Below are 71400 nucleotides of genomic sequence, written 5' to 3'. Positions count from 1 at the left end.
TGTCTGGCTTTGTTAGCCCAGGGCTAAAGGCATGACAGGAATGGATAATGCAAGTGCTCTATTTATCTGTCCATTCTATAAGCAAACAAATGAACAAAATCTTTAGGAGTTCCACACTGTTCACTGCCATCTGCGGTGTTTAGCTTACATGTGACTATCAGATGTGCCCAGAACCCATTCTAAGTGCCACAGAAATAAGAGATAACATCTATAAATAAATTATTAATATTTTAATCATGAATTAAGTTTGTTTTCTGAGGCCTGCAGGTGAAACTGCATTAGCGCTGATGGTAAATCCACATGTTCTTGGCCTGTTAGCAGGTGGCAGGTGGTATAGGGGTAGTAAGTGTGTTACCTGCTAATGGTTGTGTCAGTTGGACCTTTGCAAGCATGACCCATCTCACAATATTCTGGGGTGGTACAACACTAGCCCAGGCATCAGAACGTCCTGCCCGCAAACATCTCTGTTTGCTTAGTCTAATCTTAATTTAGTCACATTCCAAACACTCTGTCTGCTAGTGCCTCGACCTGTATCTGTTTGAGAGGAAATCCCTCTTTTGTTTCCCAAGGAAGCGAGCAAAAGGAGAGCGATGGAAGGAGGCGTCATTGTAATCCAAACAGCTGGAGAGTGTTTGCCTGGTGGTTTGCAAAAGAGATGCTTACAAGGATGGCTCTGCAACTTTTTACTTTGGCTAGCTGCTTACCTTAGTTTAGCTTAAAATTTATCTAAATTGACACAAGCTGAATGGTTCTGGTGAATCAACTCACACCAAGTTCTATGCTCAAAGACACAACAGCAAGGATGTTTCTGGGATGTAAATCTACAACCTTTTGGAGACATTCAAAGATTAAATTTAATTTTATTTAAGTAGTAGACCTTTTCTCTTCAAAGTGACTCCAAAGTAATGATTATTAAAAAGTATTTAAAGACTACCTTTGTCCACTTTGTCCTCTATTTACAGCACTAGATACACAACAATGAACACCCTACAGTAATTCATCCATTTATGTAGCAGAGTAATGTAACACACACACACACACACACACACACACACACACACACAGTAAGTGGAGGGCAACCTGCCATATAATGGCCACAAGTGGCCATTTTGTGTGGTGAACCAAATTATGAATGTTTTTCATATTCATTTTTGAATTTACGCATGAGCATACATCATTGTTACACTCCAGTTTATCCAAGGCATTCAAATAACTTATTACCAGTGTTTCATATCACTGCCACCTCACAGCTTGGTGCGAAACTAAATTTGAACACTGCACATGAAACACTCCAGTTAGACATTTATTAAAAATTTTTTAGTTTTTGGTTTTATCCAAAAACCTCCAAGGAAAAAGTAAACAGGAATACGTTTACCCTGCCCAGAATAGGGTCTGGAGCCAGGCCTGGGGGTAGTGCTCCTAAGCAAGTGCCTGGTGGCAGGGCAGCCCACATAACCCGGTCGGGCTCAGCCCGAAAAGGCAACGCCGGAGGGCCATGTGGGCCCACCACCCACAAGGTCCAACATGGAGGTTTGGTGCAATGCATACCAGGCAGCAGGAGAGGGCAGGGTGGTGCGTATTGAATCTCTACATCTTGTAGCGTATTGCATCTCTACATCTTGAGTCCTACATGAATATTGTGTATATTGGTGGTGGTCTGTATATCTGTAATTTGTTCCAAACAGCTGCGGAGAACGCACCAAAGATTTTCACCCCCTGTACGCTTGTGGTTATGGTGAAGGACAATAAAGCAATTTAATTTCATTTGAAGTTTCTCTTACTGCTAATGTATTGCACACATTGTATTTTCTATGAGATGTACATCGCTTTTGAGAAAAGCATCAGCTAAATGAATAAATGTAAATGTACAGCAGATTTTAACCCAAATTCAAATGTATGGCCCAGGCACTGTGATGCGCCAGTGATACCTGTTGTGCTTTTGCGCGGCCTGCTAGTCATGGTAGTAAGCAAAATAATGTTGTAGCATGCCGAGGCCGCCCGGGGAGGGGGTGGAGACGGGGTTAAAGCAGCCACAGCTGGGGCTGATTTCATCCCCTATTTCTTCCCCAGTGCCCAGCAGTAGAAGGAAGAGACCGAGGAGGAGAACCAGACCGAGACGACCGCCGACCCGATCCCTGACACGAAGCCCACGTCCTGATCGACCTGACTCTCCCAGCCAGCACGAAACCTTTCCCTACCTGTTCCCTGCTCCCCCTTTCCCATCTCCGTCCTTCTCCGCTGTCTAGGCAAATAAAAGCCCACAGTAACAGGCGACTGCATCTCCTGTCTCCTGCCTCGTCTCTTACAAATGTTTCCTCAAATAATTGTAGCATTGCTGTAATGGGAGGTGATGGGCTCCCAAGATTGGGGCAAAAATGTTAATATTATTCAGTTGATACTTTTGGTCACATCTCAAAGTATAAGGTTTGTGTGATAAGCTACTTATAACCATTTACCCATTCATGCAGCTCGGTAATTTCTATTGCTTCTATCTAATAATTCGATCTCTACTGCTTCTAATTTCTATCTGCTCAGCATAAATACATTGATTAATAGCACTACAGAAAGAGCTGGAATTCAAACAGGTGCTTTCATTTCAAGGAAAAATCTCTAATGATTACGCCACCTGCTGCACCAGACTTTTGGCTGGTTTTCATAAAATGGGGGCAGGGAATGTATTGTGTGGAGCCACTGTGCATGGACCAAGCAGTTGCAAGTTTGAACTTTCTGCTGTAATACCCCTGTGCAAGATACTTACCCTGAACTGATACAATAAAAATGATCCTGCTGTATAAATGGATAAATGACAGTAAGTGGCTTAACATTGTAAGTGGCTTTGGAGAAATTAGCATCAGCGAAACAATTACAGGCAGTCCCTCGGTTATGAACATACGACTTACGTATGGTAACCCGTAGTTACGAACCAACACCAGTAAAGCCTATTACATTAAAAATTCAAGTTACATACAATTTTTCATGATAACAAATGGGCACTAGTTTGTGATGCACATCAAAACATTGCGTGTCTACAGCAGTTTGTCGGTTCGTGGACGCATGGGTCCAAGGTTGGACAAAGACGTTGTTCTGTCACATCCACGACCTCACTCCAAACGCCCGCACCTTCCCAAAATCAGAGCAGCAGGGTATAAAGAAGCTGTAACTGCACCCCCTTGTTACGGGACATCATCCAATAAACTTTAATCCTGTGTTCACTAGTGAACCATTGTCTACCTACCCATCCTTCCCAGTCCCTTATACTCCTTCATCACTGGTTCCCCACTGCCGAAATCCATGGCTCCTGACTCAGACATCACCTCCTTGACCACTCCAGATTCACCCCAAGGTCAATGATTGTGCATCAACCAACCCACACTTGTCCCCGACCACGAGAACTTTCCTGTTCCCTTGTGTATCAACAATGAAGATCCTGCAACTGGGTCCACACACATACCTCAGTCTCCTGCACGCTTCATTCATATGTTCTTTTCAGTTGGACCACATTGCTGTTAACAGTGTCTCTTGTATGTTACTGTATTTAGCTTTCATTTTTTTGTGTTCTTTCTCTATTATAAATACTGTAGTTACATTATTATTATTATTATTATTATTATAAAAATATTATTATATAAATAATTAGTGTATCTGGAAGTGTTTCTTTAATGTTTTTTTTGCATAGAAAGGCACACTATATACTATATACTAAGACAAACATTTAACATGTTAGATACAAACCATACCTAACTGTTCCAATTTATGTAAAAACTTGACTTAAAGACAGACTTAACAATGGGACTCATTAGTAATCCAGGGACTGCCTGTAAATTAAGTGTCATATACAATGCACAAGGTGGAAGTGAGCACCAGACATTGTCTAAATGGGGGTAAAATCTGGAGTTTGTAGGTACTCTGGCAAGACCTACCAGCCACACTTGGTGATTTTAGTGTTTTCAAAATCCAAATTAGATTACCTCAGAAACCAGGAAAAAGATGTGAAAAATGTACATGCTGCATTTTTTCTTTGAAAAATCATTACTTACTACCATTTGTACATTTATATAGATGATGATTTTCTCTAAAGTGACTAACAATGATTTACCCATCAATACAGCTGGTTAATTTTCACTATATCAGTTCACTGTAAGTACCTTGATTAAGGGTACTGCAGTAGGAGGTGGGCAGTGAACCTGGGTTCACTGATTATAAGGTGTCAGTTCAAACCACTATGCCACCTGCTAGCCCTTACAAGCAATACCACAAAAAAACTGCTACTACACACAGGTAATAGTGACACATCAAAGATTAAAAATGATCTGAGCAACACTCTGCAGGGCCTGAAAGAAACATCATGGAAAGATACAGAAAACAAAATGAAACAGAAATACTGTGCTGTTTAAAAAATAACAGTGGTGACTGTGTTTGGATGGTGGGTCAATTTGCTACTGTGGTAGTATGAGAGCCATGCCAGGAAAACAGCTACAGAGCTGGTGATTACCTGGGTTTGCTGTCAGTGTGATGTTGTAAAGGGCAACAAGGGGGTGCAGGTATGGCTTCTTTATACCCTGCTGCTCTGATTTTGGGAAGGTAGCAATGCCCACAGATAAGGAATTACAGACAAGAACCTGTTACCACAACTGCAGGGGTCAAAGAGGGGTACTTACACTGCTAACCTGCCTTTGGACTCAGCACCAACTTCAGATTGTCGATTAAATTACATCATTTATGCAAGTTTTGTAGCTGTATGAGTCTGTTTGGTGACTCAGGCATTTTAAGTTCCTCCAGAGCTCCTTGGTTACTAACCTTTGTGTGGCTCATCCAAAGAACTCCTTTTTCATACAATCAAGGCTCATCACTCAGGCTGATGACCTTAACCAGGTCTCAGGGAAACATGTTAAAACCATACACAGAAACATTAACAGTGCCTTCAGCCTTTCACCAAATGCAATGTTTACCCTGGAGGTTCAGTTTAAACCTTCATCACCAGAATGGTTTGAGCACAGCACAGTGGTTCAAGCTACTGCCTTTGAATTCAAAAGACCTGGGTTTGAATCCTGCCTCTTGCTGTTACTGAAAGTATCTACCCTATATTACACCAGTAAAAATAACCCAGCTGTGTTCATGTGTAAATAATTGTAAGCAGCTTATTAATTGAAGTTGCTGTGGAAAACTTTATCAGGTAAATAATAAATGTAAGTATAGTAGAGTGACTCATTACTCAAGTGTCCCAGAGAAATTGATCATTAAAATGAGATGGCCAATAAAATATAATGACTACTCTGTGGGAGCAAACAGGACTTTCTGCAAGAGAACAGAGGATATAAGGAGCAAAACATGTTGGGAATTCAATTTACATTGGGAGTGCCCCCATTTCTGAGGCTAGTAAACGCACAGGTTTTCATTTTCTGTTATTATAAACTGCTATCTATTTGATATCTTTGTCCAAGGCAACTTACAGTGTAATACAGAGGTTGTGCAATAAACTACCAACACTAATTTATCCATTTCTACAGCATAGTAATTTTCACTGTATCAGTTCAGAGTAAGTAAATTGATCAAGGGTGCAAGAGTAGGACCTGGGTCTTTGGACTGCAAGGCAATGGATCCAACCACTGTGCCTCCTATCACTGGCCCATTGTTTTCCCTTTTTAGAGGTCTTTTGCAGTACCAGGATGGTTAAACTTGGAAGCCCTCAGCACAAAAATTGTGATATGCTGATTACAAACCCCTGGCGTACACTAACGAGAGGGCTGGCACCACACAGCAGGAGGTGTGAAGATGTCCCCCAGGATAAGCCCCAGGGCTAGCTCAATGGATGGTATGTGGAGGAATGTTAATGGATCAAGATGCAGGGCTGCAGTGGGGGAGGAGTGCAAGGCCCTGGGTGGCCAGGCTAAGGGGCAGGAGGCAAAGTGTTGGGGGGGCTTAATGGTCTGATGGAGAGTAGAATAAACTGGCCAGCCCCAGGGGGGTATTGGTGCTTGAGAAGCAATTAATCGTGGTTCCCAGCAGGAGGTGGAGGCTTGGAGTACCAACACCAGAGCTCGCTCTCACCTGTGGCTAAAGCTCCCTACTCAATAGCCTGCTTTCAGCATGGGTCATCTGGGGAGGGCTTTCCAAATACTCTGTACCAAGTTTTCTCACTATTTACACCCTGCAGTTTCACCTTTAGAGGTGGTGTTGTGCCAAAGCATGCTTGGCCTGTGCCTGTTCTCTGGTGGGTCTGGGGTTCAAGTCCCACTTGGGGTGCCTTGCATTGGACTGGCATCCCATCCCATCCTGGGTGTGTCACCCCATACACTGTGTTGCCAGCTTAGGCTCTGGCTTACTGCACCCCTGCTTGGGACAAGTGGTTTCAGTCAGTGTGTGGGAGTTTTACTTTTACGGGAAATTAATTTACTTTAACTGAACACAAGACTTTTTTTATTTTTAAGCTTGTCGCTTATATCCATCTTTGTGTCCATATTAGTTAATATGCTCATATGTATCTTTGCAAGTAATCATACAATACTATCCCATATTATCCTATATTATCCTGTTTGCCACTTATTGTATATTACTTATTTCTTCATGTTACATGCTTTTGATGTTGTTCTGTATGCCAGCTGTGTTTGAAGGAGCACCCATCATTTCAGATCCCTTATGTGTGCAAACATATGTGAATATGTTAAAGTTATAAATATTTTGTAATAAGGAGACACAAAATTGATTCTGTAAGTCTGAACATCGTAAGTGAATACGCACAAATCAGTTTAAAGATGGAGGGCTGTTATCTAATGAAGAAGAGTTGAGTATCTCAGTAAATAATAAGCCCTTAAATAGTGGTGAGATCTTCTGAGGTGGGCCTCAGGTCCAGAAAAGTTTTCGCCAATAGCTGCCAGCACTGACAAGGATGGGGAATTAAATTGTTCTCCAGGAAATCAGACATGAACCAATAGTTTACAGTGGCAATAATGAGCCCATTTCATTAACATGTTAAAGGGGAGCCTGGAGCTCACACACTGCAGGCCAGCGAACCACTGTGTGTCATCAAATCAGTCACACAGGTGTGCAACGACAAACACAACTCCTGTGTTTCTTTTAAAGACACAAAGCTCAGTAATTAGTCCTGTGAAGTAAATAACCTGCTGAACTGCACTGTAAACTTGTGCTGAAAGTGCTTCTGAATAAGCTTTTTTAAAAGTGAGTACATTTAGGGCCAAACAATATAATAGTTATTATAACTATTATCACCATAATTACATCCTCATGTGACAACACAAAATGGTTTTTGGATATATTAGTCTACCAGTTACTGTTAGAAATGCCCCGTCTGTTTCTGTTTTCAAATCCCGATTTAAGACTTATATGTTCACTCAGGCGTTTCACCTCATAATGTAATTCGACCTGCCTTGGTTGTTTATTTTATCACCTTTACAATAATGCATTTTAAATTTACACACACACACATTTTCAGAACCGCTTCTCCCATACGGGGTCACGGAGCCTACCCGGGAACACAGGGGCGTAGGGCCAGAGGGGGAGGGAACACACCCAGGACGGGACGCCAGTCCGTCGCAAGGCACCCCAAGCGGGACTTGAACCCCAGACCCACCAGACAGCAGGACTGTAGTCCAACCCACTGCGCCACCGCACCCCCCCATTTTAAATTTACTTAAGTAACAAATTACTAACTCTGTCCTATCTTCTCATTTAGCATTACCTCACTACATAAGACCTGAGGAGGCTGGCCAGTGGTGACAGATGAATCCCGTGCTGACAGAGGATGACGTCCATTTGCCATGGCAATCGAGATGTTCCATGCTGAGCTGGGGATCCAAGATGCCATTTACCAACATTATAATTACTTGTTAAACACTGGCTTACAAATTGTTACTTTCTAGAATGCCCAGGAGGGGTGGGCAACCACTGGCCCGTGGACCCCCAGAGGTTTTTTTTTCTCCCTCAAACTTCAGTTAGGAGTTTTTGTTCCTTTCCCCAGTGGCCAGTAGGTATACTTGTAGCTCTATAATAAGTTCTTCATTATCGTAGCCATTAGTTGACTGTCTTCTTTGTTTGTATCAATTTTTCTTGCTGTATGCCTGTGTTAAAGTGCTCTGTGTCACTACGTGGGAAGAGCGCTCTATAAAAAATAATAATAATAATAATAATAATTTCTATGATGTAGTCCAAGCTCCACTCCCAAACACATGGCTAAGAGATCTCTTTGGATAGCATTACAGCATTTACAGTTTAACAGATACGGTTAAAAAATGTGTCCTTTAAGGTGGACAAAAGTTAATGACTGGATATCGGGAGGATATATAACAGACTTTACTAAGGTCCTTTGAAAAAAGCAGGGACATTTTAGTGAGAGTAAACAGAACTGAATGAAGTGTGTGTATATATGCATTTTGGAGGAGAGTTTTAATATCATGTTTTTTTTCCACATTAAAACTGTCAGGCATAAAATATGCTTTACACACACACATCCATCCATCCATCCATCCATCTATCCATCGTCAACAACCACTTGTCCCGAGTGGGGTCACGGCGAGCTGGAGCCTCGCCTGGCAGCGCAGGGTGCAGGGCCGAAGGGGACACACTCAGGACAGGACACCAGTCCATTGCAGGGTACCTCAAGAGGGGATTGACCCCCAGACTTGCCACCTGGTGGGCACTGGCTGAATGCACCGTGCCACCATGTCCCCCCGCTCTATGCACATACATATACAAAAATATCCATCCTTGTTCTTATTCCATTAAGGATTGATTAACATGTGAATGAAATACTATATTCACATAATCAAAAAGTTCCAACAGGAATCTCATTTAAAACAATAATATACTTGCCTGTCAACTGATATCAGTTCCTTAAAATGTCCTTTGTCAAAGTTCAAAAAAATGAATTATTCCTTACATACTTACAAGATGTACTCCTTTTTCATAAACATAGATTGCATAGGAGAAACCATCAGAGGTCAGTTTCACTTGACAGCAAACGTGTCAAAAGTCTCCAAGTGTCCTGACCAACGTCACATCAATCATGTCTGCTGGGGATCATCAACCACGTGGGATTACTGTCAGAATGCATTCTGTGTGGGCGCGAGGGGATGGAAACGCAATATGTGGGTTTCTGCAAAAAGGCTTCTGCTTCCAATGAGGTCACGGTGTGGTATGACTGTAGGTCTATCCCTGCGTGGGAGCTAAAGACAGCAACAGGTAGCAGATGGAGCAATAACGACTCTTTCTGGGTTCAAGATGAAGCAGAGAAGTGGGGTAAGAGGGAGTGTGCAGCAGTGGCAATAAGAGATGAGATCTTCAGAACCCACAGTGAAGGAGACATGAGACAGCAGCCTGCAGATTCCACATCTCTGGTTACTGCTGAGCAACCATGTCTGCAGTCAGAAAAGCCCCTGGGTCAACACTACCCCAAGCCATGTCATTCCTAGAGGCAGCAGAAACCAATTTGTCAAATCACTTACACAGTTCCAAACTAGACATGCTCCTTCACTTCTGGCTGCTTGGTGGTCCCACTTACAAGGTGTCAAAAATCAGAGTCCAAAGGTTATTAGTTTTGGCCCCAATGTGGTAGAATGAGCTCACTCTGTCCTTCAGAGCATCCTTCTCATTATCCCTCCCATCATTCAAGAAAGGTCCAGCCATCATACCCCATCCTGACTGAAGTTGATGACCACTTGCCATGATGGATGAGACGTACCTTTGTGAACTGGGACATCAAGTTAACACTCAACTACAATGTTATTATTAGTTGTAAATTGACTTAAAAGTCTTTTTAATCTAAAATGCCCAGGTGGAGTGGGCAGCCATCGGCACGTGGACCCCACAGAAGTTTTTTTTTTTTCTCTTGGCTTTCATTTGGGAGTTTTTTGTTCCTTTCCTCTATGGCAAGTAGGCATACTTATAGCTTTTATAACTTCATAGATAATGATTACTCTAGTATATAGTCAACTGTCTTAGTCTTATGCCTTTAATTAGTGCTCTATGTCACCGTCTGAGAGAAGTGCTCTATAAAAATAAATTGAATAGAATCTGAACCACAACATGGTTGTTTCAGACACACCCGATCACATCGATAATCCTGTGTCTGTATCTAAAGCTCTTTGATGTTGATGCACTTCTGTTCAACCTGAGCTGTATGTCACTTTGAAGAAAAGTCTTTGATAAATGCTGTTTTTGGGCCCAGGGTGGGTGTGGTGGAACAGTGGGTTTGCCTGAGTCCTGCTCTCCAGGGGGTCTGGGTTTCAAGTCCCGCTTGGGGTGCCTTGCGACGGGCTGGCGTCCCGTCCTGGGTGTGTCCCCTCCCTCTCCAGCCTTCTGCCCTGTGTTGCCAGGGTTAAGCTCCAGCTCCCCGCGACCCCCGCATGGGACAAGACAAGCAGTGTCTGTGTCTTGGACTCTCAAGGCACTATAAATGTTAACACTGACTATCAACCTGAGTAAGCCATGCAACCCGAGGAGCAAAGGATTCCCCCTCAAAAAAACCTCATCGGACATTGCCAAGCAGCACCCCGTCCCAGTTGTGCTCGGCTCAGAATCATTGCTCAGTCCTGATGTGTTTACTCTTGAGAAATAAAGTGAGAAGTGCCACCTTGTGGTGAGCAAGACACATTGCACCACTCAATTTTATTACTTCATATTATTTATAATCTAAATTGCATTGTTAATTTTGTTTTATTTCAACACCAAAATAAACAACTATACATCCAACACTACCTCCTGATTACATCAACAATAAACAACACTATAAGGAAACATGCCTAGAGAAGTGGCACAGCAAGTAGCGCTACTGTTTCACAGCACCTAGGTGGCGAGAGGGTGTGAGTTTGATCCCTGCTCGTTCTGTGTGAAGTTTTCATGTTCTCCCTGTATTTATGTGGCTTTCCTCCCACACTCCAAAGACATGCTGTTCAGGGTCCCCCTTAGTGTGTATGTATGGATGAGTGAGCCATTGTAAGTTACCTTGCTGAATAAGGTATGGGCTGACAACACTACATAGAGTTTATTGAAAGCTGCTTTGGAGAAAAACATCTGCTAAATGAATAAATGTAATTACATACCTTTTCCACTTTTTTGTCAAGATTGACAACCAAATTCTGGAAAATTTATACAAACAGCTCAACAGTGCATCTTGTTTTCTTATTCTATATATGTTGTAAAGTCTTAACATATTCTTCCAATTCAATTTTCAGTAAGGTAATATTAGGTTTAGGATCTAACCATTTTGTTTTGTAAATATATTTACCAAAGACTGCATACAGATTTGTTCAGAAACACATATTTTGATTGTCTTTATGCTTAAACACAAGAAAAATGCCTTTATCTGTGAAATCCACCTATGGTTTCAGGTATCTAGACAGCCCATTTTCCAATCCACACCAGAATACACACACACACACACACACACACACACATTTTCCGAACCGCTTGTCCCACACGGGGTCACGGGGAACCGGAGCCTACCCGGCAACACAGGGCATATGGCTGGAGGGGGAGGGGACGCACCCAGGACGGGACGCCAATCCGTCGCAAGGCACCCCAAGCGGGACTTGAACCCCAGACCCACTGGAGAGCAGGACCCGGTCCAACCCACTGCGCCACCACGCCCCCCACCACACCAGAATATTTTACTGTAAATATGGTGATGGTTTTTTCTAGAATACAACATTCACACAGCCTGCAGTTACTTGGAATGTAGTTCACACTTACTTTATAGCATATATAAAATGAATAATTTTAAAAGGTTTTATTATTTATTTAGCTGGCAGCTTTGTTAAAGATGACCTATAATGTTACATTTGTAGCCTTAAAAAATTATCAGTGTATACACTTGGGCATTATTGCTGTATCAGTGCAGGGTAAGTACCTTGCTCAACAGTACTGCAGTGAGGATTTGAACAAGGACCCTTGCAAGGCAACAGCCCTGCCCGGGACACTACCTACTGATATTCTCATAAACATACAATTGGAATGGAATGATTTATCTAAATTTTTGCTCTTGTTGCTTTTTTTTAAACACTTCACCCTGACATGTCTTTTCACCGGTCTATCTAATTAACTGTATTAGGTTAACCTAAGAGAATTAAATAATGACTTTCTCTCAACTGAAGGCACTCAGGTTGTTTTCCTGGATGCATCTAGGGCAGATAATGCAAATGACCAGCTGGACATCAATTCCAAAGTGCACTTTTCATTTCTTTTTATCTAATCACCAAAACCAGATTAAGGCCTTAGTTAAACATCTATTAGCAAGTGATATGAATTCACTGCCATGGAATGTGAAAGCAACGCAACAACTAGATGAATAATTTAACTGGTTTTAGGGTATGACTGGACATACTACATTAATGCTGGAACTGGACTTTAAAAAACAAAGTTAACTAACTCCAATGTGGGTAGTACCTTTTTAATTCTTTTAAAAGTAGTCCATATGGCGTATAACTGTTATAGTAACTACTAAATAGTTTTAATTCAACTCAAAATAGTTCAATCCATGTAATCCATTTTGGATTAAAAAAAGTTAGTTGCACTGCATCTGCAGATATAAAAGTGAAGCACAGAAATGAAAAGTCAGCATTTTAAGGTACTTATGAAAAATGTAATGTGGGATAGCTTGTGAACTATTACTATTATTAGTTTACAACAACAATAATAATCGGTTTGAAAACTGCAGATCTGCAAAAAAAAAAATGAACTGCTTTCACAAGATGTCCCACTTGTTACATTTACATTTACATTTATTTGCTTAGCAGACGCTTTTCTCCAAAGTGACTTACAATGGATACTAGCCCTCACAACTTATTCACCAAGGTGACTTACACTGCTAGATACACTACTTGCAATGGGTCACTCATCTATTCATCTGTGGAACACACTCTCTCTCTGTGACACTCACACACTATAATAATAATAATAATAAGAGTGCATTGATTATGTAAAAAGCTTGATACCACAGCAGCAGGTAGCACTGGTGCCTCACTGTTGGACTGTGGGTTTGGAGATGGGTTATAACTGTGGCTTAGTTTCCTTGGGTTTTTTCCAATAGTATAAAAACACGTGTTTCACTTCAGGCGAACTGGTGACTATTGTCCATTTTGTGTATAAGATTGTAGGCAGTTTTGTGGGGATAAATTTAGTATCTTGCTTTGGCTTCGATGAAAGTAGCTAAATACTAGTTATTAATCATTCTGCATCGCTTTCTAGAAAAATGTCTCCTAAATAAAAAAAGATGGTATTATTATTGTTGGTGTAGATTTGTTTGGTTGAAGACTACATCACCCATGAACACATGGTACACGTTCGCCTCGTTTCTCACGTTGATGCGCGTCATGTCCCCGTTCTCCGGGGGGTGGGCGAGTGTCGTGCTTGAGGGAGGAACCGAGACAGGAGACTGACCCGCAGGGGGCAGGAGGGCAGCGCAGGGCAGCACTCGTGTGCAGGCCAGTTCTTGAGCGCCGCGAGCGAGGGAAGTGCGGAGCCATGGCGCTGAAGAGGATCCAGAAGGTGAGTGAGCCGTGCGCCACTTCGCTCGGTATCGGAGCTCAAGCTCACCGCCCCGGCGCGTTGACCGCTGCTGTAAGAGCTCATGAGTGATGTTGTTGTTGTTGAGTTTTCTCGACGTCTTAAGTTAAAATGTTCAGCTAAGTTAAGAGGATAATTATCATCACCATAACGATGATGCATCATCATGATGATGTTGAATGGAAGTTAATGGTATGTTTTAATGAAAGGAGACTGTCTCCTGGTGGACCCCACCTGTGGGGGTGGGGGTGTTGCCAAATGATCATGTCCCCCTTCCCCCGGCAGCGTGTTATCAATGAGCGCGCTGCAGCACGCGGTCTTTCTAAATACAGCACCCCCCCCACTGTCACCATGCCCAAATATGGATAGGAGGCCAGCAGCCCGGGCCCCACCCATGGGTATTTTTATCAGAATTAATGAAGTGCCCCCCCCCCCCCCAGCAGGGTCCTGCAATGCTGGGCCTTCCTGGAGAAATCGCTGTGCTTACTACATTCACAGTACAGACTCTCCGGTAAATGCAAACATGATGTGAGACAAAGTGGATAGCAACTTACGTCATGTGTCAGTATTAGCCCCCCAATTCATGGAACAGGACTAATCTGTCACTGCTCCATATTCTTCTTATTATCTCAGTAGTTTGGTTGAATTTATGTACTTCTCTTTGGTGACCCCTGTGGCTTTCAAGAACATCCTTTGTTGTTGCTGTCGTCGTGTGCCCTGCTGGTCTTTACTGAGCCAAGTCATGGTGTTCCATGCCATGCTGTGCCAGTCTGTTCTGTGCTGTGACAGGACTGTTCTTGTTTTAACCTCACCCACAGGAGTTGACTGATTTGCAGCGAGACCCTCCGGCACAGTGTTCAGCTGGCCCAGTTGGGGAGGACCGTAAGTAAGAGGCAGACAGAAGCTAGCTGCACATGTTAGACATGTCATGTTGACTTCCCTCTTGCTTGGTTTTCACCCCTTCTATAACTTTTGTAACTGTCAATGTGTGTTAGAATATTGGATATGATAAAGTGAAGGAAGAAATAAGATAATTATTTATCTACTGAGTCTGAAATGCGTGTGTCAGGGGACAGAAGCTCCATCTGCATGTGGTTTTTGTTCCAGCCTTGGTCTTTTTTCTCTGATTGTTCCCTTACCTGCCCAGTTAACATATCTGCTTCATGTTTCCCTCACTTAGCATTATAAATAATGTGATTGGTCTCTTATCTGTCTTTATTAACATTCAGATGCATATTTACAATTACATTTATTCATTTAGCAGATGCTTTTCTCCAAAGCAACGTTTACTTCTCAATGAAAATACAATGTGTGCATTACTTTAGCAGAAAGAAAGACAGTTGCAGGTGCATGATTGTGTTCATCAAAGAAATAATGCATAAAACTTTATCTGAATGTCCACAATTCCAAATAACCTTTCTAGTAAATTTTTTTTGAGATATATATATATATATATATATATATATATATATATATATATATATATATATATATATATATATACTGTAAACATTTGTTACACTACAGGAGTAGCTATGTAAAGGTTTATCCGGGCATGATCTTAAAGTTGTAGTTCACGAACATACACACCTTATATAAACTTAAGAGGTCATGGGCAAAGTGAGTCTGGAAGAGGTGAATTTAAAGTATTATTCCACCCATTTAGGACTATGAACATTGTGACTGGATCCTTACCTGTCAAATTAATATATCAACTGCATATTCCACCCACCTAGTATTGTGAACAATATCATTGGTTTTCTACCTGTCTGATTAAAATCAGTTGATTAGCTACAAATGTCAAAAAAAGAAACTGAGCAGTGTGAGCTTATGTGGAATCTCATGGCCCTTGCGTTGGTTGAATTTATTGCACCTCGAAATAAGCATACTCCATCTAAAAGGAGTGTACAGGTTCATTGAGGTCTCCTGTTGAGCAAGTTAATGGTCAATTCTCTGGCTTTGCAGTGTTCCATTGGCAGGCCACCATCATGGGGCCGGTAAGTGGTGCTCTCTACTTACCTTCCCTCCTATGTTCTCCCGAATTAGCCACTGCTCATCCCAAATCACTCTGTCTGCTCTTCCTCTTCTTATTGCTAGAACGACAGTCCCTTCCAGGGTGGAGTCTTCTTCCTGACCATCCACTTCCCTACAGATTACCCCTTTAAACCACCGAAGGTAAACTCATCTGCTTTGCCACTCCCCCTCACTTGCTGAGTGGAGCCTGCACTGTTGATGCTGCCCACTCGATTCTCAACAATTCATGATTAGGCACAGGCACACTGACTCTTTGTGTTACAAATAGTTATTAATTTTTTAATTATATGTTTTCCAGTGTATTGCATTTTCTTCATTGTAATATTTTTTTAAAAAGTTATGCCCATTTTAGAGCAAACACAACCTGCTGTTCTGCGCACAGCCAGTAATGTGTGTTCATACAGAATAGGAATGTGGGATCTCTTAATTTACCTGACTACCTCACAGTGTTTACAGCTCTTGTTTGTTGTTTGTCAGTGGTCAGTAACAAGTTGATGAACATTGCACATGTTTTTGGGATGAATCAGACAACAGTTGTTATTGAAGAAGAGTTAGAAGAGGTGCAGTTTTGTCAGAGATGCCTTTTTTAATTTAGTTTTAATTTTCACATTGCTGCCTGCCTCTTGGATATCTCTGCCTGGGTGTCTGATCACAACCTACAACTAGACTTCTTTAAAACAAGGTTCTTCCACTTCCCAGTTGGTCTGTCTTCCTGTCAAGAACTCTGTCAAATTGGATAACTCGTTCTAACTTGCCTACCTCCTCGGCTTAGAGCCTGGGAGTAATGATTGACTCAGGTCTGTCTTTCTCTCAACATATTGAAGCCACAACCTGGTGCTGCAGATACATCCCGCGTAACATCCACAGGATCCGCCCTATCTCACAACAGAGTCTACGCAACTCCCGGTTCAGGCCATGGTGATATCCTGCCTGGACTACTGCAACTCTCTACTGCCTGGCCTTCCGGCCTCTGCTATCAGACCTCTCCAGATGGTACAGAACGCTGTTCTGTCATGTTTGACCTGCCAAAGTGTTCCCGTGTATCCCCTCCTTGTCTCCTTGCATTGGCTTCTTATAGCTGTCCGGATCAAATTCAAGAGTCTGGCTATGGCCTATGAAATCACCAGTGAACATGCTCCCTGATATTTACAAGACCTGATCACTTGCTAAACCCCAACCAGATTGCTACGCTCCTCCATCTCTACCGGCTTGGTGGTCCCACGCACAAAAGGTTCAAAATCAAAAGCACAAAGGTTTTCGGTTCTGATGTGGTGGAATGATTTCTCACTCAGAGCTGCCGAATCTCTCAACATTTAAGAAAGGTCTAAAAACTCACATTTCTCCCATGATCTTTTAAGCGCGTGATAAACGTGTAAATGCTTAATAATTTTTCATTAGAAATTGTTTGATAAGGCATAAACCTTTATGCAGCTACTTGTGTGATGTTTACTGGTTCATATGGTGGAATGTGACAAATTGAATAGTGGAATCGTGTCTAACTCCAGATCTCTCCGTCTGTTGACGTAATGCACTCATTGTATTTCTCTCTGAGATGTACGTCACTTTGGAGAAAAGCGCCTGCTAAATTAATAAATGTAAGTGTAGATTTTAATATACAGGCAGTCCCCCGGTTTCAAACGTCCGACTTACATACAACCCGTAGTTACAACCCCCTCCCCCCCCCCCCCCCCCCGAAAACCTACTGTATTAAAAATTTGAGTTATATGCAATGATTCGTAATAACAAACAGGTGGTACTTTGCGACGTGCATCAAAACTTTGTGCATTTACAGTGGTTTGTTGACTCATGGGCGGGGCGCATGAGCCCGAATTTAGACAAAGACTTCTTTCTTTTTAGTCAGACCACGTATCTCGTGCCTGTTCCTGTATTTGGCTTGAATTTTTTTGTTTTTACCCTCATAACCATGGCACCAAAGCATAAATGTGATAGTGACGCATCAAAGAAAAGGAAAATGATCACTATTGAAACTAAAGTGGAAATAATAAAGCGAAAGGTGAAATGCCAATGAGCAGTGGAAAAGCGAACATTAAAGTTTCTTTAATGTTTTGCACACGTGTGCGTGCCCATACACACTCTTCCTCTCTCAGGGAGCACTCAGCTATGAGACACTTCTCAACCTGTTCCCAGTTGCGGAATCTCACTTGAGACAATCGTCCCCTCTATGTTCTCAAACCTTCCTCGCTTTGCTCTTCCAAGTCCTGTCCCTTATCGTTCTCCAGTCCCATTCCACGTCTCTTTGATAATGACCGCCCGTCTTGTCCCTTGACCATGATTTCAGATCTTCACTTCTGTTAGCTTGCCGACCATTCGCCCATCCCCGAGCACGAGAATAAGTCTAGTCCTTTGATTCGGAATAAACAATCCTGCACTTGGGTCCAGCCTCCTCCGTGTCGTCTTTTCATCGTATTGTTATCATTGTCATTACATTGTATTATTATTACTGTATTGTTATGTTTTAGTGTATCCGGAAGTGTTTCTTTAATGTTGTTTATGCATAGAAAGGTACAGTATACTAAGACAAACATTTCACAAACTGACGTTAGATGCCCACCATACCTAACTGTTCCGATTTACGTCAAAATGCGACTTAGGCTGAGGAACGGAAATTGTTTGTAATCCGGGGACTGCCTGTAGTTCAAAGTTACGCTGCACATCCTTCTGTTCAAAATTGGTCAGCAAGTGGGATTGAATAGGTGATTGTGAAGATCCAACTGTTATTTTCAGTAACTTTAAATGAGTTCAGATTTTAATATAGGTCCAAGTTAATATAAAATAAACATCTACAATAATTTTTAATATGGTTTCATTTGAGATTTTTCCTAAACCTAAGTTGTGATTAATTTGAGAGACTTCTGTATTATGTAGCTTTTATAGATTTTTGTTTTATTAGTAGTCACAGGGTCTTCGGATTTACAAAGAAATTGAGTTAAGAACAGCCTTCCAGTTCCTTTTGTGCTTTTAAGGTGAGGAGCTTGTTATATGATATATATGGGTTTAACTGAATTTAAAAAAACAGCAATTTAGGAGCTGGCTTTACGGCTAGTGTACATGAAGTTCTAACAGCTGTGCAGAAATTTTTTGCAAGGTGTTTTTTTTTCTTCTTCAAGAATAAAAAAATGTTTATTTACAGGGGTGTGGAAACGTTCAATCCTTGACGGTTGAATGGTGAGGCTTAACTATCTTGACAAGCATGAAATGCATTTCATTTTATGCTAAAGGGGGTGCATTTCTGATTGTTACGTAGCATTAAAAACTGGTTCAATATAATTGTAAATTTGCCGAAGTGAGCAGGATATTAACCTATCCGGGTATTTATTATTATCATCATCTCCCTCTCACCCGCATGTGGTGTCTTGGTGTCTTCATGGTGTGTGTGTGTGTGTGTGTGTGTGTGTCTTCCTTAAGTTCGGGTGCTCTACCAGAAGCCTTAGTTTGAGGGTTCTATGCAGTATCTTGGCTGTTCCTAGGACTGCACTCTTCTGGAGAGAGACTTCAAATGTTATTCTCAGAACCTGCTGGAGCCATTCTCCCCGTTTGGGGGTCACAGCCCCTTGCTCCTTCTTTCTGATATTGCTATCACTTGGAATTGCCACATCAATCAAAATTGCCTTCTTTTCCTCCTTGTCGACTACTACGATGTCTGGTTGGTTGGCCAGCAACTGTTTGTCAGTCTGGAACTTGAAGTCCCACAGAACCTTAACTCTGCTGTTTTCAACCACCTTTGGTGGTGCCTCCCATTTGGACTTGGGGATTTCTAGTCTGTATTCTGCACAGATGTTCCTGTACACTATCCTAACCACTCAGTTATGCCTCTCAGTGTATGCTGTCCCAGCTTGCATCTTACACCCTGCTACTGTGTGCTGGACTGTTTCAGGGGCATCTTTGCACAGCCTGCACCTTGGGTCCTGCCTGCTATAGTAGACCTTGGCCTCTATGGATCTTGTACATAGAGCCTGTTCTTGTGCTGCCATGATCCGAAACTCTGTGCTGTCCTTCAGACCCGCCTTTTCCAGCCACTGGTAGGATTTCTTGATGTCAGCCACTCCCTCTATCTTTTGATGGTAGAGCCCTTGGAGGGGCTTGGTCTTCCATGATGTCTCCTCTTCTTTCTCATCACCCCCTGTCTTCTGCTGCCTGCGGTACTCACTTAGCGGTTTGTCCGGGGCACCATCTTTGTTGATGTACTCTTGGTTGCTTCTTGTTTCATCCTGAATAGTGTCTCTTACACTTATTAACCCTCGGCCCTCCTCTTTTCACTTATTGTACAGTCTCAGTGTGCTGGACTTTAGGTAGAACCCTCCGTACATTGTGAGAAGTTTTCATGTCTTGACATCTATGGCATCTATGTCCTCCTGTAGCCAACTTATTATTCCAGCTGGGTATCTTCTGACTGGTAGGGCATACATGTTGATAGCTTAGATCTTAGTCCTACCATTGAGCTGACTTCTCAGGATCTACCTTACTCTTTGGAGGTGTTTGGTTGTGGCTGGCCTCCTTGCTGCCATGTCATGGTTTCCATTGACCTGTGGGCTACCCAAGTACTTGTAGCTGTCCTGTATGTCTGCAGTTCTGCCTTCTGGTAACTCCACTCCTTCAGTCCTGATCACCTTCCCTCTTTTTGCTACAGTCTGAATGACATTCCAATGTCATCGCTGTATATCCTGGTGAGGTAGATCAGTGAATTGATGTCTCGTTCACTCCTGGCATAGAGCCTGATGCCAACCATGTAGAGGTAGTGGCTTATGGTTACTCCACTTCTGAACTTGTATCCATATCCACTCTTTGTGATAATCTGACTGTGGGGGTTCAGGCCTATGCAGAACAGCAGTAAGGACAGTGCATCACCTTGGTATATTCTGCACTTGATAGTCACTTGTGCGATGGCCTTGGAGTTAGCTTCTAGTGTTGTTTTCCAGAGCCCCACTGAGTTCTTGAGGAAGGCTTTCAGTGTCCTGTTGGCCTTGTATAGTGTCAAGCACTCCAGTATTCATGTGTGGGGTATTGAGTCGTAGGATTTCTTGTAATCAATCCTGGCAGTGCTCAGGTTGGTCTGTCTGATCTTAGAGTCCTGGGTAATTGCTCTATCAACCAGTAGCTGGTGCTTTGACCCTCTGCTGTTGTTTCCAATGCCCTTCTGAGCTTCTTTCATATACTGACTCGTGCCTGTTCAACTTGGCCGCTGTGATGGATGAGACGAGCTTCCATGTTGTGGAGAGGCAGGTTATCAGCCAGTAGTTTGAAGGTGTTGTACCCTTGTGGGGATCCTTCATGGTCAGGACTGTCTTGCTCTGTGTTAACCAGTCTGGGTGAGACCCTGATGTTAGCAGTTCATTCATTTGTGCTGCCAAGTGTTCATGGAGTCCAGTTAGCTTCTTCAGTCAATAAATGTGGATCGTGTCAAGTCCTGGTGCTGTCCAGCTCTTCATACTTGAGACTCGGTGTTGGTTGTATGCTTTTGTGACAATGACTGGTTCTTGCTCTGGGAGGTTGCGGTTGTCTGTTCTGAAGTCCACCAGCCATTGGGCATTAACATGGTGTTATGCCTCCTTCTCCCATATATCCTTCCAGTATTGCTTAGACTCAGTCTTGAGTGGATCTGCTCTTGTGCTGTTGTTCTCTTGCAGCTGGGAGTACACTCTAGATGGTTATTTGGAGAACAGGCCATTTATTTTCCTGGCCTCTGCTTCTCTAGTGTATTTCTTCACCCTAGCAGACAGAGCTATCTTTGTTTAGCAGTGTCCAGGGCCTCACTTATGGACATCTTTCTGTACTTCTTTCTCATCCAGGATCTGTCTTCAATCACACCCTTCTGCACCTCTGTTAGCCGGCTAATGTATCGCCGGGTTTCCTTGATCTTGGCCTCAGCCTTCTTTGCCATGGAGGGCACTCTCGGCATCTTGCGATCTTGATCTTATAGCCCAGCATCTCTGGGATTACTGTTAGATATAAAAGCTCATTCATTTCTGTGATGGTAGTAGTGGGGATAGTGAGCAGAGTTGTGTTGACATCTGAAAGCATCTGTTCTGATGGGAGTTTGTCAGTGAGCCGTGGGAGTCGGGTCCGGGGATTGACTGTATTCTGTTCGGCATTGATTCTCGTGGTCAGCTCAGAGGATTCAGCTGTCATAATCAGTAGGGTTTTGTTAGCTGGTTCTGTAACCCTGCTCTCCTCCATCAGGGGTAGTCCTTTACTACCTCTAGGCCATACAATTGCTGTTTTTTACTTACAACTCCAGCTGCTACTTTTTTTTACTTGCAAATCAATTTATTTTTATAGAGCGCTCTTCTCATGCAGCGACCCAGTGCAACTGTTTACCCTTTTTTATTATATATAGCGAGAGAGAGACAGAGAGCGAGAGAGAGAAATACAGCTGGTAGCGTAGTGGTTAGAACTATTTCCTTTGGTTCCACAGGTTGCAGGGTTGAATCCCACCTCCAGCTATAGTACTCTTGAACAAGGTACTTTCCCTAAATTGCCCCAGTAAAATTACCCAGCTTTATAAAAGGGTAAATAGCTGTAAGTAACTTAACGTTGTAAGTCAATGTGGAGAAAAGCACCTGCTAAATTAATAAATGTAAATACTTTTCTGTATTACATTCCTGGCATTGTCAGATGCTCTCCAGTCAGCTAGAGGGGCCTCCCTCTCCTCGGTCCTCATCCTCCTTGACCTGTCTACAGCATTCAACACTATCAACCACCAAATTCTATTCTCCTCTCTTGGTCAGCTTGGCATCAAAGGAACAACATTAAAATGGTCCGAGTCCTACCTATCAGACAGATCCTACCAAGCGGTCTGGCAGGGCTCCCATCCATCTCCTCAGCCTCTCTCAACTGGTGTCCTACAGGGCTTGGTACTGGGCCCTCTACTCTTGTCAGTCTACACATACATACGGCATAACATCCGCAGGATCCGTCCTCATCTAACAACAGACTCTGCACAACTAATTATCCAGGCCATAGTGATATCCCGTCTGGACTACTGCAACTCTTGTGTCTAGCCTACCCTTTCACTCAGAACTGCTGAATCTGCCCACGTTTGAAAAAGGTCTTAAAACTCACCTCTTCCGGACTCTCTTCTCCCATGATCTCTTAAGTTCGTGTAATGTGTAGAAGTTCATGCTCTATAACTTTGAGGTCATACCCTTTGTACAACGGATTAACCTTCATGCAGCTACTCACGTAATGTAATGTAAATGTTTATTTAAAAAAAAAAAAAAGGAATGTGATTAGGAATCGATATTCAGGTAAAGTTTTATGCAGTTACTCGTGTGTACACTGGTTCGTATGGTGGAAAATAACTAAACTTTAGAATCACGCATTCGCTTTTTCTGTTAATGTAATGCACGCATTGTATTTTTTATGAGATGTACGCTGCTTTAGAGAAAAGTGTCTGCTAAATGAATAAATGTAAAGGTATTGGAGGTTACAGTGTTACCCTTTAACTGTAGTAAAGTTTACTGTGCATGTTTTAATCATTTCTGCAGTGATCGCTATTAATGGTTTTATGATTTAATGCCCCAGTGTTTCATTTTCTGTTACGACATGTTATACTAGTAGTTTCTGGTTTTAACTTTTAAATTAAAAGTGCCACAGCACAGTGGCACAGCGAGTAGTGCTGCTATTTCATAGTGCCTGGGTGGTACAAGAGGACATGGGTTTGATGCCCGCTCAGTCTGTGTGGAGTTTGCATGTTCTCCCTGCATCTGCGTGGGTTTTCTCCCACAGTCAAAAACATGCTGTTCAGGTTCACCCATAATGTGTGAGTGACAGAGTGTGTTCCACTGATGTATGGATGAATGACCCATTGTATGTAGTGTATCTAGCAGTGCAAGTCACCTTGGTGAATAAGGTGTGTAGACTGGGAACACTACATAGAGTTCATTGGAAGTCGCTTTGGAGAAAAGCATCTGCTCAATGAATAACTGTATGTGACACTTAGCTTAACTTCAAAGTTGATTCACATCACAAATAAGTGAATAAGCTCTGTCATGAACCAAGATATTAATTTACTTTTTATTGTGTGACCATAATGTGATGGTGAAAATATATTGTTGTTTATATATTGATGCATTATTGATTACCTGTATATTATATATTATTATTTTTCCAGATGTGTTGTATTCAGTGTTTTTGAATTATTTAATTAGAATTTATATAACAATGAAATTTAAAAAAAAAAAATCTTTCGGAAATTTCTTCTTTGCGGTATTTCTAGGTAGCATTTACCACTAAGATCTTCCACCCCAACATCAACAGCAATGGCAGTATTTGCCTGGACATCCTGCGGTCGCAGTGGTCACCTGCACTCACCGTTTCCAAAGGTACGACCTGTTTGTGGTTCCCCAGAGAGAACGCATCCAGTACCCAGTGCCACACTCACTTGGTTAAACGTTCCTCTCCTCCAGTCCTCCTATCCATCTGCTCATTGCTGTGTGACCCAAACCCGGATGACCCGCTAGTACCAGAGATCGCACACACCTACAAAGCTGACAGAGAAAAGTGAGTTGTGATACACATTTGGAACCTCTTTTAGCCTTGTTGTTCTGTACGTGTGTACCTGGATATTTACTAAAGGCAAAAGGTTATTTTTAGTTAAAAACAATACTCAAGGTAAAAAAAAAAATCAGAGTTGCACAGCTTTACTATGCTGCATGTTTTAACGTAGAATTACGTGTCGTGTGGGTGGTGAGCCCCGACCCACTCGGCCAAATATCAGGTCAGTCGCTGGTGCATCCACGTATATGGGCTCGTACTGCACGGCAGTGTCGGGTGCGCGAGAAGTCGATGGTTGAGGCTCCGAGGCCGCCTGAGGCAATTTTGCAGCCTCCTGCGCCGCCTTCTCCTGCGCACCCTGTCGCTGAGCCAGTGTCTTGCTTGGCTGTGTCTGCAGTTTTCCTGCCGGCGCGACGCTGTGACGTGGTTTGAACGTGATGACATGTAGCGCAACGTGCGGCAACTCTATAACGAGCCAAATGAGGGACATTTTCGCAACGATGCCAGCTCGCTCAAGCTGAACCAGCAGCGCCCATTCATATCTCGTTTGATGCGGTGTTCCTTCCTCTGTCTAACGGTATATGCCCTATCTCTCTGTGTCTTTTCATTTGCGAGCAGTAGCGGCGAGGGTTGCATTTTTTCGTGACAGGCAGTTCCCAAGTTACCCTCCCTATTGAGGAGAAAGATGTAGAACGCTACGTAGTTGTACGTCAAAACTAGATGCCTTTAAAGGTTTCCTGCCCCCCTTAGTGGATATTCAGCTATGTGTCGGTTTCACAATTTAGCATTGTTTCCAGAAAAAGAGCCACAAGATGGCAGGCAGATGAAAATATTATGATGTAATTGAGATACCATAAAATACAATTATCTTAAAATGCCCATTGACTCCTTGTGTTGAGTTATCGTGTTGCAAGAGGCTTTTTAAATGTATATTTTCTCATGTATTTTGTAAAATTTCTGTCTGTAAGACCAGTTTTTACCTGCTGAGCCATTAAATGGGCAGTGAAGTCATGGATAGCAACATGGGGTTAGAGTGGTGAGAAAATGATTAACCTTGAGCATATTTATGGAATAAGTTGGTTAGCAGTCATGATTGAATAGGAGTTTGTGGAAACAACATTTATTTTAAGTAAGTTTAAATTAGTTTAAATTTTACTGCAGTTGGGAGTCAATAAAAAGTAAAAAACAAGATTGGTGAAGAAATCGAGGAAAAGCATTTTTAAGCTTTTATTGATTGTAACTTGGGGATAACTTTAATTTTCAAGTTAGAAACAAAATAAGTTAAGAACAGGTTTCCAGCATGAACTGTGTTTGTAATTAATGGCCCTTTTTTCTCATTCAGGTACAACCGACTTGCAATGGAATGGACGCAGAAGTATGCAATGTGAAGGGGAAACACGGAGGACATGACGCTGAAATAGTGAATGAGGACTTGGAATACAGAACATTTTTTTAGTGTGAACAGTGCCAAGGAGAATGTCAGTGAGGGCCAGAGATGAAGGAGGAACAACAAACCAGCTGCTCTCTTTGACTACCCTGTTCAGTTGGCTGAGACACACAAGTCCACAATGGACAGACAGCTGGACAAATCACCAATATGCAGCATGACCTTTATCCTCCTCTCAATACCAAAGGACACCCATCCTTGTGACAGACATGGCTCTTTTTACAACTCTCATTGTTAATATTTATTGAAATAGAAATGTTGCTGTGATTATGATGAAATTTTACTATTTATCTTCTGAAGGGCTTGTAATCATGTCAGGAGATGAGGCTTCTCTGATAACAGCCTGACTTTTCTTGTGTCCATGCAGGCCCTGTGGAGTATGTTTGCCGTGCGTGATGCACGGTTGACCCCGACAATATGTCAGTCAGAAAGTCAGCCCAAAGTTCTGGTAGAATCATAAACCTCTGCATCTTCCCTTCTGTTGAGACATTATAGGAAAGTTTTGCATAGTAGTAAGAGATTTTCATCCATACAGGCTGTTTTACAAGTGTTCACATACACATGCATATGTTGATATAATGAGAAAACTGAACTTTATTTCTGCTGTCAAATTATTTCCCTTTATGTAAACACACTTGTGGCCTTGGAGACAAGAAATATTGAAGAAACATTGTTTTTGCTGAGTCATCCTGTTTCTGATGTGCCACATAGGCCAAACACATCTAAACTGAATCTAGTGGGGCATGGATGCCTGCCAGAGCAACTCACTTGAGATTCATCGTTCTGTCTTTTTGCTTTCATTTTGCTTCAGAGACACCCAGAAATGTGCGTATTAGTGAAAACAATACTCTGGTAATATTTACTTTAAAAGTAGAACACTCAAGAAATCTGAGTATGTGTAAAGTCAAAGAATCTACTCAAGGGTAAAGTTACTTTGATTCAAATTATGCTTTTTATTGTTCTGAACCACCTGCAACGTTAACAGCTTTAGTGTGTGGTTTGAATTTTTTAAGGAGAAAATATATATTTTCAACAAACCAAACCATTGCTGTTCCAATAAAGTTGTTGGGAATAATGGTAACAAAATACAAACAAAATAAAAGAACAGTCTGCTAGCTTACAAACTTGTTATAAAACAAGCTATGGTAGCACAGTTGTTAGTTGCTTCTTTTGGATCTGAAGGGTGTTGGTTTAAAGCCTGCCTACAAAATGAGCAAGGTACTTAGCCTAAACTGCTCCACCTAGCTGTATAAATGGGTAAATAGTTGCGGGTATCTTAAGATTGGCTTAGGAAAAAAAGTGTCAGCTAAGTGAATAACGCACGTGTCAAGCTAGGTTTGGGTGTTGTGGAATTTAGTTTGAATAGATAAGTCTGAAACGTCAAGGCTTTTATTCCTTCCAACTATCTGTACAAGCAGCATGCTGGGAGCAACTCCAAAGAAAAGGTCCCCAAACAACGCTCGATCAAAGTTATCGATATTAACCTTCTGTTGCATTAACACTTCTCATATGCTATGAGATACAAATAATGAATGATAATAAATATCCATCCATACAATTTCAATAAACTGCTTGTTCTGGGCAAGGTCACGTTGAACCAGAGCCTATCCTGGAGATACTGGCTGCAAGGTGAGGGGTGGTACACCCTGGACAGGACACCAGTCCGCTGAAGGGTAGCCACATGTGCACAAACTTACTCACTTACTCACACACTATGGGCAATTTAGTGTCACCAATTCACCTTAACTTAGACTACGGAAAGAAACCCTCAGAAACATGGAGATAAAATGCAAACTACATGCAGACCGAGCAGTATAATAAATATATGTGCTATTCTTTGTAGTACAGTACCTCATTGTGCATTATGTGTTGGAGGATCGTCGCTGCAGTTGTGATTCCGGTAAGTTTATTTGTTGCTACCGCTATATCCCGACGCTTATCCTTCTTGTGTACTGTAGCTGTGCAGATAGAGAGAAACAATTAGTTGTTTTTTTGTGCAGTTGTTGTTTGTTTGTATGTATGTATTTATTTATTTGAATTTGTGGCTTATTAGGGTGGGGGGCGTGATAGCGTGGCGCGTTTGGCCAGGTCCTGCTCTCTGGTGGGTCTGGGGTTCGAGTCCCGCTGGGGGTGCCGTGCGACAGACTGGCATCCCATCCTGGGTGTATCCCCTCCCTCTCCAGCCCTTCGCCCTGCATTGCCAGGTTAGGCTCCAGTTTGCCGTGACCCCTCTTGGGACAAGCGGCTTCAGCCAGTGTGTGTGTGTGTGTTAGGGTACGTGTCAAGGTAAAAATACTGTGTCCCGTACTGTACAGGGGTTGTGACTGGTTGATTTGATTAATCGTGTCTGTCTGTTTTGGTTACCATTGCCGGAGTAGTTTTGATTTAGACTCTCAGCTGAGTTGAATTAACCTGGTTCAAATAGCAGCTGGTGACCCGTAGCAGCAGCCTCTTGTTGCTAAGACTCGGGGTGCAAAGATTAGGGAGTCTACCTGTGGGAGTCCACTAAAGGGAGGCCTCCACCACTACGTGAATTCTGCCTTCATCATCATGTTCAAACATGTTGAACATCAAAGCTGTCTACGGCAACCAAACTGTGCGACACCACCACCACCATCAGAGACTTAGATGCTCCTGCTGCTACAGTAACCTGGTTTATCCTTGTCTATCAAGCCCTCCATCTTGTTTCAACCTCTCCATGGGACTCTGGAATTGCCAATCTGCTGTGAGAAAGGCTGACTTCATACCAGCCTATGCCTCCCATCTCTCACTGGACCTCCTGGCCCTAACTGAAACCTGGATTACCTCAGACAACACAGCCACACCTGCAGCCCTCTCCATTAACTACTCTTTCTCCCACACCCCTTGTCCCTCCAGCAGAGTTGAAGGCACAGGCCTGCTCACCTCTTCCCGGTGGGAATATTCTCTTCTCCCTCTCCAACTACATGACCTGCCCTCCTTTGAATTGCATGTTGTATCCATCACTGCCCCAATCACTCTTTTTGTGGTTGTTCTGTACCCGCCCTTTCTACCGCTTCATGGATGACCTTGTGTTGAGCTCTCTCCCAAGGGACAACACTCCGCTGATCCTCCTGAATGACTTCAACCTGCATGGGGAGGACATTCATGCAAGCAGCCTTTTGCAGCTCCTGCATTCCTTTGACCTCTCCCTGTCCCAGTCCCCTGCTACTCACAAAGCTGGCAATCGCCTTGACCTTGTCTTTTCCCGTAACTGTGGCTGTCCTCTCTGTTACTCTACTGCATGTCTCCCATCATTTCTTTATCTCTTTCCACCCATGCCTTATCACTAATCCCTCTCCTTCTTCTGCACCCATTGTCACCTTCTGCCACAACTTAAAATCACTCTTGTGTTCCTGCCAGGGGGGCGCGGTGGGTTGGACCACAGTCCTGCTCTCCGGTGGGTCTGGGGTTCGAGTCCTGCTTGGGGTGCCTTGCGACGGACTGGCGTCCCGTCCTGGGTGTGTCCCCTCCCCCTCTGGCCTTACGCCGTGTTGCCGGGTAGGCTCCGGTTCCCCGTGACCTCGTAAGGGACAAGCGGTTCTGAAAATGTGTGTGTGTGTGTGTGTGTGTGTGTGTTCCTGCCTTGCCTCTCTCCCTTCTGCTGCACAATTCTCAGATCTATAAACAGACAATGCCACTAGCATTTTCCTATCTGCCCTATCTTCCTCTCTTGACTGTCCACTAACTTCCAGACCAGCACACCACAGTGTCACCCCATAGCTGACTGACATGCTATCAGAAAGATCCTATCAAGTGGTCTGGCAGGGTTCACGTTCTTCTCTCCTGCCTCTCTCAACTGGTGTCCTGCAGGGCTTAGCACTGGGTCCTCTGCTTTTCTCAATCTACATCTCCTCCCTTGACTCTGTCATCGCCTCCCATGGATTCAACTATCACTGCTACACTGATGATACCCAGTTCTTCCTCTCATTTCCACCTGAAGCATCAGAAATTTCCATGCACATCGCTGAGTCTGTGGGACATCTCTACATGGATGTCTAATCACCACCTACAACTCAGCCCCTTCAAAACAGAGATCCTATACCTTCCACCTGGCTTGTCTTCCTGTCATGACCTCTTGAAAAACTGGACAACTCACTCATTTTGCCTACCTCCTCAGTTAAGAGTCTGGGAGTAATGATTGATTCAAGTCTTTCTCTCAACACATCGAAGCCAGAACCTGGACTTGCAAATACATCTTGCATAACATCCGCAGGATCCGTCCTTTCCTCACAACAGACTCTGCGCAACTACTTATCCAGGCCACGGTGACATCCCATCTAGACTACTGCAACTCTTTCCTGTCTGGCCTTCCTGCTACTGCCATCAAACCTTTACAGTTCATACAGAACACTGCTGCCCAAGTTGTTTCACTTACTGAAGCGCCCCCATGTATCCCCTCTACTCATTTCTCAGCATTGGCTTCCAATAGCTGCCTGGATCAAATTTAAGACCCTGGTTATGGCTTACAAAATCAATGCATCAAGAAAACTACTCCCAGCTATCTGCAAGACTTGATCATCCAATACACCCCAATCGGACTGCTATGCTCTTGCACTTCTGCCTGCGGTCCCAGGTACAAAAGGTAAAGCACAAAGGTTCTTGGTTCTGGCGCTGTTGGAATGACCTCCTCCCCTCACTCAGAACTGCTGATTCTCTGTCCACATTTAAAAAGAGTCTTAACTCACCTTTTCCAGACTCACTTCACCCATGATCTAAGTTTATGTAAGGTGTAATGCTCATGCACTATAACTTTAAGATCAGGCCCAGATAAACCTTTATGCAGCCACTCCTGTAATGTAACGCAAATGATTATATGCATCTCCAAAAAAAAAATTAACAAGAAGGTGATCAGGTATCATGGATATTCTGATAAAGTGTTATGCAGCTACTCGTGTGATGAACATTGGTTCATATGGTGGAAAGAAACAATCTGCACTTAAATATCACATGTCTGCATCCAAGTTTCTCTTCCTGCTAAGGTAATGCACACATATTTTCTATGAGATGTCAACACTTTGGAGAAAAAGCATCTGCTAAATGAGTAAATGTACTTCAGGAAAACAACTTGTAACCTGAAGGTTTATGGTTTGAATCGCACTCCTCACACTGCTGTAGTATCTTTGAGCAATGCACATACCCTGTTGTATAAATGGATAAACAGCTGTAAGTCATTTTGGATCAAAGGATAAAAGTGTTAAGTGGCAAGTGAATAATATAATTGTAGTTTCTCTAAAAACACAAATGGGCTAAAGACCATCAGTTTCACCCCCCTGAGCAGCTTTCAACATTCCAAAATAAAAGTTTTTTTCTTTTTTTTTAAACATTTACCTGATTCTTTTTTTCCAAAGTAACTGAGAATTCGAGTGAGGGAAGAAGGGAGCGCGAGATCAGCCACAGGCTGGGAGCAGCGGCAGCAGTAATGCGGTCGCTGTACCGGTCTGTAGTGGTGAAGGGGGAGCTGAGCCATAATAAGGCGAAGCTCTCCATTTACCAGTCGATCTACGTCCCTACTCTCACCTATGGTCATCAACTCTGGGTGATGACTGAAAGAATAAGATCGCGGATACAAGCAGCCGAAATGAGTTTTCTCTGCAGGGTGCTGGACTCACTCTCCGTGACAGGGTGAGGAGTTTGGACATCCAGGAGGAGCTCAGAGTAGAGCTGCTACTCCTTCACATTGAGAGGAGCCAGTTGAGGTGGTTCGGGCATCTGATAAGGATGCCCCCTGGATGCCTCCCTTTGGAGGTATAGCGGGCACGGCAAACTGGAACGAGGCCCCGAGGTCGGCCCAGGACCCGCTGGAGGGATTATATCGCACAGTTGGCCTGGGAACGGCTTGGGATCCACCAGGTTGAGCTGGAAGAAGTTGCAGGGGACAGGGGCGACTGGGCCTCTCTGCTCCCCCTGCTGCCACCGCGACCCTTTTAGGACAAGCAGGACAGAAGATGGATGGATGGTAATTGACATGACAATTACTCATAAAACAGCTGGGTAAGTTTAGTGGAGACATTAGGGTGAGTACCTTGCTGAAAAGAGGATTTGAATTGTGGGTCTAAAGGCTCCCAGTACAGTGCACTACCAGTTCTATATTTATATGTGTTGGTAAGTGTGTGTAAAAATGTCACGCCACGGGGCTGAAAACGCTACCTGTTCTTCCTCTTCCTCATGCTCTTTGAACGTCGCAGCGAGTTCCGTCGCCCGCCACAAAGGGGCGGTGCTGCTTCGCCGGGGGGGCGCTCGGGAGTCGGACTTGCCTGTAAGTGTAGACACCCACTCGGTCCTCTAGAGTCGCAGAGAGAGTCGTCCGGAAGGGAAGGCGAGCGCAAGCATGGCGGTGAACCTGAGCAAGAACGGGCCGGAGCTCACGGCCGCCTACCGGGAGGTGGTGGATGAGAAGTCGGGCACCAACTGGTGAGGAGTACGAGGAAATGAAGGGGGCCGGGTCGTCCGGGGGGACGTCATGATCGTGGTGGGAACGGGTCAGGCAAGACGTCGTCCCGGCTGGCACTGATTTTCTACTAAACAGTAACCTCATTCATTGTTAACATAAATACGAGTATAAATGTAAATATGAATGTAAATGAGCTTCCTCCAAATCTCTGCCCGTTTCGCCTGCCGTGCCGGAACTCGCGCACGGTGCGGAATACCCGAACGTTCCATTCTTCGGCTTTTTTGTAGCCAACTTCCTGTTTCGAACCAACGACCTGCAGTGGTCGTGTTTGTTTCTCTGCGCTCGGTGAGGTATGCTGCTGTGTAGACATGTTCAACACTGCCGTTCATGTGTTTTAGAGAGGATGCGATTTTATTATTGTAACGCTGGACGTAGTGTCCATGATGATCAGTGTGTAGTACTTCACAACGCTCGCTTCGCCCCGTGAAGACATACTGATACTTGCATGACTCCGTAACCAAATTGAATTGCGCTTACATTAGCTGATATGCTGTTTAATTCGTGCATTGAGTCGTTTTGCTATTGATTCTTGTAGTTGATACAGTGCGTGATTGAGCATGTGTTGTCGATTAATCATTTCGCAGATACAACAATGCATTGGCAATCAATGGTTCTTGAAGTTGATGCTGTTTGTTGTTTCCATTTTTTTGTAGGAGGTGCACTGTTAGACACCTCTGCTATACCATAATTGTACCAAAATCTCAAAAGCAGCTTTTCCTGAGCAATTAACAGAACAGATATGCTGAGGGGGCATGGTGGCACAGTGAGTAGCGCTGCTGTCTCAGAGCACTTGGTAGGAGAGGACGTGGGTTTGATCCCGGCTCAGTCTGTGTGGAGTTTGCATGTTCTCCCCATGTCTCTGTGGGTTTCCTCCCGCAGTCCAAAGAGATGCTGTCACTCACACGCTACGGGTGAACCTAATCAGCAAGTGTGTTTCACTGATGTATGGAGGAGTGACCCATCGTGTATCTAGCAGTGTAAGTCACCTTGGTGAATAAGGTGTGTGGGCTGATAACACTACATAGAGTTCATTGGAAGTTGCTTTGGAGAAAAGCATCTGCTAAATAAATGTATGAGACATAATGGCACACAGGACAGCTGGTTAACGTTGATTTATTTAGTTTACCTGAAGTGGCATACAGTATAAATATATTTATTTTTACTGGAACTGTGCAGGGTGAGCATGTGATCAAGGGTACTACATCTGGAATCTCCATGAAGTGGGGCCTAAATCTCCAACTTTCTGGTTACACATTCTTGTCCATAACCACTCAGTGCATCCCTCAGTATTAATGTGTCTGTTGTCATAATAACACGTACAGTGTGGTGACACTTGTTTCATTGTCAGTTTGATCATGTTTTAGGAACCATCATACATGTTTATTGTTGACCTCAGTAAGGGACAAATAGTGGAGACCACATGTCTGGGAAGAGCACCTGACCCAGGGAAAAAAGTGCAATTAATCGGATAACCTGTCTGTTAAGTAAACAGAGAAAGTGTCTCTGGCTGAGTGAATGAAAAACACTCATAAAGGTCCCACATACTTTTATATGGCATATTTAAAAATTCAGATTTGTAAGCACATTATAGCCTAGTGTGTAACCACACACCTCTTAGAAGCACTTCCAATTCTTATGAAACCCATTCAGGTTTTTACTGTGGCAGAGCACTGCCCCTTGAGCAGAAAGTAATCCCTTTGTTTCTGCTCCCAGTCTGAATGATCACACCAAAAGGCCTGGTTTTGGTATGGGGCGGCAGTGTGTTGCTCTAATTTCCGTTCAGTGTTTGGCCTGGTAAATACCAGCGTAACTCCCCAAACCAATCCGAGCTGGGCTCTCAATAGCTGCAGCTAAATCTGTTACAGTACAATGTTTCGATGTCTGTTCTACGTGATCAGAAACAGTGGTGATGCACAGAAGAGGAACTGCATAAAACCACATGTGCCACAATGCAAACACGCAGGAAGCTCAGCCAACTGAGAAGAAACCTAACGGTTCGACTGCTTAGCTGACACTTTCACACTATTCTGCTCACAGTCCCTAGTTTCGCTCCTTAACACAACTGCGGGCGGGAGTGAAAGCAATCATCCTTATGGCAGCTTCAACCAGCAATGTTGGGGTCACTAATTCAGCCGTTGTGTGTGTTTGTAACACCCCAGTGTTTTTCTTGGGGCAGTAATGTTATTGCTATTGGTAGGGATTTGGGCACAGTACTTTTTTATGTGCTGAGGGACAAACAGATCCCCGGTCTCCACCAAACAAGACTTGGCTCGGCACAGTTTGAGCTCCCCCCTCCAGTGGACCTGATAGAACATGGTTGTTGGATTGTGTTTTGTTCAACTCTGGTTGCTGTGACTCTGGGCCAGCTGCACTGCCATATTTTTCTTCTCCTTAATGTAACAGTCTAACATATCTTTCCCCATTGGCTGGCTGGCTCTCTCTCACAATAGTACCACTTCCTGTCCCCTCACCCACAGTTCTGTGACCTCTAAGCACAAGTGTCAGAAGCGAGCTGGAGGCTAAGTGAACACATACTGACATGGGCACAGCTCATTGTCCCATGTTTTCTCAGAGGACAAATCAGTGTAATTTTAGGACAGCTTGAGTTAAAGTCCACTTTCAGAGTTTCACTTTAAATTTCTGCCTGCTAGCCATTGGCTCCTACTCACATACTTGTTGGATTTTTACCAGTCACAGTATTTTCCATCCATACGTTCAGTTTTCTTTTCGATCTGCAAAAAAGTGTAATTCGGATGGAAAATGCTACTTCAGAAGTATTTTTACAGCTTCATTATTTGCATACCCCAACCCACAAATATTGGAAGAACACATTTAGTATTGCCAGTGAACTAAGGTAGAACATCTGTTCTTTGGCTTTATAATCATTTTTGTTGTTGTGTTAGCCGTTAGGTAACTCGCAGTTGTACATATTTCTACAGCTGAACGTTGCAGAATCTGGTCATAAGTGTTCTGTATAAGGTACACAGCAGTTATTCATGAACTTGATAGAAACCAATAGGAATTTGATTCTGTAACATCAGTATTTCCCTGTTACTGTAAACACTAGTCCATACTTCATGATAATGATGCTCTAGACCAACCCTTCCTTTCGACTCCACCAACACCCACATAAAGTGGTCTCTAGTTTAACTGCTAAGAAACACTTATTTCCTGTATGTAGTCAACCACACAAAGAGTTAAAAGGTACACACTGTATAGGTGGAGTTTTATTATAGACATTTTTGAACATACTATTTATTGTCAGTGTCATCAGTATGTGACAGTGATTGCTGACCTCTGAGAAGTACTGTCTTAGACTTCAAAAGCTGTTGATATTTTTGACATTGTTTTGTACTGCCTTTTTTAAAACTTAGGCTAAGAAAAGGCTATTATAAATTTTATTTTTTTTCTTTTAAACTAAACATTGTGCATGCTACTGGGACCCAGAACAGACCTGGTTCCAAGCAGCATAGAGACAGAACCTGATGGCTGAGAAACACAAATCATAGAGATACAAAAAATGGGATACAAAGCCAAAGGGTTATTGTATGTCAGTGCCCAGTTCTAAAATTTATTAGAATTATGCAGGTCGAATATTGGCTTTTCTACTGGAAGAAAGTTAGACATTGAGCAAATCGCATATTTGTGACACAGCTTCTGGTATGGACCATAACAACAACATACATTTTTATTCCAAATACATTACTTGAACAAATTCCATGACTTTCGAAAACAGAATTTGGGTTGTGGTTTAGTAGGAGTATGGAAGAAAACAAGCTTTTTGGTGATGATCTTAGGAATAGTGCAATGAATGCTGCTGCAGTCAGAGTGTGTTGTCATTCTTGTTCCTCCAGGATGTGCACACAGATCAGAGGAGAACATCAGCTCATCAGACCACAGTGTTCAGAAAGGCATTCATAACCATGTATTTCCTTCTATTATGTGGCTGTAGATGCCTGCAGGTCAGCACATGAGATGTTTGCAGTTAACATGCTGAGGTTTCTCATCTGAGGCTCACACATTAATTTTCTTCCTGACTCCCAATTTTTCCACCAACCTTATTATTGAATAAACTTCTTTAATTCAGCATAAAATTTGTCATCTGTTAAAACATACATAATAATTGTTCATTTTTGTAAACAATCAGCTTTTTGTAAAATCTCATAATGAAGAACACCAGCTTAACACTGAGTCACTTTAGAGAAAAATTTCCTTAGGTAAATGAGTAAATGTAAATCATTCTGTAAAATCAATTAAACAAGTTGGCTTTTCATAAATTATAGAACGAAGTTCAAACATCCTTTTTGAAAAAATACATGACAATAAAACACTAAAATAACACATCACACTAATTACCATCCCAGGGACAAGCAGGTAAGAAGATTGATGTATGGTTGGATAATTACTATCCTTGGTGCATATTGTTTTGTCTGCACACAGGGTGCTGTTCACCTATGAGGGAAATACCAATGACATCCGGCTGGCGGAGAAGGGAGGTAAGTGTCCCCAGCGCTGCACTCCAGAGTTGAGTTGGCAAACTTTCAACCACTGTAATAGTTGTGTGGCACATTAAGAAAGTCCACCCTGTGTTTGTTTTTATTTATTTCTTTTTTTTTTTTTTCTTTTTACCTGCGTTGACTATGAGCTTTTTTCTGACTTGATTGAATTGAGACTGTGCACTCATGCACTTGTATTTTTCTCTGAGATGTACATCGCTTTGGAGAAAAGAGTCTAAGTGAATAAATGTAAATATGTGCATTTGAATTTCTCCCTGTTGATTCATCTCTGTCAAACTCAGTGTTCAGATGAGTCATCCAAAAATATGTACTGTGGTTTGAGTGAAGATCTATGTCATCTTTATGTATCAGGAAAAATGACACTATAAAAATATCATGTAAATTATTGTGTAAAATATTTCTATAATTTGAAATAAAATATTTAGTATTTATATCCATAGAATATATTTTGTTCCTGTAAAAACATCTGCAGAATATTGAATGTTTGTGCATAAAATTTTTTTCTGTAAAAGTTTTGTTCCAAAGTTTGTGGCTCTTATTTCCTACACCATATGTAATATATTAAGAACATTTTTAAAAATGTGACTGTGTGCATGTCTAATATTTTTGCTATGACAAGAGAAGGTAGAGCTCTAAATATAACTTCTAACAAAGGCTGACTGGAAGCATGTACCAACTTTTTGTAAAGAACCAATGTTCTTTTTTTTCTCTCTCACAAAGAAACTGTCAGCCTGTCTTTAAAATACACATTATCACTTTAAATGGAAAGAATAAAATAAAAAATAAGTAAACTGAATGATGTGTGTTGTTGCATGTATCTGCACTTCTGTGATTGTTTGGTGTGCATCAGACATTACTTCATGTTTGGTCTCCAAGCCCTGTGAGAGTATGATGATATGATGTTTTGTTGGCAATGCTCTTGTCTCAACATTGTAGAGGGAGGTCTGGAGGAGCTCGTGGAGGAGCTCAACAGTGGGAAGGTCATGTATGGCTTCTGCCGTGTCAAAGACCCAAACTCCGGACTGCCCAAATACGTCCTTATCAACTGGGTAAGTGTTTCAGCGACACAGATGGCACCATTACCGTTACTATTGTGATCACCATTACTTGGCACTCCTGCCATTGGCCTGTTGATGAAGAGAGATGGTAAACTGTGTTTGCACACATGGGTGTGCGGTTCTTTTTCAGACTGGTGAAGGGGTCAAGGATGCCAGGAAAGGGCAGTGTGCCAACCACGTGAGCACCATAGCCAACTTCCTGAAGGTGAGACGGACACTCCTGTTTGGGATGCCCCCTCCTCGTCAAGTTTCAGTGTCTTGAAGGTTGTAATGAGAGTTTTAGGAGGAGTTATAATGAGTGTGCCATGTGCTGAGGTAGTTCAGATCTACAGCAAGGCTTGTATGCAGGACCTAGGATCAAAAGTCAAGTGAACAAATTCACATTTCTGGTGTTGTTTTCTTCATCAGGTACTTTAAATGGATAGCAGTAAAAATTACATTGTTGTATAAACAGGTAAATTATTGCAAATTTAATAATGTACCACAGTAAGCTGCCATGAATAAAGTAGTCATTTATAAGGGTTAATAATATAATTTACATTTATTTAGCTGGCACTTTTCTCCAAAGCAACTTACAGTGTTAAGCTACTTACAGTCATTAACCCATTAGTACAACAGGGTAATTTTACTGGAGCAATTCATGGTAAGTGCATTGTTCAAGGATACTACAGTTAGAGGTGGGAATTGAACCTGAAGCCTTTGGGTCCAAAGGCAGCAGCTCTAACCAGTACGCTATCAGCTGACCCAATAATAATAATAATAATAATAATAATAATAATAATAATAATAAAAAAAAAAAAAGCTAGCTTTAGTAAATATCTCTTGTGCTTTCAGTCTCTAAGCAGGAAAAAAAGATCTGCATGACAGAAAAGAATCTCTTCCTTATTTGTTCAGCTAAATGTCATGTACTAGGTACTGTTCCAAGTAGTTTCACTGTGGTTGCCACTGCAGAAGCTGTTTCCTCACTTCTGCGTTGTATTTGTTTTTTTTTTTAGGTGATTGTAGGTCACGCTGCTCATGCTGAGTTAATCGTAACTAACTTGTAAGGCCATTTTCTCTTGTCTTCAGCATGTGTCCTGTCAAATACTTATTGAAAGGTGAATTGTGTCCTGTGGCAGTGTAGTCATCATTTTTATATTTTTAGAAAATTATGAATAGTTAAATTTTGATGACCTATGACAGTGGTTCCTCATGCTCCAACAAATTTTGAATAGAAGAAATATTGTTTTATCTTTTTTTTTAATTACACTAAATTTTCTGTTTTATAAAACTTCTGTTTCTGCTTGAGTGTCACCTGTTTCTACTCTTTCAGCCAGTAGATGGCATTATATAGCACCTAAGTGAAATAGAAGTTTGGGACCACCTTAATTCAGCTGACTTGCACAGTCTTTACAGTTTGTGTCTGGTGTTCCTGAGAGTCTTTGACCAAAATGAGGAACAAAATGAGGAACTTTGCAGATGTTTATGGGATGAATGGTCAGCCCATTGGGCCAAATAGGAGGTTGTGGAGACAATTTTTTATTTCCAGTAATTTAAGATTTGTTTTAAAGTAGTTTGAAGTTAAATGATAACAGGGGGTGCGGTGGCGCAGTGGGTTGGACCGCAGTCCTGCTCTCCGGTGGGTCTGGGGTTCGAGTCCCGCTTGGGGTGCCTTGCGATGGACTGGCGTCCCGTCCTGGGTGTGTCCCCTCCCCCTCCGGCCTTACGCCCTGTGTTGCCGGGTAGGCTCCGGTTCCCCGCAACCCCGTATGGGACGAGCGGTTCTGAAAATTGTGTGTGTGTGTGTGTGTGTGTGTGTGTGTGTGTGTGTGTGTGTGTGTGTGTGTGTGTGTGTGTGTGTGCATGCGTGCAAAACTGAAGTCATACAAACAATTTTTGGTCTTCAAAGTAAAAGTGGCTTTATTATCATTTCAACCATATACAGCTGGTATAGTATACAGTGAAACAAAACAATGTTCCTTCAGGACCATGGTGCTACATAGAAAAACAATATATTACAATATATTCTATTACAATGTTATATTACAATATATTTAATACAATAGTTTATTACAATATAATAATAAATACTCTAAAAATTGTAAACATAATTGCAAAAATTGCAAAGGGAGTGGAATCGTGTTCAGCTGAGTATGGGTATGTGTGCGTGTATATGTGTGTGAGTTGGTGTCAGTCCAGTCCCTGAGTATTGAGGAGTCTGATGGCTTGGGGGAAGAAACTGTTCCGCAGTCTGGCCGTGAGGGCCCGAATGTTTGGTACCTTTTTCGAGATGGCAGGAGGGTGAAGAGTTTCTGTGAGGGGTGCGTGGGGTCATCCACAACACTGGTGTCATTGTGGATGCAGCATGTTGTATACATGTCTGTAATGGTGGGAAGAGAAACCCCAATGATTTCAGCTGTCCTCACTAGCTGCTGTAGGGTCTTGCGACCTGAAACAGTGCAATTTCCAAAGCAGGCAGTGATGCAGCTGCTAAGGATGCTCTCGATAGTCCCTCTGTAGAATATAGTGAGGATGGGGGGTGGGAGATGGGATTTCCTCAACCTTTGCAGAAAGTAGAGATGCTACTGGGCTTTCTTGGCTACCGTGCTGGTGTTGAGGGAGGAGGTGAGGTTCTCCACCAGGTGTATTTGTTTTCTGAGTGTATTCAGGTGTTACTGTAATGAGAACTTGTGCCAATTAATTTAGATCCTGCCACCATGCCAATGTCATTCCAGGGAGCCCACGTGACCGTCAATGCCCGTGCGGAGGAGGATGTGGAGCCGGAGTCCATCATGCAGAAGGTGGCTAAGGCATCAGGGGCCAACTACAGTTTCCATAAAGAGTCCAGCCGCTTCCGGGACACTGGCCCCCAGGGCCCTGTGGTGAGGACCCCCGTCCTCCATCCATAGCGCACATCACATCTATAGCCCTTCATTCTTCATTTTACCATGTTTTGGGCTCTTGGGTGTTTACCTGCTTGTGCATAAAAAGGGGAATGTAGCAGTCTGCTTTGGACAAAGGAACACAGGAGAATCTTTCCTAATCTCTTGTGTCTTAAATTCATCCTGCTTGGTACATCGCTGTTAATTCCCTTGTTGTGCTGCAGCGTTGTTTGTCTTGCCTTCACGGTTGAGCATTTACACTGGCTGCAGAAAAGAAATTTGAGAAATGATTGACACCTTGATGGTCAAAAGGGACCCAGTCTGTTGGGTAGTTTATTTTTTCCACAAATGCTTGACAGTCAGTTTACTTAATTTCCCATCTTTTGAAATTTGTATAGCTGAAGACAGGATAAACAAAATATACATTTTTTTACGAATTTTATTCAAATTTAAACACCTGAGTGCAATAAAATTGCAAAAGAACTTATAAGAACTTTTACATGTCTCTATCAATGATAAATTCTTACTTAAAAATAAACCACAAATGAACAAGATAAAAAAAATTCCAAACAATAATATCACAAGCACAACAACATTCCATACTCTCAGTAAATGTATGGTACTTCACTCTTTATGGACCAAGTGCAAAAACTGCTTGGCTTTCAGACCATTAAAATTCATAAAACGACTAAATGACCTGCAGCTCAAAATCTGCCAACCACTGAACCTTCACATTTTAAGAGTTCTGTTTCATTGTTATGACGCATATAACTAAAAATGAACAAATAACTCCAAGAACATACAAATCACACAATGTGAAAGTACTGCTACATATTAAAACTAAAAATAATCAAAAAACACATACTGTTGAAAGTAAGTATTAAAGCACCTCAGAAGGAGGCGTGTGTACCTGAAAAGAATGACTGCAGTGATACACTGTCTGAGACAGAGAGAGGAGAGAAGGCTGCGGTTGGGGCTTATTTTTATTTTGCATGTTATTTAGCTGATGTCTTGGTTTGAAGCAACTTCTCTTGTGGTCATCTGGGCTTTTGTGTCGATGCTGATTCAGACATTGTCCGTGGTCATCTAGTGTGCCAGTTAACTGTACAGTTCAGAAACCTGTGATTCAAACCATTTCCCCTGTGTCCATGACTGTTAAATTAATATTATTCAGCATATAATTTTATCCAAAATGACTTGCAACTCAGAGCAAACAAAAGTTCATCAGCAATAGACAGAACTTTAGACACAGACACAGGATTATCTGCAAAGCTTTGTCCGATACTACCATGTTGCTGGTTCACATCCCTCAAGTAGAAGCATGTAGAAGTGATTCAAATAGCAAAGATGCAGAGATAATCATAGCAGATGGTGTTGGACTCATTTATATAGCTTTCAGGAGAGAAGTGGCTCTGAAAGAGATGTTTGAAACCCTACTTCAATGCTGGGAGGTATTCAGCAGCTCTGAGGGATAGAGAAATGCACAGAGGGATTCATATATATATATATTTTTTTTTTTTTTTTTTTTTTTTTTTTAATATCCCTTACATTTATATGCATTCATAAATTGAAATGTGTGTGTATATATGCATTTATATTTATGAATACAAATGTAAATCTGACTGGTATTTAGGAATAATTTTCCTGAGATTTTAGGCTTTTTCACTCTTACTCTGAAAGGTTTTAAGGGTGGGTGTGTGTTTTTGGTTGTGTAAACTAAATAGAAGAACTTGCATTGCATATGCTTTCAAATGGCTGGATTTGTGGGAGCTGGAGTTGACATTGTGAAATTGTTTGATAGTGTGCTATGGGGGAGGCTCGGCACTCCATCACTTAGACCCAGATGTGTTTACTCGCAGGGCTCCGTCTACCAGAAGACCAATGCCATGTCCGAGATCAAGAAGACCAACAAAGACAACTTCTGGGCTCAGACTGAGGTGCATTTACATTTATTAACTGATTCTTTTCTCCAAAGCAAGTAGCTGCGTAAAACTGTACCAGAATATCACCATATTCATTAGGAAAACCTAGGCATTTGCCTAAGGGTGCCAAAATTTGGGTGGCCAAATTTTTCTACCAATATAGAAAAATAAATTGTATTCTTGAGAAAAAATGTAATAAAAACCATGTTTCATAACAAAGTTTCCTTAGAAAATGAAAGATCTGCTGTGTTATATATTAAGGAAACATTGGCTTTTCACTGCCCTGCGTCTTTGAAATGTTGCAGTTTAGTGACATTTTCTGTAATACAAACTCTGCATACTTAAAAGTATACTGTATATCTGTTTATTTGCAGTAGATTATGTCTGTCGTGGATTTGCCACTGTCTAATTTGGATGTGGTATGATTTTGCAAATAAATCCTAATTTAATTTTGGGTTTGCAATGTTTTTGCAATTTAATTTGTATAAAATTTTTGGCTGTAGTATGATTTTTTTTTTTTTTTTTTTATACTGGGTGATTTGTATGTTTTATGTGCTCTGTCACTAACTCCATTTTTCCTCCTTGGAAACTGTCTTTACTCATAAACTGGCATTGCAGTGATTCATTGCGACAAACACAATTATCACGTAATAGCCAAAATTACTGTATATTGTAGCAGTCAGAAGTTTGAGTACAGATGATGTGAGAAGGCCCAGTATACAGTATGCATTAGGGATCAAGGGTTTACTTCACCTGCCCTCTCTATCATCTGTGCCCGTGTCCCATTAGAAAGATGAAGAGAAGCGGCAGGAGGAGGAGCGCAGGAAGGCAGAGCTGGAAAGGCAGCGACTGGACCAGGAACGCAAGGCCCGGGAGGCCAAGGAGGCCCAGGAGAGGGAGTGTCGCGACAAGAAACGGGCCATTCAGATTGAACAGCAAAAGTGAGCCACTCTTCTAGGATCTCTCCAACTCACAACTGTCTAAGAGGGGGACTCCATGGTGCCATAAGTCCTTCATATCACAGCTGCGGCTTGGCCTGGTCCATTGGACCAACCTCCTTTTCTTGTGCGTTTTACAGGAAATTCCAGCAACAGCAGGAAGTGGAGAGCAGAGACCAGCAGAGAAACCAGTTGGTGAGTGCAGCTGTATCACATCAGGTCACATGGTAAGGATGTGTCCACTTGGCGCCAGTAGGTAGCGTAGTGGTTACATTTGCCACCTGTGGACTTAAAGGTGCCAGGTTTGAACCCCACCTCCTGCCGCAGTACCCTTGAACAGTTTACTTATTCAAACCAGTGGTTCTGGATTTCCAGGAAGAGCAGGAGAAGGAGTTTCAGGCCTCTCAGAAGAAAGGCTTTAACCGTGGAGAATCTGTAGCCAAAGCCAGTGTGAGTACCCAGATTTTTTTCTTTGCGTTTCAGTGTACCAGAAGGTTCTAACCCTGGTCCATTAGCTCTCTTTGAATCCATTTTCCATTCATTCTCTCTATCCACCTTTCTTTGCTTTGTCTTTACCTGTCAGTGTCCACTCTTTAGCACATTTTTGTGTAGTCTCAAATTTTCTGGTCTCATTCATTCTGTTCTTTCTTGATGCCCTGTTAATTGAATTGGAAATCAGCTCACCTGGTGCTTCAGGTATATTTAAATCAGTACACTGTTTGTGTTTTCCTTGAGACTGGAAATGGCCCTGGCTTGCCTCTGGGACAGGGCACCTTGTTTGGCTGAAAATAAAATTGGTGTATGGGTGGGAAATATGCATCGCAAATTATCTGCCAATCCAAAGAAAATTTGCAAACATTTGCACTGCAGAAGCACTTAAGAGACAAATTAGATATGCTTGCGTTCTGTCACATTCTTAGGCCCGCCCCGCTGTGGTTTCATTTATTCTTCCTAATAACTGTTCTGCTGCTTTGTTCACACGAATTCCCAGGGTCTCATTCCCCAGCTACTTCTGGCATACTGGGTGTGCTGGGTTTGGGGAGTGACCAGGCTTGAGGTGGTTTGGGGTGGACACATGGATGTTTTATTAAAAATGGGAAAAAAAGACAATAAGACAAACATCTAAGACCAAGAGCGTTGGGTAAAATCTGTATCCAGACCTGTTCTGAGCTCCGAAGTGTGATGCCTCCCATCCTCCGTCACTCCATTTAAATAGTGTTGCTGCTCCTGACCCTCCTCATCAGGTCTGGCCCATAGTCCTGGAGGTGGGTGTGGCTGCGGCTGCACTTCTGTGTGTCGCACTGCTGTATACAGTGTGTGTGTTGGCTAACTTTTTCTGCTCCAGGAGGCAGCCTCTGTGATCTCTCAGCGCTCGATGAACCCCAGGGACCTGTTTCAACAGAGAGAGAGGGATGCAACACCAGACAGCACCGCTGTCAGTTCCCAGCCAGGTACGAACCGCCTTCTTCCAGTCTCAAAACAACCAATGAGAAGCTGGCATGTGATTGGCTCATCCCGTCACAGCTTCGGTGTTTATCACTCTGTGATGGTCTCCATTAACCCTCTCTTTTGTCCACCTTCCTTTCTCAACGGCACCTTCATTCTGTCCATCTTGTGTGTCACAGGGCGGTTGCGTAGCCCCTTTCTCTCCAAGCAGCTCAGTGACTCTGAACCATCAGGCTTGCCCCTGCACCAAGCTTCACCTTTGTGCCAAGCCTCACCAGAGCCGGCCCCGCTGATCTCCTGTGTCACACCGCCAGGTTTGATGCTATATGGATATTCTTTAGGGGCGCTCATCAACACTTGCCTTCATCTTCACTTCTAGCTGTTGTTTGGGTGTGTCATTCCATGCCTTGTTTATGTCTGTGTAATGTATGTGTGTGTGATTATCAGAGCCCTGTATGGAGGAGCCCCCCAGGAACCAGGCAGAAGCTGTTCCAGTAGAGTGCTGGAAAGGTGGGCCACTCTGTCCATTCCATCCATCTCATGTTTCTTTTCCCCCATTTGCCTATAACCCCACCTACCAGCCCCACTCCCTGGTTATAATGGACACAGGGAGTCATATGACTGACGTGACTGTCCCCAACATACAGAGACTCCCCCAGAGTTCCCTGCACAGGAGGGAGTGCCACAGGAGGAGGAAGACCTATATGAATCTATGCCAGAAGATGCCGTTTATGAGGAACCACCCCAGGTTAGTATGCCAACTTGGGTGCAGTGATGTCATGGCCAGTTCCCTCATGCCAAGAAATAGTGTGAATTTGTTGTCTCGTGTAGGCGATGCAATGTAAGAATTGTGAGGGACATACAGAGCAGTCTTATGGGGTCCTTATTACTATGCCAACAAGATTCTCTGAAGGCTCCATCTATAGTGGGGACAGTTGATCTCCATATTGCTTCTAGGGGTGTTAAGACAACATGTTTTAAAGGAATGCTGTGTGGTTGTAGAGGTGGGGGGTAAGGAGTCTAAACTGATCCATCTTTGGTCCTGTTCAGGCTGCATCAGTGGAGGACAATGCCACAGACCAGGGCATCTGTGCGCGGGCACTCTACGATTACCAGGCTGGTGCGTGTGTTGGCGGCTGATTAGTGGGATGCTGGGTAGGGGTTAATGTGGATACCTGTCAGATCCTTGTCTGGTGAATGCAAAACGATTCACCTAGCTTTTGAATGTGACCTTCTTGTTAATATATATTGGTTCTTCAACTTAAAAATACAATTAGGATCAGATATCTGTTCATAACTTCATTTTGTTTGTAGCTCATTACTCAACTTTTACCACCAAGTTAGTCAGTAAGAGGCCAATAGTACATGTCTCCCTCATATTATTAAGGGTTTGGCTTTTGTTAAAGCCTCTAAAGCTGTAATAAATTAAAAATATTATGTAAAATTTAGTGACAATGACTGAAAATCAGTTCGGGTTACAATGTCAGTGCTAACTGAAATTTGAGTCTCTTTAATGCCAGCTGAAAAGATGTAAAGGAAATAAGTGAATAATAATAGGAAAATGTTCATAATATGTGGAACCATTGCACAAGTTTTTTATAATGTTGAAATTGTTGTTAAACTGCTCCTGCCATGAATCCCCACAGCTGATGACACTGAGATCTCCTTTGACCCTGACGAGATCATCACAGGGATCGAGATGATTGATGAGGGCTGGTGGCGAGGCTATGCACCAGATGGTAGCTTTGGAATGTTCCCAGCCAACTACGTGGACCTCCTCTAAGGCTTGAGTCTCTCCCAATGGCCGAGAGCCTCCGCCCCCCCACTCTGCAAAACAGAAATTTGTGGGGCCACAAGCAAAGCCACAAACATGCCTTAAGAACTGGTGTTATTCCAAAAGTATGAATGAATTAAAAAAGGGACCATGGGATTTTGTAACTATGTTAAATGATTTTTTTTTTTTCCTTCTGTATTATTTGGGATCAGCACTTCCACAGGATCACATGAGATATAAAGGAAAAGTTTGGTCTCATTTGTAGGGATGAGGATGGAGGGCAGCAGTGCCACCTACAGGCTGTTTTAGCAAACCTTGTGTTACTAAGCAGCACTGAATAGTGTAAAATTAAATGCTTTAACCACTCACCCCCTGCTCCTTTTCTGTGCTGTCAGAGCAGTGGAGCCATAGTCGCAGATCCAGTTTGTTTTTGAATTTGAGGTGATTTAAAATGTTATTGAATTTTCTCTGTACCAGGCCTTGTTCCTCTTGGCCGATGTGTCTTAGCTTAAATTTTCCTATCTACTGTTTCTATTTTGACCGGATAATTATTGAAACTTTGCTTATGTTCATTTACTACTTTTGTATTCCTTTTAACCTTTTTAAAAAAATTGGAATGAGCATGCTGGTGTTACTTATTGGAAAATAAAGGAATTTAAAACTGGAATTAAGCCATGAAAATTGACACACAGTAGAGTGACGGTGTCCACTATTGATATGTAGGACTACAACATTAGTCTTTTAAGGGAAAGATTTAACTTCTTCAGGAACTTGTATGAAACAGATTAAGGAAATGGAAGATGCTCTTGTGTATGTAGTATGATTCCCACCTTGGCACAAGTGATGGCCTGGAAATGTACAGTTTCTGTGAGGACATGTTTCCTGACCATTTGCTGCACTGTGTGCAAAATTGCTACAGATACCTCAGGAGAACCACTGTAAATGTTCTGAAAGGAAGGCAGCAGGAAATCAGACTGCACACCAGGAGTTAGGACACTAGGTTTTATTCATAGTAGGAGGTTCTGGACCAATGTAACCTTGTACAGTACATAAGCAGATGTAAACAAGGACAAATGGAATTATCAAAGTAAGGTCTGGTCGCAGGCTTGTGACCCTTGTATTTCATGTCAAAGAGGTATGCTATCTGGATAACACAGGAGGTTGGTGTGTTTTTGTCTGTAAATCTCAGTGCGGCAGCTCGTGGGGCACCAGCTTATAGTGGGCACCACAGGCCGGGCACCTCTGAGGTTCACCAGCATGCAGCCAGAACCACACTATGGATGTGTTGTCCTCCTCACCTACAGAGTGTAGAAAACTCAATGTTAAGCAGCAGCAAAAGGCCTACAAACAGTTCATGTCCTTGACTTAATTTTGACCCTCAGCGGTAGCACCATACATTGCAGCTAAGTGTAAATATGCGTTTAGCCCAAATGTACTATGAAAAGGCCCTGGGGTATGAACCAACCAACAACTGTAGCAAATGAAGAACTTGACGTTTCATTCTACAGGAAGAATATTTAGGAAGTGTCTGTAAAACAAGATGTTTAGAAATGGAGGGTGACAAGCACACTCACAGACACAGCCCACAATCCTTTTGTTGTTGATGGATGGCACCAGGTGGGGGTCCTGTTTGGACCCAGCATATGACTTGGGCTTCAGCATGCTGTAAGGGTCCTGAAAGAGATAACATAACGCCACAGACTAAGTGGAAACAGCAACTGAAACCTGCCTTCAGTAACACAGTTCAGCCTATAGACAAGATCAGAAAACCTATTATTACTTATTCACCTGTCACTTTCACCAAACATAACTTACAATAAAATGCTTACACAGATACCCATTTATACAATTGGTTCATTTTGACAATCGATATAGAGTAAGCGCCCTTCAAGAGTACTACAGTGGGAGATGGGTACTTCAACTCAGGTCTTTTGACAGCAAGGCAGAAGCTCTAACCACTACACCACTTGTCATTTACAGGATCAATGAGTTTTCAAATGCTACCTAATAGTTAAGAATCAGGTGGGTAAAATATTGTACACCCAAGGAAGCGAGTGGTCAGGTACGCACTGTGCCCTCCTTCATGGCCTGCATGACCATCTTTTCCATGCCGGTGGCCTGCTCCTCATCAGTGGGAATGCCTGCAAGAGAGAGGCACACACTGTCACTGCCACATGTCACCAACCAACCACCGTCTACAACTGCTTGTCCTGAGCAGGGTCGCAGCAAGCCGGAGCCTACCCAGCAACACAGGGCGCAAGGCCGAAGAGGGAGAGGACACACCCACGACGGGATGCCAGTCTGCCGCAGGGCACCTGAAGCAGGGCTCGAACCCCAGACCCGTCATACAGCAGGCACTGGCCAAACCCACTGCGTGACCGCACATCACCAGTAATCATTAATTCAGTTCAATTCAATTTATTTTTATAGAGCGCTCTTTTCCCGCAGTGACACAGAGAGCTTGCCTATAGGGCAAAGAAACAAATACATCAGACATATTTACAGCCTTTACTTACCGGACACCTTTCACCAATATGACTTACACTGCAATATCAGCTTTACGCTAATTTATAGTTATCTGCACTACCTGTCCCATTTTGTATTTACAACACCTGTCAGATGTCATAAACTATTATTAAATCGAGAAAATACATTTAGCCAAGGAGCCTTGGAGCTTTAGATAAGCGACTTTACAATGATTTACAATGATTACACCAACTTTCATGTTTACACAGCTTGTCAAGTGTGATTACTTTTATTAATCTTTACTTTCTTTGGCTGACAAGAGATTTACAAAGTAAGCAGGGAAACATCTGCAACGATTAACAATAAATACACCACTCGTTAGATATCATGTTTACATAACCTTTCAAATAAGGCTATTGCTTTTTTCTATTTTGAAGGCCGCAGCCTGTGCCGCACACACAGGACACAGAAATGAAGGGCCTACATTTTCCGATCGGCCTCACATCCTTTCGCTAAATCACAACTTATGTTATGGCAGCCAATTACCATAAGATGAATAATGAATAACTAAAACTAAAAATAGTAAAAAAACATATAATATATATATATATAGCTTTCCACGACGACCGGGGTCAGCGACGCTCCAAAGTCACTTCCGCAAGCGTGATCACCACGTAATTCAGCAGTTACCAAACACGCAACAAATCCCGTTATAATTTATATTCAGTGGCGCTGTTCGCTGTTACTGTGTTAGCCGCTTACCTAGGCCCTTGTTACCGAGGAGGCTCACCGGATCGGTGTTATTTGCATGTTTTAACTGGAAGTAGCTTAGGATTATCTGACTGAGTCACTCACGTCCTTCTCGCACATCGGCCCGGGAATGCGCTCATAACAGCGCTTTCCTACCAAGTCATACCAGTTCTCTTTTTATTTTTTACCTCCGGTGGCCATGTGTCGACGAAGAGCCAGAGCCGGTGCTGCCTGACTGGCGGTAGCTGCGCGGACCGCAGACCTCAGCAGTAACCTTGCTGCCATGTCTCCTTCCTTTGCTGCAATGAACGAGAGGAGAGTCGCGCAGTATGCGTCACAGTCTCGTGTCGCAGGATTCTGGTGTCACAACAGTTGGTGACGTGCAGAACATACACAAAAGAGTACAATTGCAGCCCAGGTGACCTGGCAGGTCGCTGCGGCTGTAACAATTTCAGCTGAACTATATTTGAAATAGCCTAGGGGGATGCGGTGGCGCAGCGGGCTTTGCCAGCTCCTGCTCCCTGGTGGGTCTGGGACTCGAGTCCTGCGTGGGGTGCCCTGCGACGGACAGACGTCCCGTGTGTCCCCCTCCCCCTGTTTACATTTATTTATTTAACTGACACTTTCTCCAAAGCAGCTTACAACGACGTTAAGCTACTTTAGAATTTTTTTATCCATATATTATACACAGCTGGGTAATTTCAGTGTAAGTACCTTGCTCAAGGGTACAGAAGGAGATGAGATGTGATTCTACAACTTTTGAGTCCAAAAGCAGCAGCTCTAACCATTGCAAACCAGTACCAGCTGTCCCATGTATAAAAAAATTGATAAATGTTTAAAAAATGAAACGCTTTAATTGAATAATTTCAGATCATTAATTAAAATACCATGTGTTTTAACTGTAAAAGTTAAGGGTGTGATTCAAATTTAAGTCAACAATTTTTTTTCATTAATTTAGTGGAATATTTATGTACAGCGCACCACAAAATACAATATAAATATGTGTTGCTTTCACTTGCGACCACAAGATGTCGCCCTTTGTCAAGGTTAAAGTTCTCATTCTAAATTTCACAGCTGTTCTGGAAAGAGCCCTCACAAGTGTTACACCATTTTTCAGTTATGTGCCACCAGTGAAGCTTTTGTTGCATTAAAAACATCTTTCTTGGAATCTAGTGAAGGTCCTTACCTTTATGCAAGGCAATTTGGTGTTTTCCCACTGCTTCCTGCTTCCTATTATTACTATTAAATTAATAATTACTATTATTACTATTAAATTAATAAAAATAAATGCAAAATACTGCAAGGGTGTATTTGGCATTTATTTTTATTAATTTAATAATAATAATAATAGCAATAGCCTTTGGAGAATTATATTATTACTATTAAATTAATAAAAATAAATGCCAAATACTGCAAGGCTGGATTTGGTATTTATTTTTATTAATTTAATAGTAATAATTACTAACGTAATAATAAGGAAATGGAAAAAACACCATGCCCCACTGAGATATGAACTTTGTTTACAGTTCCAGAGATGTATGAGACAAACTGACACATTAATAGTGCAACATTATGTGACTGAAAAGGTGGAGAGGAAAAGGCTCTTCGATCCAGGGTATTGTAGGTAAAGTCATAACCAAAGGGTTTGAAGCCTCGAGCTCTGAGTGAGATGTCTGTCCAAAATCAATCTGCTACATGGATTTGGTGGAAAAATCTATATAGATAAGGTGAGAAATAGCCTTGATGAGATGTCTGCATACTAAATGTGTTGAACCAAAAGGAAATTTGCTGGGGAAAATAAATTAAAATAAATTCCAAAAATGTTTCCTGTGTGACCTGCAGTGGAGTCTTTCCCTGAGCCTTTGTTTTTACGTATTTGTTCTGATCCTGAAATTTATGAAATATTGATTTGTAGAACATCACTAATATCCTGAAGGACATCCTTTAGGTCCTTGTCCTGTTCCTTGCACTCTGGGTGTGAGAAAGTGAAGCCCTTGGAGAATTATATGGCATAAAAAGAGAATAATTTTCAAAGAACCTCCTTTGTCATCCCCTGTTGAATGCAATATCACTGCCTTGATAGCCTCTTAAAACTGGTTTTAGGTTTAAATCCCAGGAGTGACATTGCTACTCAAGGGGTGTCATGAACCTGTACTATATCCTGAGGTTGACAGGTATGTGGTTTTTCTCATAGGAGGACATGGAAACTCAGGCTTTGAGTTCAATTAGATTTTATCCTCAAAATATCTGAGTTGGGAGAAGGGAGTTGGAACACGTAGGGAAGAGACTAACTTTGGGGAGTCATTGTAACCAGGTACAAGTGTTGGTGTGTGTAAAAGCATTAGTGTGCTTGATTTTCCTCTGTGCCTGTGTATGAGTGTGTATACAGTATGTGTTTGTGCGCATACCTATGCGCATGTGTGTGCGGATTATGGTTCCCTTGCATATCCTACTGAGCTTCCCATAATCTCTTGTACAGACACAGCTTGAATAAGTTTTCTTACTTTGCCATTTTTGACTGATCCTTCTTCTTTGAGAAGTATTAGAGGTTTCAGACTGAAGGACAACTGGGACCATGTCCTCTTTTTGGCAGTAAGGTGGCACTCCAGGAAATTTGAGAATGTAGAGAGATATCAGATATGCAGTCTGCGCTGCCTTTGCCCAGTGTGTTTCGGATCAGTTCGGAGGGTTCTGTTGACAAGGTACTATCTGCTGACATTGACAAGTCAAAAGTCCAGGATCCATCCATCCATCCATCCATCCATCCTTCCATTTTCACGAACTGCTTTTCCTGCTCAGGATCGTGGAGGTCCAGAGCCTATTCTGGAATCACTGGGCACAGAAGAGATGCAATAACCCTTAAAATTTTTCCTTCCTTTCTCCCTTTCTCCCTCTCTCTTCATCTCTGTCTGTGCTTGAATTCCTTTGTTCTATATTTCAGTTTTCATAACACACGCAACTAAATTCAGGATGTCTTGCTTGTCTGCTTCTTCAGAACCAAAGGACCAAGCTGCAAGGATTCATAAAAAATAATTTTATGACTCTTCCAAAAACAGATGTACTTTCAGTTATGTGACACAATAACTACAGAAAATCCAGCCAAGAGAAGCATGAGATCAGTGCAGCTGTTAGCATAGTGCTTAGGGTTGTCACTTTGAATCCACAGGTTGCAGGGTCAAATCTGCTTTGGTACCTCTAAGCAAGACAGTTACTCTAGGCTAGGCCAGTAAAAATGATCTACCGGTTTAAATGGGTAAGTAATTGTAAGCGCTTTTGAGGAAAGTATCAGATAAATGTTCAAGATTGACCGGAGACCCTTATAGATGTGTGAAGGGAGATGTCATCCCTCGCTGGTTTGAGACTCTGCAGGAGCACTTTGGAGCACTGCTGGGAATCTTCAGCTTTCATTTATCTCCATGGGATGTTTTCATGATTAACAGAAAGGGCTGTTAAGTATATCAAGCAACTGTGAGATTGACTGTAGTGTGTTGCTAAATTTATGAGATTCAAAGCTGCCATTATATCTGTTCTGTTCCTATCTTGTCAGTTGCACTTTGCGGCTCATTGTCTCCATATTTAATCTCTGCTGCCAGCTCAAAATGGGCCATCCTTTATCAAGAAGTAATTAGGTGCACCACACTGGGCCTCCAATGGTGAACTCTGAAAGAACTCATGGGTAATTAGTGCAGTCGTGTGTCAAGTGAGACAGGGATTCTCATTCAGCTGGTTGTGAACAGTATAATGCTTTAGGCACAGTCTTTTTTCTCGACATACAAACACAGTCACATCTGCAAGCAGAATGGGTAGGGCATGCTATAGCAATGCCTACACCACAATAAATCCATTTCTGTAGCTGGAGAGGGTGGAGTGTGGCATAGCAACTCTAACTTCCAATCAAATTTATATCAGGAGGTTGTAAACTGATCAGTGGAGTGTTAGATCCAGTGGTTGTCTGGTGGATGCTGATGATGGGAAGGACAAGCACCCAGACAAGCTGGTTTAGCTTGCTGCCATGACCCTAAAGTTTTACTTTTTCCTGCACAAGAGTTACTGAAGATTCCTTGTTATATGATACTAGTCTGTAGTCAGCTGTCTTTTTTGTTTCTTTGCCTTATGCCTTTATTCAGTGCTCTGTGTTACTGTGTGAGAAGAGCGCTCCTTAAAAATAAATTGAACTGAACTGGATAACAAGATGAGAAATGTTGGACATGTTTGTGGGATGAATCACAAACAATCCACATGAACTCAGTTTGTGGAGGGAATTTATTTTTGTTTTCTCTCAATTTAAATTTGTTATAATTTTACTGTAGGTCAATATTAATACAAATATCTGAAACCCTTGCAGACTGTATTTATTATAACAATATCTGAGATTTTTACAAAATCCAAGCAGCAAATAAAGTGATGGAAGTCTGTTATTTTTTGATTGTGACTTAGCTGTAAAAGTGACTGGAATTATGAACTGATGAGGTTAATGTTGTTAGTGCTGTTGCCTTTGGATCTAAAGGTTGAGGGTTTACTTCCCACCTCTAGTACCCTTGAGCAAGGTACTTACCTTAAATTGCTCTAGTAAAGTTGCTCAGCTACACACACACTTTCTGAACCACTTGTCCTATACAGGGTTGCGGGGAACCGGAGCCCACCCGGCAACACAGGGCATAAAGCCGGAGGGGGAGGGGACACACCCAGGACGGGATGCCAGTCCATCAGAAGGCACCCCAAGCAGGACTTGAACCCCAGACCCACTGGAGAGCAAGACCCGGTCCAACCCACTGCGCCACCACACCCCCTCTTGCTCAGCTATATACAGTAAATACTTGTAAGTACCTCAATGTTGTCAGTATGGAGAAAATTGTCAGCTAAATGAATAAATGTGATTTGTGGTCCAAATAGTAGTTGTAAGATGTGGAGCCAGTGTATTTAGCCAGACATCTTTAGGGAAATAAACCACCAAACTGATCCCGTTTATTTTGGGCAAGTCCTTCCCATGGACAAAAATTAGTGAAGATGTGACGGTCTTCAACTCACTCAAAGACAGAACTGAAAGAACTGGCTTTAGCGTGTGGATCTCTAGTAGGAAACACTGTGAAAGGTTTTTTTCCTCTTTTGTTTTCTTTTTCCTGACACTTTTCCCCAGTCATTCTATCCTGACACTAACTGAACCCTGGTTGGAAGGCAAAAAATTTCTATATAATTAAGTCTTACAATTTCAACATATACCAGTTGCCTATTTGCACATAATTTTCTGACAAAATATGAATGCACTGAGGTGAGGCCTTTTGTTTGCCGTGTGGATTTACATCACAAAGAGCAGCGTCAGTCACCTTGCTGTGCTGCGTTTTAATGAATAACACTTCACCCTCAAAGCTGAATGGCTTTGTGGCTCTGCTGAGGATCATGGCCTGCTTCATCTCACCTGCATCCCCTTCTTCTTCCACCATCCCAAACTCTGTTTCCTACACACTCTCAAATCCACCTTTGAGAGCCTGTCCTGATATAATAAACTTGGGAAAGTGGTGGCATAGTAGTAAGAGTTGCCACTTCAATTTTGGATTCAAATCCCACCTCCTGCCACAGTACCATTAGTCACAATATTCACCTTAAATTACAAAGATGTATAAACAATACAATTCAGCATAGTTAGCCTGACATTGCAAGTTGCTTTGGAGAAAAGCAGCAGCTAAATTAACAGAAGTGCATAACATAAAATTTGTGCTGCCCATTGACTATGAGAGCATGCATACATCTCTGCCTTTCCTCTTCCCTGTGGTGGGAGTCTCCCTCTCTTTGTTTTAAATTCATTTCTGGGATATTACTGTTGTGACATGAAACAGCTCTGCCACCACAGGACTTAAAAGTACACAAACAGCAACAACAATTCAGATGAAGATTAATTGCCTCAGTATAACTTTAGATTAACATACTGTGTCACTAAGGAAGGAACAAAGAGGGTGATTATGTTTCATATAAATAGCCATCTGGGCTGCGCAGTGCACCTGCTGTGATGGCAGAAGATAGGTGTCTTTCCAGTGACCCTTGTAATAATGTCTCTTGCAGCTGTCAGACGCTCTCCTCGTGACACACTCTTCATTTAGGGCTGACCAGTGATGAATAAAGCAGCAGCAGCAGCACCAACAACAACAATAATAATAATCCATCAATTTTAGTAACCACTTGCCCTGAGCAGGGTCACATATACCAGAAGCATTTGGGTGCAAGGCTGAGGGGGTACACCCTGAATAGGATGTCAGTCCATTGCTGCATAAATGATGATAACAGCATTAAAGGCTCTATGCTCCAACTGGAGCAAAGACGATTAAAGAGAATATTAAAGATGGGTCAGGAGGAAGAACATAATGTATAACTTCGTAGCTGTCAGCAAACCTAACCCTAAATGGCTTCATAGAACTACTCATCTTAACTGAGTCAGTTAATTTGTAATGTTTGTGAAACAGTGTCATGATATAATGTAAGAAATTAAAACTGTTCATGCTCTATCTGTTATTTTCACAGGGACTCTCTCGACTACAGTGTAAATCCGCCGTCAGCCCTAATTAGTACGATTCTCACACAGAACAACTTTGAAAGCATTTGCTATGTGTTTCCTCTCTGATTTTGTTTACCCAAAGCTTCTTACACACACACACACACACACACACACACACACACACATTTTCAGAACCGCTTGTCCCATACGGGGTCACGGGGAACCGGAGCCTACCCGGGAACACAGGGGCGTAAGGCCAGAGGGGGAGGGAACACACCCAGGACGGGACGCCAGTCCGTCGCAAGGCACCCCAAGTGGGACTCGAACCCCAGACCCACCGGACAGCAGGACTGTGGTCCAACCCACTGCGCCACCGCACCCCCCTTCAGCTTCTTACATAACTTGCAATTTTACACTGTGTCCATCTTTACGGCTCAATTTTCCTGAGGTACCGTGTCAACTTGCCTCTTAGGACTTCAGGCTACAGACTGATGATCACGTGCCAAGGGCACAGAAACTACAATTTTTTGCTTGTGTTGGTGCACACAGCTATTGCATTAATTGTAAAGCAGTTGAAACAAAAAAAAACATCAAATAATAAAGCTGAGGTGGCACAGTGGTAGCACTGGTACCTCACTGCTCCTGGCCTCAAATTCAATGCTGGGTTCAAATCCAGCCCTGTGTAGAGTTTACATGCTCTTCTTTCATTTCTTCTGGGTGCTCTGGTTTCCACAGTCCAAAAACATGTGTTTCAAGTGAACTAGTGATTCCAAATTACCTGTAGTTTATGTGATTGCCCTGCAATGGGCTGGCATCCCATCAAAGTATGTTCCTCTATCATTATGACCATTATCATTAGAATCTACCTTTAGGACACTGCAGTAATGGCTGCTGAAAATGGCCCTTTGTAGTTATATGTGAATAATAAATTATAAATCAGTAATTTCAAACAGTAATACCTATTTGCAATATTACTAATGATGTATCGACTACATTTTTAAATCATTTTAATGGTACCTTGATAAAAAAGTATCAATTCTTTGAAAAGCATAAAAATTTCCAAGTGATTCCAAGCTTTTGAACACTATTGTATATTCCAGAACACTTAAAGAAGCAATTTATCTCTACATAGCAATTCACATTGGCTGTAACTGGTACATGGATTGTTTGTTTTGGTCTGAGATCTTAGCTGATCTAATGTTCTTGGACAGCCAAGCGCTGCACATCCCTCCTGCTATTGCAGCTTTAAGCTCTAAAGGAATATGATCCATTTGGATTTCAAGAGGCGAGAGGGTCCTACTATCATGCAGAAACCAGATACAATAGTAATTACTTTCTGGCTGCATGTGCCTGTCAGCTACTAGAAGAGTTCCTCAGAGAGCTCCTCAGTCAGCTCATGACTGAGCACGTTCATGTCATGTCTGAATACGGATATAATATAACTCCATGTTCTTCTCATCCCTAGAGTTCCAGAACAAAACCATCACTTCCTCTGCACTGGTTACCCTTCCCACCCGATCTGCCCTGCACCACATCCCAGGCTGCCTCCTTGCCTCGACCTAAGCTCCTATCACTGCTGTCAGCTTTCAAGCGATGAAGTCTAATTTAGGCTGCTTCACACTATGAAGGTTGTAAGAACTGCTGTGTCTGTCAGGATACACACTATAGATCAGGGTGGTGTGTCCATAACTTCTGCTACATTAGACCAAATCTAGGAGTTAGTGAACACATGGATCACTTATGGTGAGATGTCTTGGCTTAGTTTAGTACACTGAAAAAATCCACTTATTGTGTGTTGCCATGGAAAACCGCATCTAGAGATGGACTTTTATATTTTTGTGCTGTTTTTGTGGGAAGCACCTGGTATAGCGTCTAAAGACAGGAGCTTGCAACCTGAAGACCATTAGTTTGAGTTCCAACGCTACACCTGCAGTTCCTTGCAGTTCATACGTGGAATTGCTCAAGCATGAACACACAGCTGCACAAATGTGGCATCACTGTGAGTCACTTTGGATAAAAGTGTCAGTTAAACAAGAAATTCACAATCTACTGAATTTAATCTTCAATTCTGCTAAATATCTGGAACTGGTTAAATATACCAGGAAATAAAAATTTCAATGAAAAGACATGGTAGGAGACATGGAGTCTGAATGGACCCTGTTCAAAACCTCCATTGTGGATGCAGCCAGGCACAGCTGTAGCTAAAAGCTTGTTGGTGCCAGTCATGGCGGCAACCCGAGAACCCGCTGGTGGACACTTCCTCCTGAAGAAGGAGGCCTTTAGGGCCTGGTTGGCTCTGGGGACTCCTGACTCAGCAGACAGGTACCAGCACGCAAAAAAGGCAGCAGTGGCTATGGTTCCAGAAGCAAAATCCAGAGCATGGGAGGAGTTTGGATAGGCTATGGAAAATGACTATTGGTCGGCCTCAAAGAGGGTCTGGAGAACTATCCAGGGGCTCAGGAGGAGTCGGAGGAGCTTCACTGAAGCTGTGCTTAGCAAGAGTAGAGAAACTCTGATCTCTAATGAGGACATTGATGTGAGGTGGAAGGAGCACTTTGAGGAACTCTTAAATCCAAGAGATATGCCTCCCTTTCAGGAGTCAGGGCCAGAGGCTTCCAGGCTATCAGAGGCCATTTCCTAGGTGGAAGTCACTGAGGTAGTTGGTAAGCTCCACAGTGGCAAAGCACCGAGGGTGGATGAGATTCATCCGGAACTGCTTAAGGCCCTGGATGTTGTAGGGCTGTCATGGCTGACACGCCTCTGCAATGTTGCACGGATCTCGGAAACAGTGCTTTTGGATTGGCAAACTGGGGTGGTGGTCCCTATCTTTAAGAAAGGGGACCGGAGACTGTGTGCCAATTATCGGTGTCTCACACTTCTCAGCCTCCCTGGGAAAGTCTATGCCAGGGTGCTGGAAAGGAGGCTCTGGCAGATAGTTGAACTTTCCATTGAAGAGGAACAATGCAGATTTCGTCCTGGCCATGGAAGAGTGGACTAATTTTTTACCGTCTTGCAGATAATTGGGGGGTGCGGTGGCGCAGTGGGTTGGACCTCGGTCCTGCTGTCCGGTGGGTCTGGGGTTCGAGTCCCGCTTGGGGTGCCTTGCGATGGACTGGTGTCCCGTCCTGGGTGTGTCCCCTCCCCCTCCGGCCTTACGCCCTGTGTTACCGGGTAGGCTCCGTGACCCCGTATGGGACAAGCGGTTCTGAAAATGTGTGTGTGTGTGTGCAGATAATTGAGGGGGCATGGGAGTTCGCTAATCCAGTCTACTTGTGTTTTGTGGACTTGGGGAAGGCTTATGACCACGTTCCCCAAGAAATTCTGTGGTAGGTGCTTTGAGACTATAGGGTGCTGGGGCCACTACTGTGGGCCATTCGGTCTCTGGACACACGGAGCGAGAGCTGTGTCCGCATACTTGGCATTAAGTCAAGTCCATTCAATGTGGGTGTTGGACTCTGCCAAGGTTGTGCCTTGTCTCCACTCCTGTTTGTGGTTTTCCTGGACAGGATATCAAGGCGCAGTCAAGGTCAGGGGGGCATTCTATGTGGGAGTCGGAAGGTGATGTCTCTGCTTTTGGCTGATGATGTTGTCCACTAAATATTCTCCAGCTTTCGTCTGGCACTGCTGATTTCTGGGCTCTTCTCTCCCATGCTGGGTTAAACACCACCTCCCACACTCTATAATGACAATGTGAAAACAGGATTTTATAAATTTCTGCAAATATATTAAAAATAAAAAACTGAAATATCAGCATGACATAAGTATACAGACCCTTTGCTATGACACTTGATATTTAGCTCAGGTGCATCTCATTTCTATTCATCATCTTTGAGATGTTTCTACACCTTGTTTGGAGTCCACCTGTAGGAAATTCAATTGATTGGACAACATTTGGAAATACCTACACATAGCAATAAAAGGTCAATTTACAATGTGTCAAGCCGTGAGATTGAAGGAAATACCTGCAGAGCTTAGAGACAAGACTGTGTCGAGGCCCAGATCTGGGGAAAGCTACAAAAATTCTCCGGCACTAAAGGTTTCTAAGAGCACAGTGGCCTTCATAATTCTTAAATGGAAGAAGTCTGTAACAACGACTCTTCCTAGCGCCAGCCACCCAGTCAAAATGAAAAATCAGGGGAGAAGGTAAGAGAGGTGACCAAAAATCTGGTGATTATTTTGGCTGAGCTCCAGAAATCCTGTGTGAAGATGGTTGTCCTTGTTTTCTCCATCACTGCTGCACTGCACAGATCTGAGCTTTATGGTACAGTGGCCAGACAAACCTCTCCTCAGCAAAAAATTAACTGTTTGGCCTCTATTCTAAGTATCATGCCTGGAGGAAACAAAGCACTGCTCACTTGCGCAGTAATGAAAACCTCCTCCAGAGCAAGCTGGACCTCAGACTGCACTGAAGGTTCACCTTCCAACAGGACAATGACCACAAAGCAAAGACAAAACAGGAGTGGCTTAGGAACAACTCTGCGAATGTCCTTGAGTGGCCCAGCCAGAGTCCGGACTTCAATCCAATCAACATCTCTGGAGAGATCTGAAAATAGATGTCCACTGACAGTCCCCGCCCAACCTGACAAAGATGGAGAGGACCTGCAGAGAAGAATGGCAGATAATCCCCAAATCCAAGTGTGCAAAACTTCTCACATCTTACCCAAGAAGGCTGTAATTGCTGCCAAAGATGTTTCAACTAAGCACTAAGTAAAGTGTCTGAATTTATTTCAATATGATATTTCTGTTTTTTATTTTTAAGAAATTTTCAGCATTTTCTAATCCTGTTTTTGCTTTGTCATTATAATTGAATAATAGATTGGGCAGGGATGAATTTAAAGGATTTCAGCATAAAGCTGAAACATAAAAAATGTGAAAGAAGAGGTCCTAATGTACTGTATTTAGCTGATGCTTTTTTCCAAAATTATTTACCTATTTGTACAGTTTTCTAATTTTTATGGTCTCAATTCACAGTAGATATGTTCTTCAATGCCACGTCAGCACTATCAGCACAACGACCAGGGAACCAGTCAGGACGGGGGCATAAAAGGCAACGCCAGAACCAAGTCTGACGCGGAACCTTGTTCGCCTCCGTCCTCACGAGACACCTGGGCTACTACCTACCCCGCTCCTCGCCCGGTTTCCCTGTTCCTTGTTCCCCATGCCCAGTTCCCTTCTACCTACTTTGCTTCCCGGTTTACTGACTCCTTGCCTCCCTATCGACTTTGCTTCTTGGATCACCCCTCTGAACGACGTATGCCCCTCGGAGACCTTTGCCTGTCTGCGACAACGTCTTTGGATTTCCCTAATAAATGTCCTGTTCGTCTTGCATTTGGGTCCGTCCTTGCTAATCCGGATACGGAACATGGCATTCAAGGGTACTGTAGCAGGAATGGGATTCAAACCCTTTTGCAATGTAAAGCACAGGAAGCCCATCTGGTCTGTGATGGACAGAGCTCCTCAAATTAGCTCCATACCATTGACAGAAGGCTACAGCTAATTACACTATCTACAAAGCAATTATTCCCTTAGCAGATGCTTGCCTAGAGCATGAACACTTACAAAAATTAAAATTCTTACACAGGTAAAGAGTACATTCATTTTCTTCCATGGTTTCAAACCAGCACATATGGGTTTGGAGTCTTTGCCTCAGCTGTTACTGTAGTGTCTATCGGAAATAACACACACTGTTTTCAGCATTGAGATCTGCAGTAATGTGTCAAATTTTCTTGATATTGTAGCATCCCCCACGGAGCAACTAGAAACTGGCTCAGTAGTCAGGGTAAAACGAACGTGCTGTTTGGAAGGTTCCACCTCTAATACGGACCCAGTCGAACAGGAACATATCCAACGAGCCCTCTCCACTCAGGGAGCGCGATTGGGAGCGATTGAACACTCGCTCGGGGGGCTCACTGAGGGTTTCCAGGCTTTGGTAAGCACCCTGCAGGAACAGGGACTACTCGCCTCCGACAAGCAGCCGCGTCCGCCTGCACACAGCGCCTGTTCAACGTGACGCCAACTCCAATCCTCTTCCACCGCCGCATCAGGACCCACAACTGTTACCTCCAACACGCTATGACGGTAACTCCACCCGCTGCGCCGGATTTATCATGCAGTGTGAATTTGTGTTTGCTAGCTTGCCGCAGGTGTACGGTTCGGATCACAGCCGTATAACTTATCTGATATCACTGCTCACGGACCGGGCACTGGATTGGGCGACGGCGGCATGGGAGTCGTGCATGCACAGTACGTATGATGATTTTAAGACACGGTTTCTTGCTGTTTTTGGATTGCCCCTGGCCGATGAACAGGCCAGTGATAAACTTTTAGACATCAGACAAGGAGACCGCCCCGTGGCGGATTATGCCATCGAATTCCGCATGTTAGCGGAACGCAGTGGCTGGGGCAGTCCCGCGTTACTAGCTTGTTTTAGGCGGGGGCTGAATATGCACATCTGCAAGGAGTTGGCGTTCCGAGGAGAAAAGTGAACCTTAGACCGGTTTATCGAGACAGCTGTTGCACTAGGCAATGTTGCGCGAGACCAGCACACCCGGACCAGACAGCCCCCGGACAGAGACAGCCCCAGCCGAGGGGTTCGGAGCCGATGCAGTTAGGGCATGGCTGGCTTACCCCAGCAGAACGCCAGAGGAGGATACAGGGACAGCTCTGCCTGTACTGCGGGACCCCGGGTCATCACCGACTTCAATGCCCTGTGTGACCAGGTCGCCAGGTGAGTGGTACTCTCCACTGCAACCGTCTCACAGTACCCATTGAAGTATCCTGGGGCACGGGGAAGGTGGTGGCTCAGGCTTTGGTTGACTCCGGAGCGGCAGGCAGTTTTATGGACACCACATTCGCTAAATTGCATAAGATCCCGCAAGTGCAGTGCCAGACGCGTCTGAGAATTAATGCCCTGGATGGACAGCCATTAGGAGGGGGATATGTGGATACTCAGACCGGACCATTGCAAGTCACCGTGGGTGCGTGTCACCAGGAGACTACCCAATTGTACTTAATAACCTCGCCAGATGTCCCTGTCATTCTTGGCTTTCCCTGGTTGTCCCGTCATGACCCAGTGTTTCTCTGCAGTTCTGGGGAATTGATTTCCTGGGGATCCCAGTGTGAGGAAACCTGTCTGAAGCTGCCATGCAGGGCCACTTCCATCGAAGGGGCCAATAACCAGCAACAGACTCTTGTCCCTCCGGAATATCTAGACCTGGCAGAGGTGTTCATTCAGACCCGGGCAGCGGAGCTCCCGCCTCATCGACCTTGGGACTGTGCCATCGACCTCCTTCCAGGTACCACACCACCGCGCAGCCGAATCTATCCCTTGTCATGCCCTGAGCTCCAGGCTTTACAGCAGTACATTTCTGAAGCCCTCGCATTTGGTATAATACGTCCTTCCACTTCACCTGCATCCGCCGGGTTTTTTTTATTGCAAAAAAAGATGGGGCACTCCGTCCCTGTATAGACTACCGAGGCTTAAACAACATAACGATAAAGTATCCGCACCCCATGCCCTTGATCACTGTAGCCTTAGAACAAGTCCGTCACGCCCAATGGTTCACTAAACTAGATCTGCGCAGTGCGTATAATCTCATACGGATGAGAAAAGGGGACGAGTGAAAGACGGCTTTCAGCACTGCCATAAGGCATTTCGAGTATCGGGTCATGCCTTTTGGACTCGCAGATGCACCCAGTGTCTTCCAGGCTTTTGTCAACCATATCCTAGGAGACCTGGTGCAGAACGGGGTCCTCGTCTACTTAGATGACATTTTGATCTACTCCGCGACCCTGGGATCCCACATCCAACTGGTCAGGAAAGTGCTGCAGAGGTTGCTCCAGCATCGCTTGTTTGCGAAGCTAGAGAAGTGTGAGTTTCACCAGAAACGGGTCTCCTTCCTTGGCTTCATACTCTCCAGCGACGGCATAGCTATGGATCCCCGGAAGGTACAGGCCATCCTAGAATGGCCCCGTCCCACTAACACTAAAGCCCTCCAGCGCTTCCTGGGCTCTGCTAACTTTTATCGCCGATTCATTAGAAACTTCAGCATGATTGCTGCCCCGTTAACGGCCCTGACTGCCACCAAGACACCCCGACTACCGTGGACCCAAGAAGCCCAACGGGCTTTCGACGACCTCAAGCAGTGATTTTCCGCAGCGCCCATTCTACGGCAGCCGAACCCGGAGCTGCCTTTTGTCGTGGAGGTAGATGCCTCAGAGACCGGAGTGGGTGCGGTACTATCACAACGCCAAGACCAACCCAGTAAGATGTATCCATGTGCCTTTTTCCCTAGAAAACTAACTACCGCCGAGAGGAATTATGATTTCGGAAATCGGGAACTGCTTGCCTTAGCAGATGCTTGCCTAGAGCATGAACACTTACAAAAATTAAAATTCTTAGACAGGTAAAGAGTACATTCATTTTCTTCCATGGCTTCAAACCAGCACATATGGGTTTGGAGTCTTTGCCTCAGCTGTTACTATAGTGTCTATCAGAAATAACACACACTGTTTTTAGCATTGAGATCTGCAGTAATGTGTCAAATTTTCTTGATATTGTAGCATCCCCCCACGGAGCAACTAGAAACTGGCTCAGTAGTCAGGGTAAAACGAACGTGCTGTTTATTAGACGCGTACATGTCTTTTTTTTTTTTTTACAGATCAGAATGGATCACCAACCCACACAAAGGGTGCCTGGCTCCATACACTGTCTTACTCGACAGGAATAAAATTTCTCCATTCATCATTTCCGATAATTAAAATCTTTATTCAATAAATAAATTAATCCTAAAAACTACCATGCAGACAAAATTTAAAATAAAATACTAAAATCAATAAGACCAACTAATATAAGAAACGCATGGCAAAACCTTTAAAACACTAAAAGACATACCCCAAGGCTTAAAACCATACATAATAAATACACACACACACATTTTCGGAACCGCTCGTCCCATACGGGGTCACGGGGAACCGGAGCCTAACCCGGCAACACAGGGCGTAAGGCCGGAGGGGGAGGGGACACACCCAGGACGGGACGCCAGTCCGTCGCAAGGCACCCCAAGCGGGACTCGAACCCCAGACCCACCGGAGAGCAGGACTGCGGTCCAACCCACTGCGCCACCGCACCCCCTCGATATAATTAAAGGAAAACTTACCCAGTAACATTTACCGCTCAAGATGGGAGGTCCCCTGGCCTGTTCCCAGGGTGTTACCATACACCTTACCTACCATTTTTGGGTGATTCCCTTTTCGCAACACGTCTCCCCTATTGTTGTTTTAGCGGAGTAGGTGAATGTTAAAGTACATATATAGAGTTAAAACACAACATGCACCACACAACTGAACTAAATCTACACTGCACCAAAGTGAATAAATAGATAAATAACAATAAATAAATAAAGAAAATAGAAACACAACCCACACGTAGTCATTTATAGGTGACTACTTAAAAGTGCAATCAGTGCTGTAAATTTTTAAAATAGTGCAAAATAAATAAAATTTGTCACAAAAATTAGAAACCCTACACCTAACATAAAACATATAACACACCACAAAACGCAACACTTACATTCACCAAAAATAGGGGTTACGGTGTTTTGTAAGTGCGAAAGGACGTATGTTACTTACCCCACGATGGAGGATCTGTCACAGACCTGTGGGGTCACAGCCAAAAGAGGCCTTTCCACCTCTCTTTGGCTTCTGAGTAACCCCACTGAATGATGTCTTTCTCCATCCTAAACATTTCGTCGGACCGGATTTTATGATACACACTCTGGATGCCCAGGTCTACCCCTGTCTGGACCAGCTGGGTTCTTGCATTCCAAAGCATTTGCTTGGCCACGCTGATCATTAGCCACGTCCGGGTGGCTGCTGCCCTCTGAACGCCAGTGTCCCATCCCCTCAAGACTTTGTCATACGTCAATACCATCTGTGGATCGATCTTCCTGCACAGGCAGGTTATCAAATGCCAGACCTTCCACACCTGCCCGCAGTCCCAAAAGGCCTGTCGCGGGCAGAGTGGGTGGCTGGTCAGTTTGTGCCTGTACAGGACTACTTTGACCGGCAACTTACTGTGTAAACAATGCCAGTTCAAATCTTGCAGATGGTGGTCAAGTCCCTTTGGCTGAATCCTGGCCCAGGTGCCCTCCTCAAGCCACAAAAGAGCTTGAGTTCCTCTTCTCTCAACCAAGGCCTTCTACAAGGCCCTGTGCTTAAAGAGGGTCTCTGTATCAACCCCGGCCGCCATGGTCTTACTCCACTTTACAGCGTGGCTGTAATGGGCGGGCTGTGTCTTAGCATTAGGCCTGGTGTTGGACCAGGACTTCACCAACTGGCACATCGGAAGGGCCAACCAAAGACGCACAAAGTACTGGTGGGGATGCTCAATTGGAGCTTCCAGTTGGTTACATAACTGGGAGAGGAAAAGACAACCCAGTTTAAGAGAAATATCAGGCACATCCCTCCCTCCCTCCCTCCCTCCCTCCTCCTTTGGAAGGTACCTGCCCCCCCCCAGATGAGATCAAAAACATCCTTCGTGAGGCCTCTCTGCATTATGCGGGGCAAGGGGTACACCCACGCAAGGTAGAGCAAAGTGAGGAGGATGTCCACCTTCAGCGCCAATGTTTTCCCTGTTAAGGAGAGGAACCTTGTCCTCTACAAACCCATTTTCCATCTAGCTTTGGGTAAATGTTCTTCTCAATTAACCCTAGCAGCACCTGCCACAAGAAAGCTGACTTCCAACAATGCATACATGTCTTTCACCAGCAGTCTTGACAAAGATGCTTCAGACAGTACAAGAGGTGCAGAACACTGGAGAATCCCCTTGGGTCACTCCCAGCCCCCCAACTATGCCCCACAGTTAAGGGGCTACCCCCAGGACTCCCCAGAATTCCCCTCTTCAACATTAAACATAAATAGAACAACAACCAATCAGCACATAACACACACAACTATGTACACACAAACACTAACATCAACTATTTACAGGGTGCCGGTATAACCCCCTCAGCGCCGTTAAAATATTATTTTTATTTATTGTACTTTTAAAAATAAATGGCTACATCATTGTAAATCACCAAGTTGTTTTGTTGCAAAACATCTGCTAAATGAACAAGAAATAATTCCAAACGCGAGACTTGAAAATCCAACTACATTAGCCCCATATTAGTGATAACTATAGTAGTTTTCTAACTAACAGTTTATATGCACACATTCAGTGCCTTCTGAAATGTGTCTAATGCACTGCAATCTAAATTATGAACACTGATTTTTTGCCAGGGGATATTGTGTTTGCTCAGTGTATTGTGATTTTAAAACAATGGTAATGTAAATACTGTCAGCCAAGTAAACAAAGCCTACAGTCTAATAATGTTACTCTCTGTTCTTTTTACTGGGAGGTGTGGTGGTGCAGTGGGCTTGGCTGGGTCCCTCTCTCTTGTGGTTCTGGGGTTCAAGCCCTGCTTGGAATGCCTTGCGATGGACTGGTGTACTGTCTTGTCCTGGGTGTGAACATATGATAACTGGGCATGTGAATCAAAGTGTCCTGCCCAGCCAAGATGATTACTCACAGAGCAAATGTGGCTGATTAAACTGGGTGCTCCAAAACTGAAAAGGTGACAAAATGAACAATGACTGGATTCTTTCTCACCCCTGATGTCATATCTGTTAGTTATTAGTGATGGAGGCTTAGAGAGCAGTACAGCTTCATGAACAACCTTTATCATATGATAGACAAAAAAAAAATATAGCTGGGACCTTTTGACAGAGAAACTTTAACATGGGGTAATGCCAGGAGGAGGAACCAGTGAGCTGGACCTTTGATAGGAGGGGGTAATCTGGAGGATTTAACAAGATTGAGAACTTGTAAATGGGGCCTTTTGCTGGAGGAGAAACTCTGGATTTTGGGTGTTAGGCAGAAGGAGGGGCTTGTATTTGGGGTCTTTGCTGAAGGTGAGACTTGATTGCAGCATAAATTTGGCAGCAGAAAAAATTTGAAGCAGTGGTCAGGCATCCATCCATCCATCCATCCATTTTCTTTCCCACTTGTCCTAATAGGGTCATGGTGGCAGCAGGGAGAGCAGAGAGGCCCAGCCGCCCCTGTCCCCCACAACTTCCTCCAGCTCAGCCTGGGAGATCCCCAGCCGTTCCCAGGTCAACTGTGAGATATTATCCCTCCAACAGGTCCTGGGCCAACCTCGGGGCCTCGTCCCAGTTTGCCTTGCCCGGTATACCTCCAAAGGGAGGCGCCCAGTGGGCATCCTTATCAGATGCCAAACCACCTCAACTGGCTCTTCTCAATGTGGAGGAGTAGCAGCTCTACTGTGAATTCCTCCCGGATGTCCGAACTCCTCACCCTGTCACAGAGAGTGAGTCCCAACCCTGCAGAGAAAACTCATTTCAGCCATTTGTATCTGCGGTCTTATTGTTTCAGTCATTACCCAAAGTTCATGACCATAGGTGAGGGTAGGGACGTAGCTTGACCGTTAAATGGAGAGCTTTGCCTTATTATGGCTCAGCTCCCCCTTCACCACTACAGACCGGTACAGCGACCGCATTACTGATGCTGCTGCTCCTGGTCTGCGGCCAAAAATTCACATGATGGCGCCGTGAACAGCTGCCTCGGTGTGGAGCTCCACAGTTGTTTTACTGTTTTTGTTAGTTTGCCCTGTCTTTAGTTATACTCCGACAATCAGTTTTACCAGGGAAGAACTGCTAAACATTCGGCAATACACACCACCCAACATTTTACCGGTTTTCGACTATTCTGACGTTTTGCCGGACATTGTAGTCGGAGGTGCAGCGGCGCTGCTCAAGCGCTCCAAGACGCGCAAGCGTGGAAAGCGAGCCGGCGTGCTAGTCAAGCTCCGAAAGCGTGGCTTTAGAACAGCGCTGCCTAGTATCCATCCGGCGAACATCCGCTCCTCACCCAACAAAATGGATGAACTTTTCCTCCTGTCCCAAAGAAACAAGGACTTCTTAAACTCTGCTGCTCTGTGTTTCACGGAAACCTGGCTGAATGAAACCATCCCAGACAGTGCGCTACATCTGCCGGGCTTCCAGCTGTTCAGAGCGGATCGCGACGGAATCAGCGGGGAAATCACGTGGCGGTGGGACTTGCTTCTACATCAACGAAAGGTGGTGTACAGATGTGACAGCGTTGAAGAAGATGTGCTGTCCCGACCTAGAAGCGCTCTTCATCAACTGCAAGCCTTTCTACTCGCCGCGGGAGTTTTCCTCGTTCATCCTCGTAAGTGTTTACGTTCCACCGCAAGCGTGTGTGAACGCAGTGCTGCAACAGCTGGTCGATCAGATCACACACAGAGCAGCAACACCCGGACTCTGTTATAATCATTCTCGGGGACTTTAATAAAGCAAATCTCTCCCGTGAACTGCCAAAATACAGACAGCATATTACATGTCCCACCAGAGACAGTAATATACTGGACCACTGCTACACCACAGTAAAGGATGCATATCACTCTGTTCCACAGGCAGCTTTGGGCCTCTCTGATCACTGCCTGGTTCATCTTATACCGACCTACAGGCAGAAACTGAAATCAGCTAAACCTGTAATAATGACTGTTAAAAGATGGACTGGGGAAGCAGAGCAGGACTTACAAGCCTGCTTTGAGTACACCGATTGGAATGTTTTTAAGGCTGCTGCTACCAATCTGGATGAGCTAACAGACTCTGTAACATCATATATCAGTTTCTGTGAGGATATGTGCATTCCTACCAGGACTCGTTTAACATACAACAATGATAAACCGTGGTTCACTGCAAAACTCAGACAGCTTCGTCAGGCCAAAGAAAACGCCTACAAGAATGGGGACGGAGTCTTGTATAAGCAGGCCAAAAACACACTGGCAAAGGAGATCAGAGTGGCTAAGAGAAACTACTCTGAAAAGCTGAAGAAACAGTTTTCAGCCAACGATCCTGCATCAGTGCAGAAAGGCCTGAAAGACATCACAAATTACAAGACACCACCCCCAGCACCGTGTCAACTCAACAACTGGCCGACGATTTGAATGAGTTTTATTGCAGGTTTGATAAACCCTATCTCACACCCCACACCCATTCTGATCTTCTCTCATCGATTAACACCTCCAGTAACCCCCACCTTCCCCCCTCCTGCACCTTTGATCTGTGAAGAGGAGGTGCGTCGGGTCTTTGTCAAACAGAAGACAAGGAAAGCACCAGGCCCAGACGGTGTCTCACCGGCCTGCCTAAAAACCTGTGCTGACCAGCTGGCCCCTATCTTCACAAAGATCTTCAAGAGATCACTGGAGCTGTGCAAAGTCCCTTCCTGCTTCAAACGCTCCACCATCATCCCCATCCCAAAGAAGCCCAAAATCACAGGACTTAATGACTACAGACCTGTCGCCTTAACGTCTGTGGTCATGAAGTCACTTGAAAAACTGGTGTTGGACTACCTGAAGGACATCACTGGACCCTTGCTGGACCCCCTGCAGTTTGCTTACCGAGCAAACAGGTCTGTGGATGATGCAGTCAACATGGGACTGCACTACATCCTGCAACATCTGGACAAACCAGGGACTTATGCGAGAATCCTGTTCGTGGACTTCAGCTCAGCCTTCAACACCATCATACCACACCTCCTCCTGTCCAAATTAACCCAACTCTCTGTGCCCACCTCCATCTGTCGGTGGATCACCAACTTTCTGACAGACAGGCAGCAGATAGTGAGGCTGGGAAAATTCTCATCCAATACTCGCACAATCAGTACTGGCGCCCCCCAGGGATGTGTGCTCTCCCCACTGCTCTTCTCCCTGTACACCAACGACTGCATCGCTAAAGACCCCTCTGTCAAACTCCTGAAGTTTGCAGACGACACCACACTCATCGGCCTCATCCGAGATGGTGACGAGTCTGCTTACAGACAGGAGGTCCAAGAGCTGGCTGTCTGGTGCAGTCATAACAACCTGGAGCTGAACACGCTCAAAACAGTGGAGATGATCGTAGACTTTAGGAGAAACACCTCAGCATTATCCCCACTCACCATCATGAACAGCACTGTGGCAACAGTGAAGTCATTCAGGTTCCTGGGCACTACCATCTCACAGGACCTGAAGTGGGAGTTCCACATAAACTCCATTGTGAAGAAGGCCCAGCAGAGGTTGTACTTCCTTCGCCAGCTGAGGAAGTTCAATCTGCCACAGGAGCTACTGATGCAATT

The 71400-nt window shown here is 43.5% G+C and overlaps 3 protein-coding genes across 7 annotated transcripts; 2 read left to right on the top strand and 1 right to left on the bottom strand.

The window, feature by feature from the left end:
• Positions 1–13350: 13350 nt before the first annotated feature.
• Positions 13351–27296, top strand: LOC108923605 (ubiquitin-conjugating enzyme E2 D4-like). Of its 5 annotated transcripts, XR_001965236.2 has the most exons (8): positions 13352–13497; positions 14334–14397; positions 15481–15512; positions 15613–15690; positions 23786–23891; positions 23976–24069; positions 24461–24640; positions 25406–27296. XR_001965236.2 is itself a non-coding variant. In XM_018734461.2 (7 exons), the coding sequence occupies exons 1-7, from the start codon at positions 13474–13476 to the stop codon at positions 25449–25451; spliced, it is 444 nt and encodes a 147-aa protein (XP_018589977.1). In that variant the 5' UTR covers positions 13353–13473; the 3' UTR covers positions 25452–27295. The 5 variants fall into 5 exon arrangements, 4 of the variants coding, with proteins under 4 accessions (XP_018589980.2, XP_018589976.2, XP_018589977.1 ...); XM_018734461.2 differs by lacking the exon at positions 24461–24640 and having other exon boundaries at positions 13353–13497; positions 25406–27295; XM_018734464.2 differs by lacking the exons at positions 23976–24069; positions 24461–24640; positions 25406–27296 and adding an exon at positions 16374–16542 and having other exon boundaries at positions 13351–13497; positions 23786–23885.
• A 4459-nt stretch (positions 27297–31755) lies between these two features.
• Positions 31756–47122, top strand: dbnla (drebrin-like a). Its single transcript, XM_029253207.1, has 15 exons — positions 31756–31942; positions 36423–36478; positions 37436–37548; positions 37688–37762; positions 40272–40418; positions 42278–42355; positions 43130–43281; positions 43419–43473; positions 43654–43728; positions 44624–44729; positions 44904–45038; positions 45172–45234; positions 45372–45472; positions 45775–45844; positions 46371–47122. The coding sequence occupies exons 1-15, from the start codon at positions 31860–31862 to the stop codon at positions 46505–46507; spliced, it is 1446 nt and encodes a 481-aa protein (XP_029109040.1). The 5' UTR covers positions 31756–31859; the 3' UTR covers positions 46508–47122.
• A 371-nt stretch (positions 47123–47493) lies between these two features.
• On the bottom strand, positions 47494–50048 carry cox5ba (cytochrome c oxidase subunit 5Ba). Its single transcript, XM_029253007.1, has 4 exons — positions 49903–50048; positions 48569–48639; positions 48073–48172; positions 47494–47796 (listed from the first exon to the last, which is right to left on the bottom strand). The coding sequence occupies exons 1-4, from the start codon at positions 49997–49999 to the stop codon at positions 47684–47686; spliced, it is 381 nt and encodes a 126-aa protein (XP_029108840.1). The 5' UTR covers positions 50000–50048; the 3' UTR covers positions 47494–47683.
• Between the last annotated feature and the right edge of the window lie 21352 nt (positions 50049–71400).

Source organism: Scleropages formosus, chromosome 6 (genome assembly GCF_900964775.1).
Source record: "Scleropages formosus chromosome 6, fSclFor1.1, whole genome shotgun sequence".
Lineage (NCBI taxonomy): Eukaryota > Metazoa > Chordata > Actinopteri > Osteoglossiformes > Osteoglossidae > Scleropages > Scleropages formosus.
Note: the sequence above shows the minus strand (reverse complement) of the source record. Positions and strands in the feature narration are given on the sequence as shown.

Coding starts and splice junctions, on each gene's coding strand:
- cox5ba (XM_029253007.1), bottom strand. CDS start 49,999: ATGGCAGCAAGGTTACTGCTGAGGTCTGCGGTCCGCGCAGCTACCGCC. Junction 48,640..49,902: donor TCGACACATGGCCACCGGAG/GTAAAAAATAAA, acceptor TCTCTCTTGCAG/GCATTCCCACTGATGAGGAG. Junction 47,797..48,072: donor AAGGATTGTGGGCTGTGTCT/GTGAGTGTGCTT, acceptor TACACTCTGTAG/GTGAGGAGGACAACACATCC.
- dbnla (XM_029253207.1), top strand. CDS start 31,860: ATGGCGGTGAACCTGAGCAAGAACGGGCCGGAGCTCACGGCCGCCTAC. Junction 43,729..44,623: donor AATCTGTAGCCAAAGCCAGT/GTGAGTACCCAG, acceptor TTTCTGCTCCAG/GAGGCAGCCTCTGTGATCTC. Junction 44,730..44,903: donor CGCTGTCAGTTCCCAGCCAG/GTACGAACCGCC, acceptor TGTGTGTCACAG/GGCGGTTGCGTAGCCCCTTT.
- LOC108923605 (XM_018734460.2), top strand. CDS start 13,474: ATGGCGCTGAAGAGGATCCAGAAG. Junction 14,398..15,480: donor TGGCCCAGTTGGGGAGGACC/GTAAGTAAGAGG, acceptor CTGGCTTTGCAG/TGTTCCATTGGCAGGCCACC. Junction 15,513..15,612: donor AGGCCACCATCATGGGGCCG/GTAAGTGGTGCT, acceptor TCTTATTGCTAG/AACGACAGTCCCTTCCAGGG.